Source organism: Nicotiana tabacum, chromosome 5, assembly GCF_000715075.1.
Source record: "Nicotiana tabacum cultivar K326 chromosome 5, ASM71507v2, whole genome shotgun sequence".
Classification (NCBI taxonomy): domain Eukaryota; kingdom Viridiplantae; phylum Streptophyta; class Magnoliopsida; order Solanales; family Solanaceae; genus Nicotiana; species Nicotiana tabacum.
The window spans coordinates 19,758,222-19,830,310 of record NC_134084.1 but is presented as its reverse complement, the minus strand read 5'-3'; the positions used below and the strand labels follow the sequence as shown (position 1 = coordinate 19,830,310).

At 38.1% G+C, this 72,089-nt stretch overlaps 2 protein-coding genes across 2 annotated transcripts; one reads left to right on the top strand and one right to left on the bottom strand.

Annotated features, from left to right (window-relative positions):
- The first annotated feature begins 23,111 nt into the window (after positions 1 to 23,111).
- On the top strand, positions 23,112 to 27,772 carry LOC107826615 (peptidyl-prolyl cis-trans isomerase FKBP13, chloroplastic). Its single transcript, XM_016653616.2, has 5 exons — positions 23,112 to 23,591; positions 25,568 to 25,660; positions 25,914 to 25,974; positions 26,055 to 26,123; positions 27,473 to 27,772. Exons 1-5 carry the CDS (start codon positions 23,217 to 23,219, stop codon positions 27,535 to 27,537), a joined length of 663 nt encoding a protein of 220 aa, XP_016509102.1. The 5' UTR covers positions 23,112 to 23,216; the 3' UTR covers positions 27,538 to 27,772.
- A 12,446-nt stretch (positions 27,773 to 40,218) lies between these two features.
- Positions 40,219 to 42,465, bottom strand: LOC107826614 (zinc finger protein CONSTANS-LIKE 3). The gene is made up of 2 exons (XM_016653614.2): positions 41,682 to 42,465; positions 40,219 to 40,794 (listed from the first exon to the last, which is right to left on the bottom strand). The coding sequence occupies exons 1-2, from the start codon at positions 42,369 to 42,371 to the stop codon at positions 40,474 to 40,476; spliced, it is 1,011 nt and encodes a 336-aa protein (XP_016509100.1). The 5' UTR covers positions 42,372 to 42,465; the 3' UTR covers positions 40,219 to 40,473.
- Between the last annotated feature and the right edge of the window lie 29,624 nt (positions 42,466 to 72,089).

Genomic DNA, 72,089 nt, shown 5'->3' with positions numbered 1-72,089 from the left:
GGGTTGATTAATCCGAAATGCATACCCTGATCATTGGTGCCAGTAACTCCAATCAGATAAGTTTTTATTCTTTCTCAAACAGTCATCCAAAATTGGATTTTTCTTTTCATTCTATAATTGTCGAAATCAACGTGTTTCGTCACTAATAATCTTACTTTTCTAAAAACTTTGAGATAAGTTTTATTCCAAACAAACAAGAAGGAATGTCAAGGTATGCTACCAAGATTCAAGGTTACAAAATACGGCCACGAAAGGTGGGAGATAAAAGATATGGGTGTAAGAAAGGTGAAATCAAAAGTGGATCAGCAAAGTCAGAAGGAATATATGATTGCAGTTAAAAGGGTTCGAAGGAAAACATACACAGGGGAATCCTATAGTCAAGAATCAATTACAAGGACAAAACAGTCTTTTCAACCATTCCAAGGCAACAAAGAGAAACGAAGAGAAGCATCACCATCGGCAAGAATACCCCAGTCAACCACCCTGCTTTAAACTAACGAAGTTTTCTTTGATTTAAAACAGGGGCAAATACAATATTTGCGTCAGGAAATACCTGGTAAGAATTAAAGAAGTCAGGCGTCCACCTGGAGAATGAGGATGAAGAAATTAAAGAAGTCAGGCGTCCACCTGGAGAATGAGGATGAGAATTAAAGAAGTCAGGCGTCCACCTGGAGAATGAGGATGAAGAATTGAAGAAGTCAGGCGTCCACCTGGAGAATGAGGATGAAGAAGTTAAAAAGAAGTCAGGCGTCCACCTGGAGAATGAGGATAAAGAAATTAAAGAAGTCAGGCGTCCACCTGGAGAATGAGGATAAAGAATTGAAGAAGTCAGGCGTCCACCTGGAGAATGAGGATGAAGAAAGAAAAGAAGCAGGCGTCCACCTGGAGAATGAGGATAAAGAAATTAAAGAAGTCGGGCGTCCACCTGGAGAATGAGGATGGGAATTAAAGAAGTCAGGCGTCCACCTGGAGAATGAGGATGAAGAAGTTAAAAAGAAGTCAGGCGTCCACCTGGAGAATGAGGATAAAGAAATTAAAGAAGTCAGGTGTCCACCTGGAGAATGAGGATGAAGAAATTAAGGATGAAGAATTGAAGAAGTCAGGCGTCCACCTGGAGAATGAGGATGAAGAAGTTAAAAAGAAGTCAGCCGTCCACCTGGAGAATGAGGATAAAGAAATTAAAAAGAAGTTAGGCGTCCACCTGGAGAATGAGGATAAAGAAATTAAAGAAGTCAGACGTCCACCTGGAGAATGAGGATGAGAATTAAAGAAGTCAGGCGTCCACCTGGAGAATGAGGATGAAGAATTGAATAAGTCAGGCGTCCACCTGGAGAATGAGGATGAAGAAAGACAAGAAGCAGTCAAGGCACCCACCTGAAGAATGAGGATGAAGAAAGAAAAGAAGCAGTCAAGGCACCCACCCGAAGAACGAGGGAATGAAATCGAAATGTTGAAATCAAAAGCCCGCTCATATGAAAAAAGAGCACACTTAGAATCAATAAAGCATAGGAGTCCAACAGAATCCCCAGCAAGAAACAACAGGAGTTCCAAAAGGAATACGGAATAAGCCAAATGCCCAAGAGTCACCAAGATATCAAGACAACAAGAAACGCAAAGGCATGATCTAGATAAGATTTTTATAATTCATGTACCATAATCTAGTTTAATTTTTGTATTTCCTTTAAAGTAAGGTGTAATAAGGAGGTCAGCAAGCAGTAAAAACAGCACGAAGCAGCAGTAACATCACAGTCCCATGGTAGTCCCAGCTACCCAAAATTCCCGAACTACATTGACCTGATTCCTTTATAGCCAAGGATATGTAGGAAACCTTTGAAGCAAAGGTTCGGTCAAATCTTTCTAAAAAATGCTTCCCACGGAGTATTCGAACGGGCAAAAATCACTCGTATCCGCTCACTTTATCTTTGCACGAAAACTCTTCGAGTTTCCGCACAAAGAGGGGCAGCTGTGAGCACGTGATTTTTGCCTTACGAAAACTACTCCAAAATAAATCAAAAAATAAAATAAATTTCTTTACTGTGTAATTTTTGAATTTTGTATGATGTTAAATATTTGTGTTATGTCCGTAAATGTTTACTTTGTCATAATAAAATGAAAAATAAAATAAGATACATGTTGCATGCATATAGGATTTAATTATGCATTTAAAAGATAATTTAAATAAAATCACAAAAAATATGTGTTAGTTCTATTTTAAATATTCCACTGTGTGATTAATGTTTTGACTATGTGTTAAATAATTGTTATGAAGAAATTAATATTTTTGTATAAGGTTAAAAATTGTTTTATAATTTTTATTAGGATTTTTTATAATTAAAAATAAAATTAGAAAATATATATAAATTGTGAAAGGAAATTCGGACCTGGATTAAAATCCAGGCCCAAATCAAGTTACCCCCCCCTCCCACAGCCCAATCCAAACAGCCCAGGTCCGGTCCAGTCCAAAGGAGTCAAAACGACAGTGTTTGGTCGTAGTTCATCATGGACCGTTGGATCAAATCCAATCAACGGATGAGATCTCATCACCCTAACCCACAATCCTTACCCAATCCAACACCCGGTTCAACCCGTCCCCCAAACTTAAGCCAAACGACATCGTTTGGTTAAGTGAGTAAATCCTGGCCTTTCATTTTGATTGATCGGACGGACAATATCAATCCACCATTCCCCTATATAAACCCATAATCCTTACCCCCGACCCCCTAACTAAACACCCCCCCTCCTCTCTTGTTCATCGTCTTCCCAAACAGACCCCTAACCCTAGCCGCCCCTATTCCCCTTCGCCTGAAACCCGGCGGCATCAACGCCGCGGTCACCAACTTAACACCCTAGAACCCCCTGAACCTCCTCTATCCAAATATGTTAGCCGTTGGGCTCGAATCTTCCTGAAGGTTCTCGAATCTTCATTTGAAGATTCGAGCCGAGTATAGATCTAAACCAAACAACCCCTAGTTAACACCATAGTACCCCCTAGCATGCCTTGTTATGGATCTGAAGTTAGTTTGGCTCGAATCAGTTCTGAACTTCTCGAATCTTCTTTTGAAGATTCGGACCAAACAAGAACAAACTCAGATCCGTTTCAAACTAACACCAAATGACCCCTAGGCTACCCTCACCCTTGTATGATGTTTGGTTCCTTTCGAATCTGCCCGGAAATGTTCGGATTTAAGATCCAAGAACCTGAAACCCTAAAAAATTTCCAATCTTGGAATTTTTCCGATTCGAGTAAAGGGTTGAGGTCTAAGAGACTTTAATCGAGGTATTCTCAACTGAGAATACTTCGAATAAAGTCTGTTTGATTTCAAACAAAAATCCGAAGCCGAGTTGAGTTTGAGTCTGATTAAAATTCAGAGGTATTTTTCTATTTCTTTTGTGTATTCTACGTGTATTGTTGTCTGTATTAATAGCTTGTTAATTTTTTTATATTTTTGTTTTGATTAATTCTGTCATTTCTGTTTCCTACCTATCTACTTGATCCGAATGTGAATTGTTTCTGTTGGTTGTGATTAATTACAATGTGTGTAATCGACTCGATTAAGTTCGTCGATTAGTTGTATTGTGAATCTTGCTTCTGAAAATGTTGACTGAGACAGCCTGTCTTGAATAGATTATTTTACTATAACCAGTTAATTAGTTATTGTTAATCAGTTAGTTCTTGTTTAATAAACCAGTAAATTCAAATGTATGATGTGTATGTATTGTTTTCTGAACAGGGCATTGTCAGTATATTGACCATGACCCTGTGTGTGTTTGATCTTGGTTCAATGTTAAGTCCAGTCTGAATTGTTATGATAATTTCAGTAATATGTTGTTATGATGTTAGTTCTGAATTCAGTGTAATATTGCTGTAATGTCAAGTTTGAATTCAAGTTTACAAAAGTTGGTCAAATGCAATTGTGTTAGGAGGTTAATAGGATTGGTTATAGCTGTAAATCAGAAAGATAATTAAGTTTATACAGATTTTAGAATATGTTTTGCAGTAGGTTCTGATTTTTCAGTAATAACATCATGATTTCAGGGGCATTTCTGGGAATGAAACAGTAAAAATAGGGTGTTAGTGCTAGTGTATTATAATGTAATGTTAGTGGCTATAGTTTAAGATACTAATGGGAAACAAGGGATAATGGGGCTGCTGAAAATCAGGTTAGGATCATATAAAGTATTAAAAGTAGTTTTTAATGGAAATTTTCTATTTTTAAAAGATAAAGGGGGTCCAGGCAGCACTAAAAGAAAGGGGGCATACCTGTATAAATACAGGGACAGATTTAAAAGGAAAGGGGATCAGTTTTCAGAAGAAGAGAGTTTGAGAGATTTTAAAAGAGAGAAAAATCTGATTTAAGAGCTATTCAGAGAAAGATTGAGAGGGATTTTAAGAGAGAAAAGATCAGTTTTGTTTTTTAGAAAGAGATTCTTGAAGAAAAGAGAGGAACTCAGACTTTTAAAAGAAAAGGAATGAGAGGAAGAAAACAGAAAAAAGAAATGGAAAAGAGAACATTCACACACACACACACAACCTGAAACAGATACAAAAGCAGAAACAAAAAATCAGAAACAGGAATCTAAAACAGATAGAGGAAAGAAGCTGAAATCTGAAAAATGTTATTTTTCTAGAATCTATCCGTTGTTTGTTTGTGGATAGTATTCGGTTTAAATCTGAAAAAATTTTCTCAAGTTTATGTCACTGTACATCTGGGTTAACGGGTCTTGTTCGGACTTGATGTGTTATTGGTACATTCTGCTGGTATCTCGTTGCTGCTACTGCTGAAATTTAATCCTTCTACCTTCATTTTCAGGTACATGTCTTTTAAATTTTAAGTTGGAAAGAGATTCAACATGATTCATCAATGAAGCTTGAATTGAAATTCTGTTTTCCATTTGTTCAAGTTCATCAGTTTAAATTTCATTTTTGTTTCATGTTAGTTAATTAGTAGTGAATTCAATTTGATAGCTATGAGCTAATTGTCTTACTTTGAAAGTTCGTATAAAGATTTGTAATAATGTTAGCTCATTATCTCATTAGTTTAATCATATTAAATTGTCAAAGTAGGGAATATGGCATGAATGTTGGTCATTATTTAATTTTTGTTGTTAGCTAAGTAAGAAGTGATGTAGAAGTACCAAGAAAACTACAGTAGTGATATCTATTGTTAAATAAGGTTAAGATGGTGTTGATGGTATATTTTTATAAAATAATAGATGTGTGTATAAACGTTGGCGGAAGGTGATATGATATTGCTTGTTACGATGTTTAAAACGTTATGAATGTTTACGACATACAACTAGGTTGCATGTAAGGTAATTTTATTGAATTGGCTTGTATAATAATTCCTTTCCTATAAACTCGAATGCCTATCTACCTTTATAAAATAAATTAACCAAATAATTAGGCCTATTAGATTAAAAGCAAGTATATAAGAATGAAAAGAGATGTACAAGCATAAATTGCCACACTTTATATCAATGTAATTAGAAATAGAATTTGCATTAAGTAAATAATGAAAATTCTTGGAAAATATTTCCTTCCTTTATGAATCGTTCATTTTCAGTTTCGTATGCAATTTATTCTTTGGCATATATATATATATATATGTCATATTTGTTTTAAAAATAATTTATTCTTTGGCATATATATATATATGTCATATTTGTTTTAAAAATAGTATTAATCATATTTTTATTCTGTCCTTTGAATTTGAATAGTTGGAATGAATATAACTTATATTCGGAAATTATAATCAACGGGCAATAGTCAATAAATTGTGAATTCTTTTTTTTCAAGAATTAAAGGGTATCTTAAATGAAGATTTCTCATAATATAATAAACAATTTGTAGAAAAATCCTTGATATCATTACCAATATTTTGCGCAATTAGGGATATGTTCGCGTACCTTGATTATATTTTTAAAAGCAAAAATTCGGATTATGCGTACGCGCAATTTCAAGCGAATATTTAATAAAAGGATTTTCCAAAGGCGTTAAATCAATTTCATAAAAACCCGAGATGTACGGTTCACTATTCAAGAAAAACAAATATTCTTGATTCGACACAATTTCGAAAAAATGATTGTTTAATAAATATATTACCAAAAGTTATCGTGTACACGTACGCATGACACAATTCCGCATTTTTTAAAAAAATTATAACACGAATATACGTACGCGTAATTCGATTCAAAGAAGGGTCCTCAATCACAGTAAGTATAAGCGGTAGTAAAAATCATGTAACATCAATATATTTAATAAAATCAAGATAATTAAGCCAGTAATAAAAACAGTTAAGCGACCGTGCTAGAACCACGGAATTCGGAAGTGCCTAACACCTTCTTCCGGATTAACAGAATTCCTTACTCAGGATTTCTGGTTCGCAGAATAATAAACAGAGTCATATTCTCCTCGATCCAGGGATTGAAATTGGTGACTTGGGACGCCTTGAAATTCCCAGGTGGCGACTCTTAAATAATTAAATAAATCCCGTTTCGACTGTCCTTCAATTGAAGAAAACTCCCCACGCGCCCTCGCGGGCGCGGTAAAAAGGAGGTGCGACAGTGATTATAGTTGCAGGAATACCGAAACGACAGATAAGATTTTAATGTACGAAATCCACCACGGCTTTCTTAGTGACCGATTTGAGAGTGACAGCCTCGACCCATTTTGTGAAGTAATCGATAGCGACCAATATGAATCTGTGCCCATTTGAAGCTTTGGGCTCAATCGGACCAATGACATCCATACCCCAGGCAACAAATGGCCAAGGTGCAGACATGGGATGCAGTTTTATGGGATGTGCGTGAATTAGATCTCCATGCACCTGACACTGATGACATTTCCGGACGAAGCTGAAGCAATCTTTCTCCATAGTTATCCAAAAATACCCGGCCCGAAAGATTTTCTTTGCCAAAACATACCCGTTCATATGAGGTCCACACACTCCTACGTGTACTTCATGCATGATTATGCCTGCTTCTTCGGCGTCAACACATCTTAATAAGCTGAGATCAGGGGTTCTTTTATACAATATCTCACCGCTCAAAAAGAATCCACTTGCCTGCCGCCTAATAGTTCTCTTCTGATCTCCAGTAGCATGTTCGGGGTATTATTGTGTTTTTTAAGAACCTCTTAACATCCTGGTACCATGGCTGGATACTTGGTCCTGCCTCGACGGCATTGCAGTAACCATGCCTTTCCCTGATTTGGATTTCCAAGGGATCGATGTGGGCGTTGCCTGGATAAGGTAACATTGAAGCTAAAGTGGCAAGTGCGTCGGCTAATTCATTGTGACATCGCGGGATATACCTGAACTCTACTTATCTGAACCGCTTGCTGAGATCCTCTACGTGCTGCCGGAAAGGAATAAGCTTGACATCTCGAGTTTCCCATTCACCCTGGGCCTGCCGGATAATCAAATCAGAATCCCCCATAATCAACAAATCCCCAACATTTTGATCGATCACCATATTCATGCCCATGATGTAGGATTCATATTCAGTTGTATTGTTCGTGCAAAAGAAACGAAGCCTAGCTGTAGCTGGATAATGTTGACCATCAGGTGAGATCAAGATTGCCCCTATTCCTACACCTTTGGCATTTACGGCCCCATCAAAGAACATCTTCCAAACGTGAGTGTTTTCCGAGACCACTTCTATGGTATTTATTTCTTCATCTGGAAAATAAGTACTCAATGGATGGTATTCCTCATCAACCGTATTTTCGGCCAAATGATCTGCTAATGCCTGGGCTTTCATTGCCGTGCGGGTGACATAGACTATGTCAAATCAGTAAGCAAGATTTGCCACTTGGCCAGTCTTCCAGTAGGCATTGGTTTCTGAAATATATACTTCAAAAGATCCAGCCTGCTTATGAGGTAAGTACTGTGAGCTTGGAGATAATGTCTCAATTTTTGAGCAACCCACGTCAAAGCACAACACGTTCTTTCCAGCAGAGTGTACTTGGCCTCGTAGCCGGTGAATTTCTTGCTCAAGTAGTAGATCGCCTGCTCCTTCTTTCCGGTTATGTCATGTTGCCCGAGGACGCAACCGAAAGAATTTTCCAAGACTGTCAGATACAAGAACAGGGGTCTCTCTGGCTCTGGCGGGACCAAAACTGGGGGATTTAAAAGATATTCTTTGATCTTGTCAAAAGCTTCTTGAAACTCAACCGTCCATTTGATCGCTGCATCCTTCCTTAATAGCCTAAATATGGGCTCACACGTGCTAGTCAGCTGGGCAATGAATCGACTGATATAGTTTAACCTGCCCAACAGACTCATCACGTCTTTCTTCGTTCTTGGGGGAGGTAGATCTCTGATAGATTTTATCTTTGTTGGATCTAACTCTATACCTCTCCTTCTTACTATGAAACCCAAAAGCTTGCCTGATGGGACTCCGAAGGCGCATTTGGCCGGGTTCAGCTTCAAGTCGTACTTTCTCAGTCTCTCAAAGAATTTCCTCAAGTCTTGGATATGATTGTCCCGAGTCCTGGATTTGACTATCACGTCGTCCACATACACCTCTATTTCTTGATGCATCATATCATGAAAAATGGCAGTCATGGCTCTCATGTAAGTTGCCCCAGCATTCTTTAGACCGAATGGCATAACCCGGTAACAGTAAGTGCCATATGGTGTAGTGAAGGCAGTCTTCTCAGCGTCTTCTTCATCCATCAACACCTGATGATATCCAGCGTAACAATCTATGAAAGACTGGATCTCATGTTTGGCGCAATTATCAACAAGGATATGGATGTTGGGCAATGGGAAATTGTCTTTGGGACTCGCCCTGTTCAAATCTCGATAATCCATACATACCCGAGTCTTCCCATCTTTTTTCGGCACTGGAACTACATTCGCCAACCACGTGGCGTACTGGACTACCCGAATTACGCCCGTTTTCAGTTGCTTGGTGATCTCTTCTTTAATTTTGTCACTGACATCAGTTTTGAACTTTCTTTGCTTTTGTTGAACTGGAGGACAATCAGGGTGAATTGGCAATTTATGAACCACTAGATCAACACCTAATCCCGGCATGTCATTGTATGACCAAGCAAACACATCTTTAAATTCAAAAAGGAGTTGAATTATCGCATCTCGCATTTTCTCGTCCGTGTGAATGCTTATTTTGGTTTCTCGGATTTCCTCAGGAGTTCCCAAATTAACCGGTTCGGTGTCATTCGGATTCGGCTTAGGTTTGTTCTCAAAGTGTTCCAATTCTCGATTTATTTCCTTAAAAGCCTCTTCTTCATCGTATTCCATTTCTTGGTTCATTATTTCGCAGCTAGACTGCATGTTTGGATCTGGGCATGAAGTCCGCAAGCATGTCATGTTAATTAAAACCGCATTATTAGAACTTAAAGAAAAAAAAATCAGAGAGAATAAATAAGATGAAAGATGAAATATTAATTTCATTTCATTGAATTTTGAAGATAATAGGGTTTACATCAGAATTTAAGGATAGGAAACTAAAAGGAAATCATTCAAGTTACACCCCAAAATAACTCGTGATGTGGAAAAGGTGGCAAGACTGGTCTACCAGGATTCCCGCTTGATCGGAAACGGAGTAGCCTTACAGTTTTGCAATTTGGCACCAGGCCCCATGTAGAGCACCTTAGCGGTGCTCGAGCCTTCTCCCGGCTGAACCATATGGGTTTCATACAGCATTTGCCTCATAACCCCACAGATTTCTTCAATTTCCTCGGTCGTGAAGGTCTCATCCTCTCTTTCTTCAATGTACTTGGGTCTGACGAATGTTCTGTAAAGATGCGGAATTGGCTGAGATAAAACCCAACCATTGCTCTTCCGTTGGTTTGCCCACATTACGTCAGCTTCTTCGGCGTAAAAACCAACACCGAAGAACTTTTCGGTGGCAGGTAAGGTGATAGGTTCGGTGATACCTTGTAATGATGCCCCGAGTCCCTTCCCCGGTTTATAACCATGCCTGATCATTTCCTTGGCAACCAAAACTGACGCTTTTGAGAGAAAATGTTGAGGGCAAGGGCTTCCTTCTTCGCATTGACCTGCAACCACAACCTCGAAAACTTGATAGACTATGTGTTCACTACCCTCCTTAGCTTCGAGGCATGGAACCGATGGGTCTCGATAAATTGAATGCTCATCCTCTCCGTGGACTATAATCTCTTGATTTTCATATACAAATTTTACCATCTGGTGGAGAGTAGAAGGTATGGCTTCCGCCGCATGAATCCAAGGCCTTCCTAAAAGGAAATTGTAAGAAGTATCCATGTCTAGGACCTGAAAGGTCACCTCAAAATCCACAGGTCCAATAGTCAAAATCAAATCGGTCTCGCCTAGGGTGTCCCTTTTGATGCCGTCAAAAGCACGAACACATACGCTGTTGGGCCTGATTCTCCTTGTCTCGATCTCTATTCTTTGCAGAGTCGAAAGGGGACAGATATCTACTCCGGACCCGCCATCCAGCATGACCCTCTTCACATAGTACCCTTCACATTTAACTGTTAGGTGGAGGGCCTTGTTGTGAGCGGCCCCTTCCGGGGGCAGATCATTTTTGCTGAAGGAAATCTGATTGATCATGAAGAATCTTTCTGCCATCCTCTCTAGCTGTTCCACGGTAGTTTCAATTGGGACGTAAGCTTCGTTGAGGGTCTTGATCAACACTTTCTGATGCTCAGTTGAATTCATTAATAGAGACAACAACGAGACCTGAGCGGGAGACTTTCGGAGTTGGTCAATTATCTCGTAGTCCGCAGTTTTCATTTTCCTGAAAAACTCTTCCGCTTCCTCGGCGCTAACTGGTTTCTTAAGTGGGAAACGCCTCTTTGTAGAATCATTCAACTCCTCCAGGTTGAGGTATTTCTCAGTTGGGTTAGTTTCATTTACTTCTCCCAGGATTTCTTTTCCTTTGTAGGTTACTACCGCCTTGTTATAATTCCACGGGACGGTAGTAGGATCTATCATGGGCCTCTGCAGCGCGCGTCCAATAATCACGGGCTCATTCAGCCTTGGTGAAATTATTGGCCCCCGTTCCGCATGGGTCCCTTTGGGCACATACATTTTAGATCCTTTGTTCAGCTCAAACCTTCTTGGAGGGCTCAATGTCACTTGTCCTTTCTTCGGACCTCGGGGGACATAAAGGACGACATCTTTCGAGGGTACTACCTCAGTTTTGGTTTCTACTGCTTTTTCTATGTTTTGAGAGGGGGATTTACTCTTCTTGTCCCCCTTTTCTTGCTTTGCATACGTCTTGGGCTTTTTCTCAATGTCGGCGATTGCAATGATGGCTTTCAAGACAGGATCAAACTCTTTATCTTCGCAGATCATCCCAATAATCGGTCTATTGTTGTGAGCCGGTAACGGGTTGTTGGTCACATTAGGAATGTCTTCATCCTTTAACACTATCCGCTTTTGTTCTATGAGGTTTTCAACAACCCTTTTCAAAGTCCAATAGCTCTCAGTGTCATGCCCTTCCACTCCAGAATGATAGGCACACCGGGCACCAGGTTGGTAAGAGGGTGACTCTGGGTTTTTCCTATTTGGGGGTACAGGTTGTAACAAACCCATTTGGACCAATTTAGGGAAAAGGTTGGAATATGACTCACCAATAGGTGTGAAGTCCATTTTCCTGGGCGGCTCTCGAGTGCGGGCATTGTAGGGGAGATTATTTTGTGGAGGTCGGGGATTATACTGAGCTTGGTGAGGAGGTTGATTTCTTGGAAATTGAGCTCGCTTTTGGTGAAATTGTTGTTGTAGCCTAATATATGGTTGTGCATTCATTACTGTGTAGGGCTGAAGGTTCATAGCATAGGCCGCATCTTGATGGGGGTAGTAGTGTTGCGGGGCTCTTTCAGAGAAATGAATTCTGGACGGATGGGGTTTTCTTACACTCAAAGTTGCCATTGTTGATTCTTCCTTCTTCTTTCGGTTTGCTCCTCCTCCAGACCCGTCTTGGATTGCTTGGGAGGTGGCCCTTATAGTAGACTGACTCAAGATTCGCCCTGTTTTCAACCCATTCTCCACCATTTCACCGATTTTGATGGCTTCAGCAAACGGCTTTCCCAATGCAGACATCATGTTTTGATAATAATCAGCCTCTTGGGCTTGAAGGAAAACACTGACCATTTCTGTTTCGTCCATCGGAGGTTTGACTCTGGCCGCTTGTTCGCGCCATTTGACAGCATATTCTCGGAAGCTCTCCGAAGGCTTCTTCTTTAGATTCGACAATGAATTCCTGTCGGGGGCAATGTCGATGTTATATTGAAACTGCCTGACAAAATCCCAAGCCAAGTCGTCCCAAATGTGCCAACGAGATACTTCATGATCCGTATACCATTCAGAAGCAATGCTGATCAAAGTTTCTCCAAAGTAAGCCATAAGAAGCTCTTTTTTTTCGCCCGCTCCCCGCAACTGGTTGCAGTACCTTTTGAGGTGGGCTATGGGGTCCCCATGCCCGTCATATTTCTCAAACTTTGGGATTTTGAAACCTAAGGGCAGATGTACGTGCGGGAACATGCACAGGTCAGCGTAAGATACGCTCTTTTGCCCGCTCAGACCCTGTATATTTTTGAGAGTTTGCTCCATGCTTCTCATTTTTCTGGTCATTTCCTCTTGTTCAGGTGTTTTCTCGGCTTTCTCCTGCCCTGCGATAAACTCGTACCGAGACGGCTGAGGGTAAGCGTTGGTAGTGAACTGGCTAGGTTCCAATGGAAGAGGTGGTGCTTGAAATGTGAAGGATGATGAATCGAAGTTAGGCCTGGGTAAAACAGGTTGTGCCGTAGCTGAACAAGGTGGAGCAGTGAATATGTTTGAAGCCGCACCGGAAGCTAACACCTAGGGGCGAGACTCAGAAGGTGTTCCAGTAAAGTAGGCTGAGATGGTAGGAAATCCCAGTGGAGTATTTGGATAACTTATGGGGATGTTGGAGGTCCCACTTGCCCTAGGAAAAAGCTCAGGGAATCCAGGGATCGCACTTGGTGGCTCTTTTCCATTGGCCCAGGCGTCCCACATTTCCATCATGCGGAGACGTAGAATTCTATTTTCCTCGACCTTTGCTGATTCAGAAGTTGGGATGGCTGAGATTGAACTTTCCTCCGAAATAGGAACCGTTGGCAGATGAGCTTCTGAAGACATTTCGACACTTCCTTTCGACCTTGTGAAGTATGTATGAACACTTCCTCTTGATTTAGCGATGGGTGGCTGAACGCTTCCTTTTGATCTCGTGAAGTATGAATGTGAGGCCAGATTACCACAAAAGCAAACCACTTTTCTAGGAACCTGTAACTTATCAGCAAACAAATGGTTAGTTTGAAACAAACAACAGACATGTAATCTCACATTGGGGTGTGATGCACCTATACAGTTAGGTGGGTTTCTACATGCTTGCCACAAAGACATGCGTCATTCCGGCTTCTCTTTAGGCTTTCCTTTTATTTATCACCATTTTTCTTTCTTTGTTTTTTTTTCTATTATTATTATTCGCAGTTAAAAATGTGACCGGATCCGATGAGGATTGCCTACGTATCACGATGCCGCGTAAATCAGATCATTACGTAGTTTAGAACAGATGAGTGTAAAAGAAGCACACATTTATTATTGAAACAATCTATTACAACCAACATTTTGAAAAGGGAAAATAACAAACCTTGAAAATAAGTAAAGACTCAAACGGACTAATGAACCCTAATGCGAAAAGATGGACAGAAGATGCTAAGATACAGACTCGACCTATGAATGCATTAAGGTTTCGAAAATTGGTGCCCGCGAGGCATCGTTCGGCCTCGTCGCGGTCTTAGGTGTGAGATCCCTTTCAAGTTGTTCCAGCTCATGCATGGTCTGCTTGAAATAAACAATCACTACCGAAAGAACAGTAATGCTGGTCATGTTTCCACACCGTAGACACCTTCTGATGATGGCATGGGCAATGGTCCTAATCTTATCCCTGGTTTGCCTCTTTTCTATAAACAGGCGTTTTATCTGATCCCTACATGTTTTTAATGCTTGAGAATCCTGCATATGCTACTTCTACCTCCATTTGGGCCAACAAGTCGTAACAGTGTCTGCTTTCAATTTGGAAATCCTCGGCCTGCTTAACTGCTTTAACCTCAAGTGCAGCCACTTTTCTCTTCATGTTGGCAACAGTTTTCTCGTGGTCATGTTTCAATTGATTCAAGTATCGGCAATGCTTATCTGCTCTCGTTCCCCACTGTACTTTGAGCACTGCCATGATGTTTTCAAACTCTTCTAAACCATCTCGCCATTCCCTGACTTCACTTCTCAGCCCTTTTATCAACTGCTCGTCTGAACGACTCCTTGGTTGTTTATCAAGAGCCATTATCAATTTCTGGATTTGGGCCCTAAGTTCTTCATTTTCTTGGGCCAATCTATTCTTTTCGCCTCGATCTGCAGCGACCTGCATACTATTATTGAATTTCAGACTTTCAACCTGTTGTTTCAACTCACCGATCTCTGCCCGATAACCTTTCTCCTTTGCTAACCAGTTCCATTGCTCCTGGGATGACTCAGCAAAATTTTTGAGATGAGGTCTTTTAGCTGGTCTCTCACAGGATATGTCACCTCTAAACCAAGCGTGATACCCCGGGGAAACTTCTCCTTTAGCCGTATCCAACACACAAGTGTTTGCCGTCAGATGTTGACACTCACTCCAGATCTGGCGAACTTCTTCTTCGGGGAACCGACCGTCCGGACTGATTTCAACCACTTGGATACTCAAGTCTTCATCTTTTGGCACTACTTGATACCTCCCAAGTTGCCTCAAAACCCGATACGGTGCATAGGGTTGGATGCTTTTAAGTCCCATCAACAGAAAGTGGGTCCTGGTTGCCGGCATGTATATGATTTCCTCAATATGCAGCCATCCGAGCGTCCACTAAATTTGGTTGGCAGTAAGAGTTCGGAAGAATGACGTCCAAGCTGTGACTCCCTCGGGCAGACTAACCCCTTTGATTCTTGTGTATAATTCTCCAATACAAGTCTTCTCGGGCGAACCGTAACCCAAGAGCGGGGAGCGGTGGCACAAATGATCGGTCATCCACATTTGCAACAATAGGTTACATCCTTCGAAAAAGTCGCCCCCGACTCGGCAAGAAGTGAGAGTCCGGAAGATGTCAGCCATAATCATAGGCGCCAGAGTACTCTTATCATGGCTGAGCAAGGTACTGACGACCCCAACTACTTTTAGATCAATGTTTCCGTCTTTCCTTGGGAACACTCTAAGACCCAAAAAAGCTATCATAAAAGCTACCAGCCTGTGTTCATCCCACTTTTGTCGGTTACCTCTACTGTATAGTTTGAAGTCTGGCTTATTGAACCCGCCCACGTGGCCGTATCTAGCATATATGAGGCGGAGACTGCAAAAACCTTTTGCAAAATCTGGATGATGAAATGTTCGGGGTATTTTTAGGAAATCCAAAAAATCGGTGTACAGTGACGGCCCTAGGTGCAATCAAGTACTTGAACCTTAGTGGAGCTTCATCACTTCCGATGTATCCCGCTATTTCTTCCAATGTCGGGGTGAGCTCAAAGTCTGAGAAATGAAATACATTGTGTGCCGAATCCCAGCAAGTGACCAACGATCTGATAACATCACCCCGAGGCTGGATGTCTAGTAAATCCGGGAGATCTTTCAGATACTTCTTTACTTTGTCTTGCCCTTCCTTGCCTAGGTCATTCCACCATAATCGCAACTCAAAAGGGATCTTGGTCATTATTGAAAAGGGTTTTTTTGTATTGTGCTCATCCTGCACATTTATTAGGGTGGTTAAGCAAAAATGATTTGACTAAAAATGATTTGACTATATTTTAGAAAGAAAGATCCGATTTTCGAACACGGCCTTTCGGCACTTCGGGGATGAAGATTTTAAGGCTGTGAGGGTCAATCGATCAAAACTTTAAAAGATGATCGAAAGTGGCCGTTTATGCAAAGTCAGCCTTCCGCCGTCCCTTTCGGGAACATTCGGCTGTTTTTGACAACAACAGCATCACTTGATTTATTTATGACTCTTTTTTTTCAGAATGGTGACCCGACATTGGGAACATGGCCTCGCAGACCCTCGGGGATGAGGATCCTAAGGCCATTGGGCGACTTGGTCAAAATTTTTAAAAAATGACCAAAAAATGGTTGTTTATGCAAAGTCAGCCTTCCGGCGTCCCTTTGTGGAACATTTGGCTATTCTTGACAAAACGGCATCACCCGACTCATAAATTAAAATTCTGACAGTTTGGCTATTTTTGAAAAAAGGGAGATTGGACCCGATGAGGTTTGCCTACGTATCTCACACCCTGTGAGAATCAAACCGGCGTAGTTCGGGCTTGATCAAGCGTAGAGTAAATAAACTAAACCCCTTCTGAATACAATCTTTTTTAGAAAGAAAAAAAAATATTTTTCTGGATTTTTATATATATTTTTTTTTATTTTTGAAAAGAAATAAAGACTAAAGAAAATCTTTTTAGGGAAGTATTTGGACTATTAGTCTGAATTTATAAAAGAGACACTACAAAAGAAACAACATTTTTTTTAAAATTTTCCCTTTTTTACTTTTAAATAAATATATTTTTTTGATTTTGAAAGTGATTAAAGGAAAAAAAATTTATATGTTTTTTTAATAATAAATCAAACTAAAAGACAAATTTTGTTTTCTTTTTTTAAAAAAAAAATTCCGGCGAGGTTTCGACACTACTTGGACATTGGTTTTATTTTTCCAAAAATAGGTAATTATCTCCCTACGCTGCTATTTTTCTTTCCCTTTTTTGAATTTTTTTTTTAGAAATCGGTCAGCATGCAGATCTGAAGCAAATAAATGCGCCAAACAAACGGGATGCAGCAGGATGGTCTTTTCATTTCAGGTTGCCTGTCCTAGACGGACCCAACCCCTGTGTTGAGTCCCCTATGTCAAATGCAACATGATGCAAATAAGCGTTCCTACTAGGGATCCGGCATGAGGTTTCGTTATACTAGGTTTATAACCTGGGTATATGTTCTAGACTGTGTACCCGAGCGGACAACTCGAGTCGAGGAGGGGGCAACTTACCGGGAACCAAAAGGCCATCCGGCTTCGTAACTTGTCCGAGCCTCTTTTTTATTTCAGGGTATTGACACTAACAGAATAGGGAGTCTCAACCAGTAAGCACATCCCCGGAGGTGAAGAGAGAAGGGTTTCGGCACAGTTTATATACAGTTCAGATAATATCAAAGCGGTAAAAGACAACATTTAGCACGTTATGCCAAAACATGTAATAAAGATCAGATAATAAAGCCAAATATAACAATTATTCTAAGCTCGAATTCTTGAATCCTGAACCAGTGGTTCTGGGTTACTAGTCCCCAGTAGAGTCGCCAGAGCTGTCACACCTCCTTTTTGCGCGCCTGCCCCGAAGAGTTAAATGCGCGAGGGGAGTTTTTCCTATTTAAGTGACTATATTCGAAATGAGATTATTTATTTAATTCAGAGTCGCCACTTGGGAAAGGTTTGGCTTTTGGTGTCCCAAGTCACCGGTTTATCTTGAATCCCAAATCGAGGAAAATATTCGACTTTCCAAATGAAGTCTGCGAACCAGAAATTCTAAGTAAGGAATTCTGTTGACCCGAAGGAAGGTGTTAGGCACCCCCGAATCCCGTGGTTCTAGCACGGTCGCTTAAATTGTTATAATGGCTAAATATCTGATTTTAATACATGTTATGACTTATGTGCTTTCATTATGTTTAGACCGCTTTTATTATTATTATTTTTTATGGAATTGCAACGTCGTGGAAATGTATCTCGAACCACGTCACAATCAATGCACCCGTGGTTGTTAATACACTCCGACTCCATTGAAATTTGGATTTGGGTCACATAAATGCGCACCCGAATTTAAGAAAGTAATATTATTAAAACGCCCCTAAAGAGACTATCACGTTATTATTTTTGGGGAGGGTCATGAAATTCGCTAAATGACCCATCCCGGATTCTAAGTATTTAATATATACATTTATGAGGGCCTCGCAGTTTGTGCATCTCATTTGGCGAGGCTCGTCTCATTTTATGAAACGGGCAAACCTACAATGACTACATCTTTATTATGTTCGTCTCTAAGAAATGGAAGAAAGAAAATACATTCTAATTGAATTGCATGCTTGGCCAACTCCGGATTCTTGTTTGATTATCTGATTAGTTGTTTATGAGGTGGGAATTGTTTCGTACCTTATTTCATGGGTGAACATGCTGTTAATTTGCTAAAGGAGATTGCATGCAAGATTAATAAAAATGCTAAACTTACACTAAATGTTCTTTAAGTTCGAATTTAAACTAACTTATTTGGGCTTGATTAATGGAATCAACTACTTATTAGAAGATACTACTAATTGGATTCGAAACTGCCTAATGGAATCCGGACGTGACAGAGTTAAATTAAATGATTAAAAGCTATATTGCGTTTGTCCAGGTTAGTAGCAATCTAACTTATACATACAGAATATAATTAAAAATGAAGTCTAGTTATCGATATACCAACTACTAGTGCATTCCACGAATTACATAATTGCATCATACGTACAACTAAACAAGCTAAACCATTGTAAACCACAATAATTAAACAAACTAAGTTTTCAATTAGGTACGAAACTACCTGCTGTATTTTCCTATTGAGTTACAACCTAAAGATTTGCACAAATCTACTAACACTTTATAAGACTATAGGTACAACACCAAATGACTGAAAAATTCTTCGCGTCTTTCATTTCATACTCATTGTTACTGTTACATCAGTGTAAGATTCAAAATGTGTACCTGGATGCTGAAATGCAAAGAAGAAGAAGAAGGTAGAGAAGTCAGCAGCAGTAGCAAAGGATAGCAACAACAAACAACAAATGCAGCAGCAGTGGCACCCCCAGGCTGAATAAACTAGCAGTAGCTCAATGAAACAGTACCCAATGTCCAAGTAAAAGACTCAATAAAGCCCCAGTTGAGACCCAGGAAACTCCGATGTTAATCAACAGGTAATAGATGAATCAGACACAATAATAGAACACAATTTCTGATTTTCAGACACTCAAAGGAAAGAAACCCAAGATTCGAATAGAACAAAGCAGTTGATGCTGGTTTCAAACAGAAAAAGTGAATCAAGGTAGAATTTTTAGCTTCTTCTTTTGTTCTCAAATCTCTTTTGGTCCCAAACCCCTTTTTCTTTTCAGTTTTTCTCTCTTCTCTCTTTCTGAACTCTCCACTGTCTGATTGATGTCCTCCCCCCTTAACTAATGGAAAACTTTCTGTTTTTATAGCCTCTATCAGCCCATTCAAACAGCCTGTTTAACAAACTGAACCCCCTCTCATGTTCTCCTCCTACTTTTCCACTCAAAAGATTAAAATAAAAGTATTCCCCATGAGATTCCCCTGATAGACCCTTTCTTTACTGCTAAAGTGGCCTGTCCCTTATTCTAATTAGCAAATATGGGCAGCCTGAATATGCCCTGACAGCACATGCTGTCAAATTTGCTCTAATTCAATAAAGAAACTATAATGCGCATGCTGCCCAAAAGTGCACATGCCATCAATTCAGACTCAACCCTGAACTGCAGCTATAACCCAATCCTTAAATGACTCTTGGTTCAACTAATCAGACCATGAGCAGTTAAAATCAATTCTTAGCTAACTCAAACAATGGCTTAGTAAAATTAAAAGCATGAGTCAGATTACTGTCATCCCAAGCTGAAACTAATTGACGACATACGTCGAATCGACTACGCGAATTACAACACATACAATCAATAGCTAATGATCAGAATCGAACAGTATTGAACAGGGGGTTCAGATTGCACTGTCAAAACAAGAAATGACCCTGTGAACTAATTAATCGATCGAAATTCATTTCAATCGATTACACTGTCAAACACATACACTTATCAATGAATAGCAAAAGGGATTCGACCAAATAAAGGGTCCGGGCAAGATGGACAGAACAGTCGACACAAAAATTCAAAATAAATCAACTAAATATTTGGACATATGAACAAACATTTAACTATAACAAAACAACAAAATGAACTGACAAGGAAAAGAAAAGCAGAAATACCTTAAAGGTTTGAAAAAATCAGAAGACCTTGTCTCAGATTTCGAATCAAAACTTCTTTTGGGGTTGAACAGACTTTAATTGAACTGTTCTCAACACTTCGATTAAGGTCCATTAGACCCTAATCTTCTCTTTCAAACGGACAAAAACTCGGACTCAGGACTTGTAGGGTTCCTAGGGCGGATTTGGGATTCAGGTTTTCCTGGTTGGATTCGGACCAAACCAAGCCTGGTTTGGTCAGGAGGGAGGTCAGGGGAGTACCTGGCATGGATTTGGGGGGGGGGTTGGTGTAGGTCGAGGTTTGGTTCGAATCTTCAAATGAAGATTCAAGAATCTAGGGATTGATTCGAACTAAACGGTTGGTGGATTTGGATTCAGGGTGGTTGAGTGGTCTTAGGGTGTTAAAATGGTGGCCGGCGGCATTGATGCCGCCGGGTTTCAAACGGGAGGGGACTAAGGCGGCTAGGGTTTCGTGGGGTTTGGGTCTGGTGAGGGAGACGACTCAAGGGAGGGGGTGTTCGGATGGGGGCGTGGGGTAAGGTTTTGGGCTTATATAGTTAGTGAGTAATTAGATCCTGGCCGTTGGATGAAGTGAGATTGAGGGCTAGGATCGTTTAACTAATGAGGAACGGTGTCGTTCCAACTGAAGGGGGTTGGGTTTGTCCGGGGTTGAACGGGTCGGGTTTAAACAATGGGTATGGATATGGGATCTTGGCCGTTGATCATTCTGAGATCAACGGTCCAGATCAAATATGATTGGAACGACGTCGTTTGGGTGCCCCCGAGGCCAACCAAACTGGACCGGGCAAAGGCAATGTTTTTGGGCCTGATTTTGGGTCCAATTTAGTGGCCCAATTCCGATTTTAAACTCATTTCTTCTTTCTTCTTTTAATTTTGATTTAAATGAAATTCCTAACTAAAAAATGTAAAATAAAAAAATACAAAAATCACACAAATATTAATTAATATTCAAACAACAACTATCACTCATATTAAACATATATTATTGTATTTTGTTTTGACAAAACCAAACAAATCACAGACAAAACTACAGCTAACTGCCAAAACTGCCACGTAAAATTCAAAAAATTGTACAACAAAACCATTTATTTTATTTTTTGATTTCTTTTGGAGTAATTTCCGTGAAGCAAAAATCACGTGCTCACAGGGGGCACGACGCCTGCCCTCGAGAATATCGGGGCCATGACCCCAAGATCGGTCCAAACCCTAAAAAACTTCAGAGAGCACTATCGGGCAATCGAACATGATTAACGGAAGGCCGTAATATCTGTGACCAGTCGGGTATCACAATGTGGATATCGACACGTACCGGCGGGAATCCAGTGATTAGTTAAACGACAGATTTTTACCTTTTATGGAATTATACCTAGAGTAGCACTCCCCTACTATATAAAGGGGGTCTGACTATTCATTAAAAATATTGTAACATGTGTACCAAAGCAATATACTATTATTTTTGTGTTATTCAAAGCTCTTACGTTGTCGATCAGTATTTCGTTAATATAAGCCCGGGATCGAAGACGGATACCTCATTGAGGTTGCCCTCGAGTCTAGAATCATCCCCCTTATTTTCAAGCGGTTTGATAATTTATTACATCTATTATTTATTTATTCTAGCAATCTTTACCGTTTGTATTGAATAAATCCATGTATCCTTAAAATTACTTACAAATTTAATTGTTATCCATTTTTTAGGGTAAACAGATATCTCGGGATTTCCCATCTCTTCAGTGATTCCTAGACGAACTAATCGCGGAGGTCCTGTCACAAGTTCCTCCATAAGCATTTCAGTATCTATCTCAAAGCTGACAATCACTTCCTTAACTTGCTTTAATGAACTTATAATGTTCTTTCTCACGGTGGAAGTAGGAATAATGGAAGAAGGAAAGTGGAGAAAATTTTGAGGTTTTTCCTTTTCCTTAACACTAAATTCCACCAAACATTGGCAAGTGTCAACGTTTAGAATTAAAAATAAAACCAAACTAATCCGTTTGGTTTGACTTGTTTTAAGTGCTTTTAAGCCAAAATCGCTTTTAAGTCATTTTGTAGTGTTTGAATAAAATAAAAAAGTACTTTTAAGCACTTGTTTTTAGGCTAAAATAACAAAAACAAACCAAAATCCAAAAGTTAGGATTCCTAACTTTTGACTTAAAAACTATTTTGACTTAAAAGTCACTTAAAACAAGTCCATCCAAATGGGCCCTAAGCTTAAATACTTTTCAATTCTTAGATGATTTGGTTCAATTTTTTTGTTTTTATGAGTACCTTAATGGACAAAATGAGTTAATTAAAACAAACAAAATGAGTTACTTATTCAAACAAGGAAAAGACGAAATAGAAAAAGAAAAACAAGAAAACACAAAAGGAATTAGTGATGTAAGTGGAGTCTCTCACATAATAGCTTTGGCTTTCATTCCAACTTTGCTTTACTTTAGCCCAATTTAGTACGTTTTAATTTATGTGACAATATTTGATTAATATATAATTAAAAATAAATTAAAATTTTAAATTTGTGATATAAAATAAGTCACATATATTTATTTGATTGTTAATTATTTTATTAAAAGTAAAATAAAACTTTTAGAGTTAATAGCATTTTTTATCCCTCAACTGTGGTAAATTCTATTTTGGTCCTTGTGATAACTAACCAAGTGTATTAAAACCTCTAAGTTAACTAAAACTTGTGTTTTTGTGCGTTTAGGTAAGAAATATGTTATATATACTATCATTAAAACTATATTAGACACAAATATTTAGTAACAATATAAATCTAATTAAACTGTGCAATGGCTGATAATTCAGTAAATTTATGAATAGTTGCAAGTAGAAGGATTAAAAATGAACCAAAATTTAATTAGTTAAAGGTTCAATGTGCTTAATCAAATATCACAATGATTAAAATAGAGTTTATCAGTAATTGGGGACCAAAAGTGCTGTTATACCTAAATTATTTCTAAATATAAAAGGTGTTGTTTTACTGAACAAATTAAAAATGCAATGTGTCACATTAAATGAATGAGATAATTAAAAAAAAAATAGAAAAGGGGAGACAAATATCAAACAGATAGAGACTACAAAACTTGGCTAAAACCCACGCACCTGTGCATAGCTTCTCTTATCCGTTCAAAAACTCTGTAGTCAGTGGAAATGAATTCAGTTCCCTTTTCCATTGGAACATACATTCCTACAAAGCACAATAACACACTCAAATCTCCATTACTCTGTAACAAAAATTCTCAAACAAACGACTCAATTTCACTATCTTCATCTGTGAATAAACTCAAAGAGAAAAGTCAATTGCCTACTTTATTCAAAAGGAGAGAAGCTCTTAGTACACTTGGGTTGAGTATTGCTGCAACTGTTCTTGAGGCACTTTTGCAGCCACAGTCAAATATTGAAGCATTTGCTGAAGAAGAAGCTACAGCTACTGGATGTGAATTTACAGTTACTCCTTCTGGTCTTGCTTACTGTGATAAAGTTGTGGGTTATGGCCCTGAAGCTGTTAAAGGGCAGTTAATTAAGGTTTTTCTCTTTAAACTTCTATTTGATTTCATTATTTGCTTTTAATTTGTATCTTATAGTTATTAGATTAGAGCCAAAAAAAAGTTACTCACACCTAGTGTTTATTTCCAACTAAGTTAATTTAACTAAAAGGTGCATTGACCACAAATTGATGCGTTAATTAACCAAGTACTTGCATTAAGAAGCAATTTGTGTTTGGTTAATTAATCTGAAAAGCACTTTTGAGCAACAGTTAGTGTTTGGTCAAACTTTTAAAAAATATTTCTAATAGCCTGTTTGGCCAAACTTTTTTGGGTCAAAAGTGCTTTTTTCAGTCAAAAGTGTTTTTTTAAAAAAATTGAGGTGTTTGGCCAAGCATTTTTGAGAAAAATATACTTAGAACCAGTTTTAAAAGCTCGGTCAAACACTAATTACTGCTCAAAAGTGTTTTTCAAATTAATTAGCCAAACACAAACTGGTTATCACCAAAAGCACTTTTCAAAATAAGTTAATTTTAGAAGCTTGGCCAAACAGGCTATTAAACGCATTTTTCTCAAAAATGCTTTTGGGGAGAAGTTGCTTTTTTCTACACTGCTTCTACTTCTCCTCAAAAGCACGTTTTTTCTTCCAAAAGTGTGGCCAAATACTTTAACTTTGAAAAAAAATACTTTTTTTTTAACTTTTAGGTTTGGAAAAGCTTGGCCAATCAGGCTATAAAAAAGTGCTTTTGTTTCCTCTCTTTTCTTAAAGCAAGTACCAAGAGTTGCTGCAATTTGCTATATTACTTGAAAAAAAGTATGGTTAGGTATTATGCATCAAAGTGGGACGGAGCTAGATTATTAGATAGTTTTTGTTTAGACCTTGTACTTGCATTAGAAAATTCATTAAATATGTATAACTATTTAATTGCTAACCCAGAAACCAAGACGAGCTACAAGTTCGATGGTATGTTCAGAATCCATAAACTTCAAATTCTGACTTCGTCTCTGTGTATCAAAGGGGTGTCTTCAACTGAAGCATTTAATTTGAACTGAAATACCATTCGGATCATTGATGGGAGTGGAAGGGGGATAGCTAGAAAGAGAAAGTTGAGGTATAAGTTTCTATATAATTGTAAATGTGACAAGGGAAAGATTTGACGTGTAGAACTTCCAAAAATGGAATAGAATTAGTAAAATTGGATAAAAAACTTTTAGTTAGGAGATGATGAAAAGTTTTGCAAGTCATACAGGATTACTAAGTTTATGTGATTTCTCATACTCTCTTTATGCATTAAATATATATCCTTATTCTCAGTTAAGAGTTATTGAAAGCCAGAGTTCCAAAATTTGTCCTAAGAATCTATTTATGATTTATTTCAGGATTTTCCCTCTTTTGGTGTAAATAGTAGAGGGACATATATAAGAAGAAAAAAGGGTTTCTTAACTCATATTTGATCCTAGGTTTGACAATGGCCATTGACATGAGAACTTCAATAACCTAGGCCCTTAATGCAAGCTCGTTAAATTGTGCATATCATCTCATTTAAGACTTAAAATGCTAGATAAGAGATAGCTTTATGTAGTTATATTAGCTTTCAACATCGGGAAGATTGATTCCTGAAGTTGTTCCCACAAATTTGGTTCAATGGTAAGAGTGTAGTATGTGATACGTAGGTTAGGCTCACATCACGAGTTTGAGCCTTGTTGCGAACAAAAGCCTGCTATTTAAGTGAAGGTTAGACGGCTGGTCCAGTATTCATAGAGCTCCGAACCTTGGGTCAACTAGCCTTTAGTGATTTCTCGGTCATCAAGAAAAAGATTGAACCCAAAATTAAGTTATACTAGCTTTATAAGGGTAATTGAGGGTGAAAGTTGAAACCTGAAATGAATTTAATGGTTTTGGAAGATGTTCTCCGTTTATCTGGGGAGACTAGACATCTCAGCTCTCACCTAATTTTTCTTCTGGGCTATAATGAGTTGTATCAGATTACTGATATGTTATATTATGTTATGCAGGCACATTATGTGGGCAAACTGGAAAATGGGAACGTCTTCGATAGCAGCTACAACCGTGGAAAGCCTCTTACATTTCGTGTTGGTGTTGGCGAGGTTTGTTATTTTTCTATAGCAGTACTATCAGCTCTTGGAAATTTCTTCACCGTTTACTTTTCCCCTTATGAAAAAACAAAATGGCGTAGAAATTTCCATCAGCTCTAGGTGCAATCTTGTAGCCTGATACAACAAGATGAACAAGCCACAAGCTTCAGTAAAATATGAAGTGAAACTTTTCTCTACTATGTGAAATTTACAATGTCTAATAATAGATGATAGACTCATTTTTGCTGCTTATTTCCTCTTATAGGTTATTAAAGGTTGGGATCAGGGAATTTTAGGAGGTGATGGTTTTCCCCCAATGCTAACTGGTAGGAGCACATTTCATAGTTCAAATTCTATTATACTTTGAAATTAAAAGTAAATACTATTCTTATCTCTTAATTTTCAGGAGGAAAGCGTAAACTGAAGATTCCTCCAGAACTTGGATATGGAATGAGAGGAGCTGGCTGCAGAGGAGGTAAGCAAACATATCGAACAATACCAGTTGCATACTCCCGGGGCCGGCCTAAGGGCCAAGCAAGTAAAGCACTTGCTTAGGGCCCCTTATTTGTAGGGGCCCCAAAATTTTCTACAGTTAATGTATTTTGTCCCTTTTTTTAATAATATAAAGTATTTGAAAAGAAAAAAAATGCAAGTTTCAAGGAAAAGAGGCCGTTGGAGAACAATTGGAAAAAGGAATATATTTTTGCGATGAAAATTTTTAGAAGATAATGTACCCAGCCTAACTCTTAAACCGTTATCACAAACGCGTTGGGAAAGTCGCATTGAAAGTATTAAAGCAATACGATTTCAAACTCCACAAATAAAAAATGCTTTATTGAAATTAGTAGAGGCTAGTGAGTATCCTAAAACTAAAAGTGAAGCTAGTTGTTTAGCAACTTGTGAGCTTGAAAATTTTGAATTTTTACTAGGTATGACTATTTGGTATGATATACTATTTGCAGTTAATTCAGTTAGCAAACATTTACAATCAAAAGATATGCATATTGATGTTGGCATAGATTAACTTAGTGGTTTGATTTCTTTTTAAAAAAAATATAGAGAAGAAGGATTTGCAACTACCATGATTTCTGCTAAGGAAATTGCCTCAGCGGAAAGAAGTTTTTCAAAATTAAAACTAATAAAATCTTACTTAAGATCAATAATGTCTCAAGAGAGATTAAATGGATTAGCTATATTATCAATTGAAAAAGAATTATTAGAAGAAACCGATTATAAACAAATTATTAATAATTTTGCATCTCAAAAAGCTAGAAAAATAAATTTCAAATAAAATTATGAGTTTTCTTCTGCAACAAAAATTTAAGGGCCCCTCAATGAAGTTCGGCTTTAGGCCACAAATATCATTGAGCCGCCCCTGCATGCTCCCCTTGTCCCATTTTATGTGACGGCGTTTTGACTTTGCATGGAGTTCAAGAAACAAAGGATAGACATTTAGCACATAAGTTAAATTATCCATAGTACTAAAATTGTTCTCCATGTTCTTTCATATTATCTCTCCTCGTAAAAAAAAAGTGAACTGTTATATTAAGCTGAACATAGCTAGCTAGTCATTTCATCAAGGGTAAAATGAGAATGATAAGATTATAGAGTTTTCAAATATATATATAACATTTTTTTTTTGGTTTCCCACCCGGTGTCCGGTACCCGCATTGGAGCCCGACTATATCCGGAGTTTTCAAATATATATAAATGCGATAGTTTTTCTTGGGACAGACTAAAAAGGAAAAGCGTACCGCATAAAATGAGATGGATGGAGTTTTGGTAGGTTTAAATTTGCCTAACTACCTCGTATTGGTGGTTTAGGTACATGCATTATTCCTCCAAATTCAGTTCTATTGTTCGATGTGGAGTTCGTTGGCAAGGCTTAGGTTTCAGCAACAGAAGTATATATATAGTTTGTTAAAAGGAGCTATATTCATAAAATGATTCTTATTTGCAGCCAATTTGTGAGGGACAATTGTTAGATTAATTAGTTCATAAGAGGGTAAGCATTTTTGTAATTTGCAATGGAAAAAATACTGTCTGTTAATACTTGAGATCATCTCAGGAATTACAGAATGCATACCATATGGTGTTTGTGAATTCAATTTTACATTTACTAAAGCGATTATTTTGAAGTCTCCATTTTTGTAGTGCTTTTGATGTTTTAGTTTCCTCTAGCTGTTGCCTTACATATTAAAAGGGATTTTTGTCCTTTTTTCTTGAGCCGAGGGTCTATCGCAAACAGCTTCTCTAACTCTCTAGGTAGGGGTAAGGTCTGCTACACACTACAGTCCCCATATCTCACTCGTGGGATTATACAGGGTATGTTGTTGTTGTTGGATTTTTGTCCTTTTTACTAAGCAAGAACTTAGAAATTAGGCAAGAATAAAGAAACAGAAAGTTTTCACACTACTAATTATACTCCAGAATACTCGAACTAGAAAGGTCATAGATCATACTAAGTTGAAATTTAAATGTATAACTCATTCCACTTGCCTACTAACTTGAAACTCAGACTACTATGATTTACTTTCCTAAATTATAAAGTTGCAAATTGAAATACAGTATAACATCAGAACTGACATGTGATCATATTTTATCTCAACCATTACAATTATATAATTTTTGACCTAATTTTGAAATGTTACTCTACAATGAACCTCTTCTTTTTTTTCGTGAAGTAATTTTCGAGGGAAAGGCGAATATGGAGAGTCTCGGATACTTACTGTAAGTAGAAGAAAGGAAAAACTCTTCTAACGGACGATAGTAGGTTAGTTATCATTCACACCAGATTACCAACAACTAATGTTTATATCACGACTCAATTTTCCCTCCGTTGGGTTTCGTGACGGCACCTAGTCTTAAGGACTAGGTAAGTCTAATATTTACAGAAGAACAACAATAATGAATAACATCTTAAAATTCTACTGGAATGAATCCTTTATACAATGAACATATCCCCAAAGCCCGGTAGTATAAGTCATAAGTTCTACAGAGTTAGCTACCACTTATAAATATAACTGTTTGGAAAAGAATGAAAACAATTGAATACAAGTAAGGAGGTGACTCCGAAGCCTGCGAACGCAGCAGCATGTTTACCTTGTGTCTCCTCAGCAATGATCCGCACAGCTACTAACGATCGATACTTGGATCTGCACAATAAAAATGTACAGAAGAGTGGCATGAGCACACCACAGCGGTGCCCAGTAAGTATCAAGACTAACCTCGATGGAGTAGTGACGAGGAACAGTCAAGACACCTACCGATCCAATAAACTGTACAAATATAAGCATAAGAACAACAGAACATGATGTATATATAAAGACTACACGAAATGGCTAACAATACTTCAATCACAATAAGGGAAGAAAACAACAAGTAACAACAGAAATACCAAAATAATGACATAGAAGAGCGAGCGAAATCACAAACCCAAATCCTAAATCACAAATACAGTAAAGGTAAGCCATAACCCAGGCCCTACGACAGTGTTCACATCAGGTCTTAGCCAACAAACTCCACGAAATATCGAATCTCGGACAAATTGCAACTCACGGGTCCCAATACCTGAACCCTAATACTTGGCATCCTGTGCCCTCATCACATCTCATGGTTACGCTGACAACTCACTTGCTAACTAGAGCTACTCTCGCATATGTGACAAGTAAACGAGGGTGTACATCTATACTCAGCAATATCAGAAGAACTTCATATCCAATGGGAGTGTTCGACTACATGTATGCTTGTGCAAATGCTCTAACATAGTTTTTACAAGCTAATAAGCATAAGGAAAAGAACGGACAACACGTAAGATGTTTCTCACAACTTCCACGAGATAAAACTCATACATTTAAGCGTACCACAACACAATATCTCACAGCAAGCGGGTCCCAATACCTGAAGCCTAATACTTGGCATCCTGTGCCGTCATCACACCTCATGGTTACGCTGACAACTCACTTGCTAGCTAGAGCTACTCTCGTATATGTGACAAGTAAACGAGGGTGTACATCTGTACTCAGCAATATCAGAAGAACTTCATATCCAATGGGAGTGTTCGACTACGTGTATGCTTGTGCAAGTGCTCTAACATAGTTTCTACCAGCTAATAAGCATAAGGAAAAGAACGGACTGTTGCGGAAGCCAAATGTATAGAGTGTGAATAAGTCACAACTACTATACCAAAAATTATGACAACCACCAAATAATAAATAAGACAATAAAGCAATAATAAAGGGAACACCAGAATTTACGAGGTTCGGCTAATTTTGCCTACTCCTCGGACACAACCAAATATTTTATTCCACTCCAAAAATACAAGTGAAATAATACTAAAGAGAGAAGATACAAATGCTTTAAACAGATGAGAAGGCAAATGAGAGGTGTGTTTCAATCCTAAACATTAGGCCTTCTTTTATAGGGGAAAAATCCCCCCCAAACTTAACTCTCAACCAATGTGGGACTTTGGCATTTTGCCAAACTTCAACAAATCTCCACCTTGGCAAAATTCCACATTTTCAATTCTCTCTCAATAACAAATTTTGGTTGTGTCTTCATCTTCAATCTTCAGTGTTCAACAATGTTGATCAAATCCAAACAATGTTGAAACTTGACCGCAGTCACCACCTTTGTCAGCATATCAGCAGGATTCTCTGTAGTATGAATTTTCTTCACCGTGACTCCACCTTCTTCTATGATTTCTCGTACGAAATGATACCGAACATCAATGTGTTTCGTCCTTGCATGATAAACTTGGTTCTTCGCTAATTGAATAGCACTTTGACTATCACAAAAAATTGTGATACCTTTTTGTTCAACACCAAGCTCCTTTAGCAATCCTTGAAGCCAAATTGCCTCTTTCACAGCATCTGTAATAGCCATGTACTCTGCCTCTGTTGTAGACAAAGCAACTGTTGACTGCAAAGTAGACTTCCAACTAACTGGTGCCTTTGCAAAAGTAAACACATAACCAGTAGTTGATCTTCGTTTGTCCATATCACCCGCAAAATCTGAGTCACAATATCCAACTACAAACTGATTGTCTTCCTGCTCAAAAACTAATCCGACATCTACAGTATTATGAATATACCGTAGAATCCACTTCACAGCTTGCCAATGCTCCTTCCCTGGATTGTGCATATATCTGCTAATAACTCCAACAGCTTGTGAAATGTCAGGCCTTGTGCAAACCATTGCATACATCAAGCTACCAACAGCATTTGCGTATGGTACCTTTGACATATACTCTCGTTCAGCTTCATCCATTGGCGACATAGTAGTACTTAGCTTAAAATGGGAAGCAAGTGGAGTACTAACTGGCTTAGTCTTGTCATCTATGCCAAAACGTTGAAGTACTCTCTTCAAATATTCCTTTTGAGATAAACAGAGTTTCTTTGAACGTCTGTCTCTAATTATCTCCATGCCAAGAATTTTCTTTGCCTCACCCAAATCCTTCATCTCGAACTCCTTCTTCAGTTGAATCTTCAACTTATCAATTTCTTCCGAATTCTTGGAAGCTATCAACATATCATCAACATATAGGAGAAGATATACAAAGGAACCATCTTTAAGCTTGTGCAAATACACACAATGATCGTATTTGCTTCTCTTGTACCCTTGCCGCAACATAAACTCGTCAAATCGCTTGTACCATTGTCTAGAAGATTGTTTCAATCCGTACAACGATTTTTCAAGTTTGCACACCATATTTTCTTTTCCAGCAACTTTGAATCCTTCTGGCTGAGTCATGTAGATTTCCTCCTCCAAGTTTCCATGTAAAAACGCAGTTTTTACATCCATCTGAACTAGTTCCAAATCCAATTGTGCTACCAAAGCCAACATAATTCTAATGGAGGAATGTTTTACAACTGGAGAAAACACTTCATTGTAATCAATTCCTCCTTTTGAGCATATCCTTTGGCCACCAATCTTGCTTTGTAGCGAACATCTACTTGGTTAGGAAATCCTTCCTTCTTTGCAAATACCCATTTGCACCCAATTGCTTTCTTTCCCTTCGGGAGATTGGCCAATCTCCATGTATGATTCTGATGAAGGGACTGTATTTCATCATTCATGGCAATCCTCCACTTATCTTCTTCTGAACTTTGGACAGCGTCTTTATAAGTAGTAGGAACATCATCAGCTACAATTGAGGTTGCACAAGCAACCGTCTCTATGAGACGAACAGGTTTCGTTATTGTTCTTTTTGGCCTGCTGGTTACTATTGATTCAAGTTGTTGTTGAGATTCCTGAGTTGGAATCTCCTCTACTGGCTCTCCTTCCAGAGGGTAATCTTCATTTGTTTCCTCCTCTGCTTCTTGTGTAGGAAAAATAAATTTTCCCTCAAACTCCACCTGCTTAGAAGCACCTTCATTTTGTTTGGTATCTTCTGTTACCTTATTTACCATAGCAAATTCATCAAAGGTAACATCTCTGCTGAATATTACTTTCTTTGTCATAGGGCACCATAAGCGATATCCTTTGACTCCAGAAGTAATTCCCATAAAAATAGCCTTCTTTGCCCTTGGATCCAATTTTGACTCCGTCACATGATAATATGCAGTTGAGCCAAACACGTGCAAAGAGTTATAATCTACAGCAGGTTTTCCGTACCATTTTTCAAATGGTGTTTTGCCATCAATAGCAGCAGATGGTAGACGATTAATGAGGTGACATGCATATGTAATTGCCTCAGCCCAAAATTCTTTGCCCAAGCCAGCATTGGACAACATACACCGTACCTTCTCCAGCAAGGTCCGGTTCATACGTTCTGCCACTCCATTCTGTTGTGGTGTATGTCTAACAGTGAAGTGTCGGACGATGCCATCATTTTCACAGACCTTATTGAAATGATCATTTTTGTATTCACCTCCATTGTCTGTGCGAATACACTTGATCCTCCTGCCTGTTTGATTCTCCACCATCGTCTTCCATTTGAGAAAAATTCCCAGCACTTCATCTTTGTTTTTCATTGTATACACCCACACTCTTCGAGAAAAATCATCAACAAAGGTTACAAAATAGTGCTTCCCACCCAATGAAAGTGTTTTGGAAGGACCCCAAACATCAGAGTGTACATAATCCAAAATGCCTTTAGTATTATGGATCGCTGTACCAAATTTAACCCTTGTCTGTTTCCCTTTGACACAATGCTCACAAAACTCCAAGTTGCAAGCCTTTACTCCTTTTAACAATCCTTGATCTGATAGAGTTTTCAAGGATTTTCCTCCAGCATGTCCCAAGCGCATGTGCCATAGCTTGGTTGCTTCTGCCTCTTTGTCGTCACTGGATGTTACTGTCGCTGTCCCAATAACTGTACTGCCACGATAGCGGTACATATTATTATTCTTCCGATTAGCCTTCATTACCACTAGTGCACCGGAGCATACTCTCATCACTCCATTTTCTGCAATGATTTTGAACCCTTTTGATTCTAGGGCTCCCACAGAGATGAGATTCTTCTTCAAATCCGGTACATATCGAACATCTATCAATGTTCTGATCATTCCATCATGGTTCCTTAATCGTATTGAACCAATGCCATATGAGGTAAGAGGGTTGTTATCCGCTGTGTGGATGACTCCATATTCTCCTTCTTGAAATTCCATGAACCAGTCCCTGTTGGGACACATATGATAGCTACAAGCCGAGTCCATCAACCATATGTCTGATGATGTTGATGACTCTGTTGTAACTAATGAGAAGTCTGAATCATCACAATCAGCTACATTTGAATCCATAATGGCCTTTCCATTGTTATGTTTGGCCTTATTCTTCAACTTCGGACAGTCTTTCTTCCAGTGCCCTTTTTCTCGACAAAAGGCACATTCATCTTTGCTGGGTCTGGATCTTGACTTGGATCTTCCCTTCTTTGTCCTCGTTTGATTTTGAGGACGACCCCTCACAAATAGTGCTTCTCCTTCTCCGCCCTTCTGTTTTTCTCGCTTTCTTTGTTCATAGCTGTACAAAGCCGAACAAACTTCTCTGAGAGAAACTTCGTCATTTCCATGGAGTAGAGTAGTTTCAAGGTGCTCGTACTCATCAGGAAGTGACGCCAACAACATCAAGGCCAAGTCACCATCATCATAAGTTGTATCCATATTTTGCAAATCTGTAACCAACTTATTGAAACTGGTGATATGTTCATTCATCGTGGTACCAGGAACATAGGTGAAATGAAACAGTCTCTTCTTCATGTACAATTTATTTTGACTGTTTTTCTTCAAAAATTTATCCTCCAGTGCTTTCCATAATTTACTTGCAGAAGTTTCCTTTGTGTATGGATATTTCTGCTCTCTAGCAAGGTAGGATCGAATGGTACCGCAAGCAACACGGTTGATAATTCTCCAATCTTCTTCTCCAATAACATCTGGTTTCTTTTCTTCAATGGCCAGATCTAGCCCTTGTTGAAAAAGGACATCTAGAACCTCGCCTTGCCACATCCCAAAATGTCCGGACCCGTCAAATATTTCGACCGCAAATTTCGCATTTGACACAATTCTTGTCATAAGCGAAGATGCCAATGATGACGTATTGTTGACACTTGATGTAGATTCTTCTTGTTTATTGTCTCCCATCTTTGACACAAATATTATTTAATAGCTGACGACACAAATCAAGATTATTTCCTTTCTGATGTGGAAGATCAGACTAAGCTGCAACCACAGAGCATACTCAGACAGAACCTTGACTCAGTTACCAAGATAAATCTTTTCTGATGTGGAAGATCAGACTATGCTGCAACCACAGAGCATACTTAGACAGTACCTTGGCTCTGATACCAATTGTTGCGGAAGCCAAATGTATAGAGTGTGAATAAGTCACAACTACTATACCAAAAATTATGACAACCACCAAATAATAAATAAGACAATAAAGCAATAATAAAGGGAACACCAGAATTTACGAGGTTCGGCTAATTTTGCCTACTCCTCGGACACAACCAAATATTTTATTCCACTCCAAAAATACAAGTGAAATAATACTAAAGAGAGAAGATACAAATGCCTTAAACAGATGAGAAGGCAAATGAGAGGTGTGTTTCAATCCTAAACATTAGGCCTTCTTTTATAGGGGAAAAATCCCCCCCAAACTTAACTCTCAACCAATGTGGGACTTTGGCATTTTGCCAAACTTCAACACGGACAACACGTAAGATGTTTCTCACAACTTCCACGAGATAAAACTCATACAGGTAAGCGTACCACAACACAATATCTAACAGTAAGAATGCCCCAGGCCATCACAAATCATCACAATCAATCCCTGACATAGCCCACTTTGTCTCGCCATGTGTGCAATAATAATATAGTGATTTCCCCCTTTGTTTCGCCATACGTGCATCATAATGTTCCCACCTTGTCTCGCCATATGCACAACCCACATTTAAGCATATATACATATCCTTCCTTGTCACGCCGCATGTGCAATATATCAATAGTAGCAATAGCATGGCAGAAACCTCGTGCAACCCCACAACAACAACCGCACGGCAGAAACCTCGTGCACCACCACAACAAGTACAATAGCAACAATTACAATATATACAAGAACACGACAAGTAAATCAACTCAAGAACTTTCGATCACAAGGAGACGGTAAAACTAGCTCACAAGGAATAACCACAATAGAGAGTACTAAGCGTAATAAGAACAACTCAACAAGGGAAAAAAATAATATGAACCAACGATCCCACAATATGTAGTTCAACAACAAGGAAGCTAACACAGATAAAATAATTTCAAATAAGGAATTGTCAACTAAATATAGGATATCTAAACTTCTTTTAAGGTTGGGCAAATTACGAAGAATATACAAAAATTTCAATTAAGGATGAGCAGCGGGAAGATAATCACAACCTTAATTAAGACTAAACAATTACAGGAGAGATAATAATGATTTCCAATAAAGACAAGCAGTTATGAAAGATAGCATGACAATAGAAGAGGTAAAAATCTTCAATTAAGCAAAGTAAGAGTCAAATAGGCAATAAGAATGAATCATAAAACAATTAATTCAAATTAAAGCGTGAAGAGGTGAAACTAGTAAATGAAAAACTCAATCACATCAAGAATAACTTCATACTCAGTGAATATAAGGGCCTAAGAATTCTAAAAGGCCAACTTTCCACAAATAATTCCGAATACGCACTTGTCACCTCGCGTACACGGACTACAATCAACATAGAAGACTCAAATTTTAAGGGGAAGTCCCCAGTCCCCACAAGGTTAGGCAAGATACTTGCTTCAAAGACGACAAATCGATACTCAAAAATGCACTTCTCAGGTGAAAAGACCTCCGGCTCAAATCTAACCAAATTAACTTCAAAGCACAAACAAAACGCATAAGAAACTATTTCGGATCATAAAGTCTCAATCTTTAACAAAATCCAAAAAATCGGTCCAAACGTCGACCCTAGGACCCACACCTCGGAACCCAATAAATTTTACAAAAACCGAATACCCATTCCGATACGAGTTCAACCATATAAAATTTATCAAATTCCGATACTATTTGGTCCCTCAAATCACGATTTTTCATTTTAGAAATTTTCTTCAAAAACCAACTCTTTCCCCAACCCAAAACACAATTTAAATGATAAAAAATGGATAAAATCATGGAATATGTTTGATTCTAGGTGAAGAAAACTTATCCAATCGATTTGTGTGAAAACCCCTCAAAGAATCGCTCAAAACCGAGCTCCACAAGTCAAGTCATGATGAAAATGGTGTAACCCTCGATTTTGGAATATATTCTGCCCGCCCAGATATTTGTTCATCGCGAACGTGGAGGGAGAAAAAAAATGAAGCCTGCCCAGGTTGCTCATCGCGAACGCGACAATGCGTCCGCGAACGCAACAATACGTCCGCGAACGCGAAGAAGAAAAGTCTGATGGCCCAAAGACTGCTCTTCGCGAACGCGTGAAATAATACGCGAACACGAAGGGTGGGATGACATAACTACGCGAACGCGATGAAGGAAGAGACAGAGCTTCGCAAATGCGAAGAAGGAAAATTGAGGTGACCAACAGAGACACTTCGCGAACGCGGAAGGGGCTTCGTGGACGCGAAAGAGGATATCAGACACCAGAAAACAACAGTTCAAAAACAAGGAAAAATGACTCGTAACCCACCCGGAACACACCCGAGGCCCCCAGGACCCCGTCTAAACACACAAACAAGTCATATAACCTAACACGGACTCGCTCGAGGTCTCAAATCATATCAAACAACGCTGAAACGACGAATCACACCATGAATTGAACTTAGGAACTTTCAAACCTTCAAACTTCCAAAACACGCGCCGAAACCTATCAAATCAATCGGAATGACGCCAAATTTTGCAGACAAGTCCAAAATGACATAACGGAGCTGCTCCAACTCTCGGAATTGCATTCCGACCCCGATATCACAAAAGTCAACCATGGGTCAAACTTCTCCATTTTCCAAACTTCAACTTTTTCCAACTTTCACCGAAACGCCTCAAATTATTCTATGGACCTCCAAATCCGAATCCGAATACACGCCTACGTCCAAAATCACCATACGAAGCTGTTGAGATCACCCACAACCCATTTCGGGGCCGTTTACTCAAAAGTCCAATTCCGATCAAATTCGCACCGTTTAAGTTTCCAAAACAAGAATCCTTCTTTCAATTCGACTCTGAATCCCCCGGTAACTGAATTCAACCATGCACGCAAGTCGATACACATAATACGAAGTTGCTCCAGACCTTACGCCGCTAAACGAAGCTTAAATTCTCAAAATGACCAGACGAGTCATTACAGTTTATCATGATATTTACCTGTAATTACCTAATAAGATACTTCTTTGTGTAAATAATTTATTATTACATGTTCAATGTATACAACTTAACTAAACTCACAATGTTTTTCCCTTTCAATGCTTTTTGATCTTTCATCTACTTCATCTGCTTACCCACATTACATGGGCAAAATGAGGGTACAATTTGAATAGCGAGGATACATACAATTGAGTTTGTTGGGACATTGAATTTTAGTTATCATATGGTTAAATTGAAAAATGAGGGTACAATCTGGTTATATAATTTGGTTACACGAAATTGCACGGTTGACTTGTAATCTTATAAAATTTTCTATTCGTTGTGATATCAGTAATCAGACTCACAGATCAAAGGCTACGAACACAACTCAACAACAACAACGAGAAGAACGACCTAGTGAAATCCTACGAGTGAGGTCTAGGAAAGGTAGTGTGTACGCAGACCTTACCCCCTACTCCGAGGGGGTAAAGAGGCTATTCCGAATAGACCCTCGGCTCAAGAAGACGAAAAGACGACGAAAAGAGATAATAGATCAGTACCATCAATAAAAACCATAGAAAACACAATTGCATCACAAGAACCAGAAAATAGATGAAAAGCAAAACAATAACTAGTAGATAAATCCCGACACTAAGAGAGACGAAAGAGTGGTGTGAACTCAACATTAACCACTAGAAGTCTAAGAGTAAATTCTAACAGGCTAGCCAGACATTGGAGCACCGTAGAGATATGCACAACTACCCCCTAACATACAACTTTAATACTTGACCTCCATAATTTTCTGTCTAGGGCCATATCCTCGGTAATCTGAAGCCACGCCACTTGAAAATAATTTTCAAATATAATTTTCACTTCAAATTTTGTTTCACGTTTTTTCGAAATTTCACAATTCTTATGGAAAAGCTCACTTAAACAATTAGAATTTAGAACTTATCTACCAACAAGAATAAAATATACACCATCTTATAGTAGTTCTCACTCTACTTGGTAGGTTTAATATATGAGAAAATCTATTCCACCAATAAGCTTTCAGATTTTGATATTAAAGTTGGACCCATGTTTTGATTATTATACTTTATTTTCCTCTCACTTTGTTTTCTTCTTTTTAGTGTGTAGTTTGTTGATATGGACTAATTCAGTAGGTAAACCGTGTGAGGGTGCGACTTCTAACATCATCATGATGTTGACTAAAGTGAATTTTCTGTCCACAACAAATAAAAGAGAAATGAAAAACAATTAAGTAAAAGAAAAGTAGTATTTTCCTAATTATTGTGTCTAAGGAAAATGTAAAAACACCATTAAAAGTCATAAAATGTTATTTTAGCATCTGAAACATTTTCACCATTTGAGAATTAGAATGTGAAGAGAACAAAAGAGGAGGAGATCTATGGTAAGTAATTTTTTTTAAATCCAAACGGCCTAAATCTACTGTCTTTTCTGAGAGAATAATCTTTTGTGTATACTTACAATTTGAATAGAAAAAAATACACATATAAAGATCTTGTGTTAATTTACATATCTCATGTGTTATTTTTTTACCGATCTCACAAAAAATATCATATAACTAAAATATCATATATAATGGATTACAAAATCAACTCTCCGCTATTTTCCTTCATATTTGATCGATACATTAATTTCCCTAAGGCTACTCTTCTGGTACATTCTAAATTTAGGTGCCTTACCGTTTTCCCAGCATTGAATGCAGAGAGTATTCAAACTGCGGACATTGGCATTGATTGTGCTGATTTTATTTTGTATATTTATTTTTTGCGTCAATAATCACAAAATTTACAACAATAACAACAAATTTATTGCATTCTCACGAGTAGAGTCTGGGGAATATATTGTAGAGATAGACATTATTCCTATCTTTATGAAGGTAGAGAAGTTGTTTACGATAGACTCTCGGCTAAAGAAACACTAAACAAGAAGCGACCAACAGTAGCAACACAGGAAAAACAAAGATACTATGTGTACCAAAGATCTAAAAATGAGAAATAGAAGAATACTACTAACAATACTGGTAAGAATGACACAATATGGAATAACAAAGGTCAAGGAATACAAAAATATAAGAATAATACTAATACTACGGGTACGATTAACTCTCGACCACCTATCAACCTATAATCTTAATTTTCGACATCCACACCTACCTATCGAGGGTCATGTCCTCGGTAAGCTGAAGCAATGACATATCATGCCTAATCACCTCTACCCAATTCTTTTTTGGCCTACCTCTGCCCTTCCTCAGACCCGCCATGGTCAATCTCGCACACCTCTTAACCGGGCATCAATATCTCTCCTCATCACGTGCACGAACCATCTCAGCCTCGATTCTCGCAAATTATCTTCCACAGGGGCCACTCTCAGCTTGTCCCTAATAACTTCATTCCTAATCTTATCTTTCCTGGTATGCCCACACATCCACCTCAACATCATCATTTCGACTACTCTGATCTTTTGGACATGGAATTTCTTGACTGACCAACAGTCAGCACCATACAACATAGTCGATCGAACTACCACTCTATAGAACTTGCCCCTTAAGTCTTGGTGGTACATTCTTATCACACAAAACACCAGATGCGAGTTTCCATTTGATCCACAAAATTTAAAATACTAATTTTTACATCATTTGAAAACGATTTAGTTCGACAAAATTAATCATCATCAGTAATAGATTAGTCTAACATGGTAAATCAACTAACTTATTGCTGATTAATTTACAAAATCTTCCATCTGCAAACATAAGCAAAAGATTAAAGTAAAATAAAAGGTTTTTCATACCATGATTAGTAATTCCGTGGAGCTAAATTTTCTTCCAAAAAAGAAAAGCTCATTACATTACAAAACACAAAAAAGATAGAAAGGGAAATTCTACCATTCAGACATAAAATCACAACAAAATTAATATGTACACATAATTACGATCCTCCTTAGCCAAAACAACATGAAAAGCACAATATTTTTTTTTCATTTTCTTTTCAGTTAAAACTAGTATTGCTACATAATTATTAAAACGACGGAACGACGCCGTATGAAGCGTCGGACGAGGCGATGAGGGAGTCTACTTCGTTCTCTGTACGTTTGGCAAATCTTCCTTTGATTCTGGGTCGAGTTTCAGCATACGCCTTTCTAGAAGCATATCGTATCGTCTTCTCGAACTTTCTGTTCTTCCTTTTCTCTCTGTACCTTAAGACTCTTGCTTCTCTGTCTAAGTTTGAAAGTGGATTTGGTAGGCCACCAGTGGAGGAGTTTCTCACAAATGTGTTTGATACATCTGCCATTGTGTTATGGTCAGGCACAACTCCTACTTCCATAGATGATGAAGAGACCTGTTAAGATTGCCATGACATTTATGTGAGAAACAAGAAGTTCGTTTAACTTTCATACACTGACAGTGACAATAATATTAAAGAAAGGACCATGTATAAAATTTAACTACAAACATTTTCTTAACTTTCTGTGAATTTTGCTTCTCTTATGATTTTTGCTACTTCGGTTAGTTTAGTGATTGGTACCATCTAAGAGTATTAGTCCTGTCAATCGGTGACAAACAAAAAGAGGAGTTGGACTAAGATACAAGCAGGGGCGGAGGTAGCATATAAGCTACCGATTCGGCAAAACCTAGCTAGTAACTTTTAGCTTGGACCTTATATATGTGTTAATAAATCTACTGAATATATACAAATGTTAATTTCCAAACCAATAACTTAAATAGTCAGTGCATTTAGTGTCATTTTGAACCCATAAACGTCAAATCCTCCGGCAAGCCTTGCAGAATTGCGACAAACTAATTCACTCGTAGAGTGCATTATATAGTAGTTTTGTAGTTAAGATTTCACCTCTTCTTTTCTTTAATAAAGCCAAATATACTGATCACACCAAACATAGATTCTTACTAAATAGGGCGGTAGAGTTAAAGTCTCACTACTAGCTTTTAGTCTTGATTAAGTACTTAGCTGTCACAAATGAATGTTACACTAAACCATTAGTATTTAGTCATTTCATTAAAGCTATCCGCCATTTTTTCAGGACTCTACAGTATTATGTTGTGTGTTACTTTCCTTTGAGTATTAGTTTTGAAATCATTTTTACCCAAGTTTCCAATTAATATTTTTCATAAATAGTATGTGATGGTATTTTATGTAATTTAATTGGGTAAAATATCTAGAGTACAGTACTGTATAGAATTAAGGTGAAAAGGAGAAGAAAGACATACACTTTGGCTAATGGATTGAGAACTGAAGTTGTACATGAAAGGTTTAGATCCAGATAAGTCCATTTCATAAGTCGGGTATCCATTAACAACTGGACCTTGCAAATGGATCTCGTTTTTGTTCTGTACATGAGGCACAACACAATCATCCTTATATTCCTGAACATGAAGTTGAATATCAGTACACGATTTCTGATCCGTTATCATATCCATTTCCGCATACGGATCCACATCGCTAAATAAATACTCGGTCGATTTATACTCAATTCCTTGCGCATTATTGTTCGGCGTTTGTAGTAGCCACGACTCCGCCTCCACTTCTTCCTCGGTCTCGGGATGCGGAGGATTAATTTCGTCTGCACCACGAGACTTGGCGGAGGCAGAGTCGTAGAAGGGCACTATAGGGAACCGCTCGTGGCGCCGAGCTAGAGGGTTCGCCGAGTGAATATCCTGGTCGCAAGTGACGCAGAGTGCAGCGGCGTCCGCCTTGCACGTGACGCTCGCCGGCGCGTGCTCACACACTTCGCATACCCACACGCGCGCGTGCCTCGACGCGAGCTTATTCGCCGCGTGAATTTTGGAGTCGCAGGATAAGCACAGGAACGCCATGTCTGCCTTGCAGAACACCGTCGCCGCCGTCGCTTTGCACGAGTCGCACCGCTTCGCCGTCGCACTCCAGCTCTCCGCCACCATTGTTGTTGGTTAGTTGCTTGATACTTTTTCTCTCTCTAAAAAACTTTCTCTCACTGAAATTGCAATAATGGAAACTCGTTTTAGCTTTGTGACTGTTTAGTTGCTTTATTCAGACGAAGTTATCTAAAAAGGGATAGAGGAAATCTGAGATGTGACGAATGAGCGGATGACAAGTGGACTGGTCTTAGCCAAATAAGTTGGAATTAATTAATGTTAGAAAAAGATGAAGTTGTCGTTTATGATAAGATAGGTTGTCATTTTGAGAAAGGTGGACCACTACGTAGAAAAGAGCCGTGTGCGATTTCAACTTTTAAGCAAAGGTGTTGGTGGGGTAGCTAAGGACATGTTTGGCATTTTATAATGTTTGGGGTGGGTAGTTGTTTAACTCAAATCATAATAGTATTTGCTAAGTTTAGTACAACAACAACGGTCCAGTGTAATGTCATTAGTGGAGTTTAGGGAGCAGACCTTAACTCTATTCTGAGGGATAGAGAAGTTATTTTCAGGAGACCCCGAGAAGGTAACAAGAGACGATATATTAATACTATCAATAGAATCATAATAAAATAACTGCAATATAAATAAAACATGAAATAGATGGAAAGTACTCAATAACCAGTAGGTAATATTTGCTACGTTTAGTGACTATTAAAACGAAAATATGTATATATTTATAATATAAGGATAACACAAAATGTGTGCGAACACATTTGTCACTTACGATTGTTATAAATATTGAAAGATACGGTAATAAAAGTATTACATGAGCATGTGCCTGGCAGGGGTGAACCTTCCCAAAAACAGGTGTTTGGGGCCCATTTTTGATACACTTAATAGGCTATATAGAAGTTTAAGAAATTGAAAAAAATTTGATTTCTTTCTTTAACAAATATATAGAAGAAGGATTTGCAATTGTTATGATTTCTACTAAAGAAATTATATTTGAAATGATCAAGCCCGAATTTCGTAAGAAACGTGTGATATATAGGAAAAAAATAATTGATGAGAATGTTGAAAATTAAATCTCAACATCTCTCAAAGAGTCTTTTAAGAGTGGATTACTTTTTATACATAGTAAACAAAACTATTTTTTCACTTCAAAATAAATTTGAACAATTCGAAGCATATGAAAATAATTTTGATTTTCTATTTAGCGGTAAAAAACTGAGATCACTAGATGATGGAAATTTAAAAAAAAAATTGTCGTAATATTGAATGTTTCTTAAACCATAATAATCAATCCGATATTGATTGTTTATATTTATTTTCTGAATTAAAAGTGTTAAAGAAAAATATAAAAGATAACAATTTAATTGATATACTCTATCAACTATGAAGATTTGATTCTTTTTCAAATGCCTATATTTCTTATAGAATAATATTAATAACTCATGTTACCATTGTTTCAGGGATTTAAAAGTAAAATTGATAAAATCTTGTCTAAGACCAATAATATCTCATCAGGGGTTAAATGAAGTTTTTTTACCATTGTTCCAGGGAAAGAAGTTTTTCCAAAAGTAAAATTGATAAAATCTTGTCTAAGACCAATAATATCTCATGAGGGGTTAAATGGATTGACTATATTGTAAATTGAGAAAGACTTATTAGGAGAAATTGATTATAAGAAAATCATTAATAGCTTTGCATATAAAAAAACTAAGAAAATAGATTTTAAATAAAAATAATAATTGTTTTCTAAAAAATATAAGGCCCCTTATAAAGTTTAGCTTTAGATTCGTTGGGCCCCCTAGTTCTTAGATACCCAAAATTAATTATGTCAATTTGCTAGACATATATATCAAATCAAACTCACAGTAGTTGATTTTTGCCTTTTGGTACTTCATTTTTTTCTAATTACAATGATTATTACATGTATGTCAACGTGAAGTTTTCTATTATTATACTGAAATTAAACTTTTTGTACTACCTATCACATGGTTGAGCTAATCAATTTAATGTCTACATATGGTCCGACATAAGACTTAAGCGTGATATTCTGAGGTGGAGTCTGAATTTAAAGATTATGAGTTTACAATTTTAATTCTTTTAAGTTATTGTGTTTTAAATTTATAATTTATATATATTTAATAAATTTCTTAAGACAATTATAGAACTTGAACGAACGTTATTGATTTTGCTAAATACATAACTCACATGCTAGCTTCGCCCTTGATGATATTATACATTCCATTTTTCTTTTGAAAATAAAATTACGTAAAAGAAAAAGACATTTAGTTTTCCCACCTTATATATAACTGAATTATTAATTTTAATATCTCACTGAAATTCATTGTTGAACCCAATTAATTTTTTTTGGATGTGTAAGAACATAGATAATTTCACTAATTATCTACTCCAAATAAAAAATCGTTATGAACTTGCCCAAATCCAATGAATAAACCCAATTGCTACGTATGGAATAATGTAAAGTTAGGTAGCCAAACTTTAGGCAAGAAAAGGGGAAAAAAGAAAGAAGAGAGAAATAGAAACAATAATTGAAATATAAGAATTGGTCTTTGCAAAAAATGATAGTTATACAAAAAAAAGTGTGATTTTGAAATTTGAACAATAAAACTCCAAAGGTATCTACAATCATCAAAATAAGAATAATCTTTAACAACTTTATTTTTTTGGTGACCTTAACACATTAGCAGGCCGTATACAGAATTTTCCGTAAACGGTATCGATATTATAAAAGGAAAACAAAATTATTAGTATCACATCTTTAGGTAATAGATAGCCTTGACCCATTGGTCAAATATTGTTTTAAGAAACAAGTTGTGGGTTCGATGCTACATAACGACAATTTTTAGCCACAAATGTCATATTTGCCAAAAACATGTTTAGTGTGAAGTTCGAACCTGCAACCTCGGCCAACAAAATCATGCGCCGAACTAACGCTCCAAGCGACTCTTGACGTTAAGGGTTGTCATTTTCTTTCTATGTATAAGTATATGCACAATAAAGTTCACATTTGTTGATTCTCCTAAGAAAGTCTCCATATATTTATACATTATTTCTGCGTCTGTGTCATTATAAGTTTTTATAAAGTCCGCCACTACTATTTCTTTCCATAGGTCTTACCGAGTTCCACATTTGTGGGTCATGAGCTGTTATAATTAGTATTTTACCCTTACTTCCTCCTTCTTGTAACCTTATAGGTGGGTATATATATATGTGTGTGTGTGTATATTAAAATTGTCCGACGAAGCGGTGTCACGTGATACCCCTTAGTTTAGTTCAAGGTGGGTCTGTCCCTGCACATTAGTACCCATGTATCTTCCCGGAGACAGAGACAGAATTTAATGTTTATGGGTTCTAAACTTGATATTGAACCCATAGATAGTCATAGTTATTAGAATCACAATTAAATATCTATATATATATTTAGTGGATTATCTAATACAAATCAGAGTCTAAAAAAGTTACTGGATTTGCCCAAACATATAACTGATACTCTCCCTCTGCCTCTGTCTTCCCCTGTGTGAGATTCTCGGTATCACTTGCGAGTTTGCGTTATATTAACCTCTTCCAAACAAACTAAAAATATAATTTTAAATAATTTTATGCTGATTACATAGACAGACCCTTAAACTTGTCCCTTTTTCACCTAGACACTTAAACTCAGCTCATGACATATTAAACACTCAATCTCTATTTGAATCGAGTCTATTAGGCACAATAGCTGACATGGAACAAAAGGTGAATCTCACCTATTTTGATCGCATGCACGTTAAAAAAAGAGAGCTAAAATGCTCTTCTTCTTAGGGGTGGGCATTCGGTCGGTTCGGTTTGGTTTGAAGAAATTCGGTTCGGTTAATCGGTTTTCGGTTTTGTAAAAGTAGTAACTGAAACCGAACTAAAATAAGTTCGGTTCAGTTCGGTTTTTCTAATTTCGGTTCGGTTATTTCGGTTCGGTATTCGGTTTGAATATTATCATATCGGACTCCTTCTATGTAATAATACGACCGGTGAATTTGTTGATTTTTCTCAAAACTTCGAAATTGTTGGAAATATTGTGTTTATAGAAAAAATAATAGATTAAACTTTGCACACTATTATGGATTATAAAATTCAAACATAGTGTAAATTACAACTCTGTGTGAAATTCTCCCGGTATCTATCACATATGCTATGGAAGTTTTAATAGAGGGAAAGTCTTTAAGATTAGAAAGTTGATAAACTTACTTAATTGGGTTGATTCTTTGATAGATTAGACCTAATAGTATTAATTTATTACCTATGGGCTTAGCCTATATATAACTTAAATAACATATATACTAATAATTCGGTTTTTCGGTTAACCGAATTAAAAAACTTAATAACCGAAAACCGAACCGAAAAACTGAAATTTTAAAATTTTAAACCGAAACCGACCGAACAAACCGAATAACCGAAACCGAAATAAAAAAAAATTCAGTTCAGTCGGTTTTTTCGGTTCCGACCGAAATATGCCCACCCCTACTTCTTCTTTCACATTAAAGCTGTATACAGGTAAAATCAGGGCTATTGAGCACCCTGATTTTTCAGTGAGGCAAATAAAGCCTAGATATGACTATATGGGATCGGAGTCGAAGTGGGAAACTTCTCATACTAAGGCTCGAACAGAGTGCTCGTCACCGGGCCCTATAAGACAACAACCCTGAATCTGGTACGAGCCCCATGACCTCGGAAAGCTCTACAAATAGTTGCACACGACTAACAGAAGGCCGTGACGTCCGCACCCAAACTTATATTACGGCGCAGATCTCGGCCCGTATCGGCAGCGGATCAGTGATCAACAAAAAAGAAGATTTTTACCTTTCTTAGAATTGTACTAAGGGTGAAACTCTCCTACTATATAAAGGGGATGAATTTTATTTAATACAAGAACGGTAACACGCATATCAAGACAATACAAACTAATTTCTCTGCTTTCTAGTTATAGAAAGGTTCTTATTTTGATCATAACTCTTCATATACATTTGACTCTGAACCGAGGGTAGAACAACTGTTAAGCTTAGATTCGAGCCTAGATCCAACGTCACAACTGGTTTGGTTATTTATTTCCTTTTTAGTTCTCTTATTTAACATTCTTGACCATTTATGTTAAATCAATCTACATATCTTTAAAAATCCGTTATAAATTTAATTGTTATCCATTTTAAAGGTAAACTGTTTGGCGCCCACCATGGGGATAAGAATAATAGTGGTGGTTTGATACAAATTTCCATAACACGCTCTATTTTATACTTGTTCTTTAAGATTTTAATTTCAGTTCAGCTTAAAAATGCTAAACTCTCAGTCTGCTCATTGAATGTCGATGTTGAATCTAGCCACCATGGCAAAAACAGCAATATGGTGCCTAGCAATAAGGTGCCTGTTGTCGCACCTCCTTTTTCTGCCGCGCCCGCGGGGCGCGTGGGGAGTTTTCTCCAATTGAAGGACAGTCGAAACAGGATTTGTTTATTTATTTTAGAGTCGCCACTTGGGAATTTTAAGGCGTCCCAAGTCACCAATTATAATCCCTGAATCGAGGAGAATATGACTCTGTTCATTATTCTGCGAACCAGAAATCCTGAGTAAGGAATTCTGTTAATTCGGAAGAAGGTGTTAGGCATTTCCGAATTCCGTGGTTCTAGCACGGTCACTTAACTGTTTTTATTATTGGCTTAATTATCTTGATTTTTATTAAATACTTTTATTTACATGATTTTTCTACCGCTTTTACTTATTGTGGTTAAGAACCCTTCTTTGAATCGAATTACGCGTACGTATATTCGTGTTATAAATTTAAAAATGCGGAATTGCGTCACGCGTACGTGTACACAATAACTTCGGATAATATATTTATTGAGCAATCATTTTTCGAAATTGTGTCGAATCAAGAATATTTGTTTTTCTGAATAGTGAACCGTACATCTCGGTTTTTTTATGAAATTGATTTAACGCCTTTGGGAAAAATCCTTTTATTAAATATTCGTTCGAAATTGCGCGTACGCATAATCCGAATTTTTGCTTTTTAAAAATATAATTAGGGTACGCGAACGTATCCCTAATCGCGCGACATATTTGTAATGATATTATGGAATTTCCACATATAACATGTTTATCCAAGACTATTCAAATTCAAAGAACAGAATAAAAATATGATTAATACTATTTTTAAACAAATATGACATATATATATGCCAAAGAATAAATTGCATATGAAACTGAAAATAAATGATTCATAAAGGAAGGAAATATTTCCGAGAATTTTCATTATTTATTTAATGCAAATTCTACTTCTGATTATCATTGATATGAAGTGTGGCAATTTATGCTTATACATCTCTTTTCATTCTTATATGCTTGCTTTTAATCTAATAGGCCTAATTACTTGGTTAATTTATTTTAAGAAGGTAGATAGGCATTCGAGTTTATAAGAAAGGAATTATTATACAAGCCAATTCAATAAAATTACCTTATATGCAACTTAGTTATATGTTGTAAACCTTCATAATATTTTAAACATCGTAACAAGCTATACCATGTCACCTTTCACCAAAGTTTATACACACATCTATTATCTTATCGACATCATCATCTTAACCTTATGTAACAAAAATATCACTACTATAGTTATCTTGGCCCTTCAACATCACTTCTTACTTAACCAACAACAAAATTTAAATAATGACCAACATTCATACCATATTCCCTACTTCGACAATTTAATATGATTAAACTAATGAGATAATGAGCTAATGTTATTACAAATCTTTAAAGTAGTTTCAAAGTAAGATAATTAGCTCATAGCTATCAAATCGAATTCACTACTAATTAACTAACATAAAATAAAAAAAACGAAATTTAAATTGATGAACTTGGACCAATAAAAACAGAATTTCAATTCAATCTCCATTTATCCACCATATTGAATCTCTTTCCAACATAGAATTTAAAAGGATATATATATACCTGAAAATGAAGGTAGAAGAAGTAAGTTTCAGCAGTTGCAGCAGTAACAAATTCAGTAGAATATACTGATAACACAGTAAAATCTGAACAAGAATAGGATTCGAAGAGCCCAGATGCACAGTAAAGTACTTTTAAGAAACACTTCGGATTTTAACTGAACAGTGGAACCAAGTAAGGTTGAACAGATTCAACAAAAGAAACAATATTTCAGATTTCAATATCTTTTCAGTTTCAAATTTCCATTTTTTTTTGATTTTTCTGTTTTCTGCTGCTGTATATCTGTGTGTGTGTATGACTGTTCTTTTTGTTCCTTTTCTGTTTCTTCTTCCTCTCCTAAATTCTCTCAAACTAAACTTCTTCTGAAAACTGATTTCCCTCCCTCTCAAAAATGATTAAAACTCTCCTTCTGTCTGAAACTCCCTCTCAATTTTCCTAAAATTTCTTCAAAAAGGAACTCTTAAACTTTCTTCCAGTTTTTCTGAAAATTCCTCAAAGACTCTCCTAAATTCTGTCCTCCTTAACTGTCTGTCCAGCTCCTGTATTTATACAGGGCTGGTCCTAGGCAATTTAAGTGCTTCTTGGACCCCCTTCTTCTTTTTTAAAAATAGAAAATCCCATTATGTAAAACCTTTTCCCTGATTTTCAGCAGCCCATTATCCCTTGTTCCCCATTAGTATCATTAACTAATAGCCACTAACATTACATTATAATATACTAGCACTAACACCCTGTTTTTTACTGTTTCATTCCCAGAAGTGCCCCTGAAATCTTGATGTTATTACTGAAAAATCAGAACCTATAGCAAAACAGATTCTAAAATCTGTACAAACTTAGTTATCTCCCTGATTTACAGCTAAAACCAATCCTATTAACCTCCTAACACAATTGCATTTGACCAACTTTTGCAAACTTGAATTCAAACTGGACATTACAGCAATATTATACTGAATTCATAACTATCATCATAACAACATTACTGAAGTTATCATAACAATTCAGACTGGATTTAACATTGAACCAAAATCAGACACATACAGGATCATTGCCAATACTGACAATGCCCTTGACACTTTAATGTTCAGACAACATATATACAACACTTATTGACAGATTCATATAAACCAGGATGATTTAACTGATGATTATCTACAATATCTGTCAACAAACAGTACATATGATAGAAAACAGGTTGTTTCAATCAGTATTATTATGAATGAAAATTCATAATATAATTAATCGACGAACTAAATCGAGTCGATTACACACATTGTAACTAAGCACAATCAATCAGAAACAATTCACATTTAAAATTAGGTAGACGAGTAGGAGACAGTATGATAATAACAGGTTGAAAAATTATACAGACTAAAACAAACACAAAAATACATATATAATACACAATATAAATAGAAAAAATACCTTTGAATCTTCAATTTTATTCCGACTCGAACTCAACTTGGATTTCGGATTTTTGTTTGAAATCAAACTGACCTTAGTCGAAGTATTTTCCATTGAAAATACTTCGGCTAAGGTCGATTAAACCTCAATCTTCATTTAATATGCACAGAATCCGGAAGTTTTGTACTTTTAGGGTTCTTAAAAAACTCGATTTGGGATTTAACCATTTCTGGTCAGATTCGAGAATAACCAAACATGACACAATGGTGAGGGTAGCCTAGGGGTCATTTGGTGTTAGTGTGAAACGGATCTGAGTTCGTCCTTGTTTGGTCCGAATCTTCAAAAGAAGATTCGAGCAGTTCCGAACTGATTCGAACCAAACAACCAACAGATCCATACTCAGGATGACTAGGGGAAGCTATGGTGTTAACTATGTGCGGTTTGGTTTAGATCAGGTTTTCAGGCCAACCTTCGATTTAAGATTCGAAGAGTTGGGGCCTGATTCGAAGGAAACTAAGGTTGGATTCGTGTAGGGGAGGTTCAGGAGGTCCTAGGGTGTTAAGTTGGTGACCGGCGGCGTTGATGCCGCCGGGTTTCAGGCGAAGGGGAATAGGGGCGGCTAGGGTTAGGGGTCTGTTTGGAACGATGATGAACAGGAGCGGAGAGGGGGGGGGGTGTTTAGTTAGGGGCCGGGGTAAAGGTTTGGGATTTATATAGGGGTGGGGTGGATTGATATCGTCCGTCCGATCAAGCAAGATGAAGGGCCAGGATTATTTCATTAATCCAAACGACATCGTTCGGTTTGAAGTTGGGGTCGGACTGAATCGGGTTAATGGATCGGGTAAGGGTCTTGGGTTAGGGTGGTGAAATCTTGGCCGTTGGTTGGATTTGATCGAACGGCCCTTGATAAGGGGTGATCAAATGACGTCGTTTGATTCTGCTTGAATTGGACCGGACATGGGGCTGTTGGGATTGGGCTGTGAAGGGAATTAATTTGGTTGGGCCTGGATTTAAATCCAGGTCCGATTTTTATGTATATGTATTTTTATTTTATTTTTTTTCATTTTTCTAATTTAAATTTCTAATTGTAATTATAAAACAATTTTACCTTTACAAAAATATATTAATTACTCTATAACAATTATTTAACACATAGACAAAAACATCAATCACACAGTGAAACATTTAAAATAAACCAATGCATATTTTTGTGAATTTATTTTAAATTATCTCTTAAATGCATAATTAAATCCTATATTCATGCAAATATGTATTTTATTTTATTTTTGTTTAATTATGACAAAACAAACATTTTACGGACATAAACAAATTTTTAACATCACGTAAATTCAGAAATTACACAGTAAAAGAAATTTATTTTGATTTATTTTGGAGTAGTTTTTCGTAAGGCAAAAATCACGTGCTCACAGCTGCCCCTCTTTGTGCGAAAACTCGAAGAGTTTTCGTACAAAGATAAAGTGAGCGGACACGAGCGATTTCTGCCCGTTCGAATACTCCGTGGGAAGCATTTTTGGAAATATTTGACCGAACCTCTGCTTCAAAGGTTTCCTACATATCCTTGGCTATAAAGGAATCAGGTCAATGTAGTTCGGGAATTTTGGGTAGCTGGGACTACCGCGGGACTGTGATGTTACTGCTGCTTCGTGCTGCTTTTACTGCTTGCTGACCTCCTTATTACACCTTACTTTAAAGGAAATACAAAAATTTAAACTAGATTATGGTACAGGAATTGTAAAAAATCTTATCTAGATCATGCCCTTGTGTTTCTTGTTGTCTTGATATCTTGGTGACTCTCGGGCATTTTGGCTTATTCTGTATTCCTTTTTGGAACTCTTGTTGTTTCTTGCTGGGGATTCTGTTGGACTCCTCTGTTTTATTGATTCTAAGTGGACTCCTTTTTCATATGAGCGGGCTTTTGATTTCAACATTTCGATTTTATTCCCTCGTTCTTCAGATGGGTGCCTTGACTGCTTCTTTTCTTTCTTCATCCTTATTCTCCAGGTGGACGCCTGATTTCTTTCAATTTTCATCCTTATTCTCCAGGTGAACGCCTGACTTCTTTCAATTTTCATCCTTATTCTCCAGGTGGACGCCTGATTTCTTCAATTTCTTTATCCTCATTCTCCAGGTGGACGCCTGACTTCTTCTTTTTCTCATCCTCATTCTCCAGGTGGACGCCTGACTTATTTAATTCTCATCCTCATTCTCCAGGTGGACGCCTGACTTCTTTCTTTTTCTCATCCTCATTCTCCAGGTGGACGCCTGACTTCTTCTTTTCTCATCCTCATTCTCCAGGTGGACGCCTGACTTCTTTCTTTTTCTTCGGCCTCATTCTCCAGGTGGACGCCTGACTTCTTCTTTTCCTTATCCTCATTCTCCAGGTGGACGCCTGACTTCTTCTTTTCTTTGTCCTCATTCTCCAGGTGGACGCCTGATTTCTTCAATTCTTTTGTCCTCATTCTCCAGGTGGACGCCTGATTTCTTCTTTTCCTTATCCTCATTCTCCAGGTGGACGCCTGACTTCTTCTTTTCCTTATCCTCATTCTCCAGGTGGACGCCTGATTTCTTCTTTTTCTCATCCTCATTCTCCAGGTGGACGCCTGACTTCTTCTTTTCTTTCATCCTCATTCTCCAGGTGGACGCCTGACTTCTTCTTTTCTTTGTCCTCATTCTCCAGGTGGACACCTGACTTCTTTAATTTTTCATCCTCATTCTCCAGGTGGACGCCTGACTTCTTTAATTCTTTATCGGGTATTTCCTGACACAAATATTGTTTTTGCCCCTGTTTTAAATCAAAGAAAACTTCGTTAGTTTAAAGCAGGGTGGTTGTGGTATTCTTGCAGGTGGTGATGTTTCTCTTCGCCTCTCTTTTGCCTTGGGATGATTGAAAAGACTGTTTTGTCTTTGTAATTGAGCCTTGACTATAGGATTCCCCTCTGTGTCTTTTTCCTTCAAACCCTTTTAACTGTAATCATATGTCCCTTCTGACTTTGCTGATCCACTTTTGATTTCACCTTTCTTACACCCATATCCTTTATCTTCCACTTTTTGTGGCCGTATTTTGCATCATGTAACCTTGAATCTTGGTAGTATACCTTGACATTCCTTCTTATTTGTTTGGAATAAACTTATTTCAAAGCTTTTAGAAAAGTAAGATTATTAGTGACGAAACACGTTGATTTCGACAATTATAGAATAAAAAGAAAAATCCAATTTTGGATGACTGTTGGAGCAAGAATGAAAACTTATCTGATTGGAGTTACTGGCACCAATGATCAGGGTATGCATTTCGGATTAATCAACCCAGTATTTTAATCAATCTCTTATCTATTGTCTTATTTTCGTTTTCCCCCAAAATTTCCATAATCCAACTTCATTTTTCATTTCACAGGCCTGTTGGGCTTGTAACGTCTCAAAGAGTTTTCACCGATAAACCTTCCTCATTTGTTCATTTCTCACTTTCTTTTCGCCTTATGGTGCCTACAAAGGTTTTCACCAATAAGACTCTCTCATTTTTACTTTTCTCTCAACTTCCGTCGCCTTATGGTGCCCGTGCGGGTTTTCACCTATAAGACTCTCTCATTTTTACTTTCTTTTTCTTGTTTGTACCAGAGTATTACGAACCATCTTCATTTGCTTGACTCAGCATTTTTCTAAGATTGGTCGAAAGGTCTTTCTGGTATGGGGTTATAAATGGAAAAGCTAAACAATTTTGGTATGTGTTTAAAATTACAACTCTTGGAATCTTTTCTTATTTCCAATACAATTCTTGCCCCAGTTCCTTGATTGGGGTCGCTTAATGTTTCTTTTTGTGCACATTTTATGTATGTTGTGTACCCTATGACCGAACCGTGAGGCGCCTACGTATCCTTCTTTGAGGAATCAGGTCGAACGTAGTTCACTACATAATAGTGAAGATTATGATTTTTTTTTTTATTTTTTATTTTATTGATTCCAGGAGAGGGTAGGAAAGAAACAAGTATGGCTCAAAGGGGAAGCAAATGGTATAGTGTTTGGATAGCAGAATAAATTGCCTTTGTCATTTCAATCTTCGAAATAGTGCTAAATACAAACATTGAAAAAGTTATGCATAATATCTCTTTACCGCGTCAGAATTGATCGCCATATCTATGTATTTGCCTTCAATATCTGTTAAACATAGTGCACCATTCGATAATACTCTGGTCACAATGAATGGTCCTTGCCAATTCGGAGCAAATTTGCCTTTTGCTTCGACCTGATGTGGAAGAATGCGTTTCAGCACATGCTGACCTACTTCAAACTTCCGGGGACGCACCTTTTTGTTGTATGCTCTTTCTATTCTTCTTTGATATAATTGACCATGACATACTGCGGTCAATCGTTTTTCGTCAATCAAGTTCAACTGTTCCAGACGGGTTTTGACCCATTCATCATCCTCAATCTTTGCTTCGGCGATGATCCGAAGGGAAGGAATCTCAATTTCTGCAGGGATTACTGCTTCGGTGCCATATACCAACAAATAAGGAGTTGCTCCTACTGAAGTGCGAACAGTAGTGCGGTATCCCAATAATGCAAATGGTAATTTTTCATGCCATTGTTTTGAACCTTCTACCATCTTCCGAAGTATCTTCTTTATGTTTTTGTTGGCTGCTTCTACTGCTCCATTCGCCTTGGGCCGATATGGGGTAGAGTTACGATGTGTAATCTTAAACTGTTGACATACTTCTTTCATTAAGTTGCTGTTAAGATTAGCACCGTTATCTGTGATGATCACCTTCGGGATTCCGAATCGACATATGATATTTGAGTGGACAAAATCGACCACAGCTTTCTTGGTCACTGATTTGAATGTCTTGGCCTCAACCCATTTGGTAAAATAATCAATAGCTACCAGAATGAATCTGTGTCCATTGGATGCTGCCGGCTCAATTGGTCCAATCACATCCATGCCCCAAGCAACGAAAGGCCATGGTGCCGACATTGTGTGCAACTCGGATAGTGGAGAATGAATCAAATCTCCGTGTATTTGGCATTGATGACACTTGCGCACAAAATTGATACAATCTCTCTCCATGGTAAGCCAATAGTAACCAGCTCGGAGGATTTTCTTTGCCAACACATATCCACTCATGTGGGGTCCGCAAACTCCTGAATGTACTTCAGACATGACAGTTGTAGCTTGTCTGGCATCTATGCATCTTAATAATCCAAGATCTGGTGTTCTTTTATATAAAACTCCTCCGCTTAAGAAGAATCCATTTGCTAATCGCCTAATGGTCCTCTTTTGATCTCCTGTGGCTTGTGCGGGATATATACCCATCCTGATATATTCCTTGATGTCGTGGAACCATGGTTCTCCATCAAATTCTTCTTCAACCATATTGCAATAAGCGTGCTGATCGTGGACTTGAATATGTATTGGATCTACATAAGCTTTGTCCGGATGGTGCAACATTGATGCCAGGGTAGCCAATGCATCGGCCACCTCATTATGGATTCTTGGAATATGTTGGAATTCCACTGATTGAAACCGCTGACAAAGATCATGTATACATTGCCGGTATGGGATGAGCTTTAAGTCTCGGGTCTCCCATTCTCCTTGAATTTGATGTACCAAAAGATCCGAATCTCCCATGACTAAGATTTCTCGGATACCCATGTCTGCAACTAGCCTTAACCCCAAAATGCAAGCTTCGTATTCAGCCATATTATTGGTGCAATAAAATCGTAATTGAGCCGTAACAGGATAGTGATGCCCTGTTTCAGAAATGATCACAGCTCCTATCCCAACTCCTTTCATGTTAGCGGCTCCATCAAAGAAAAGTTTCCAGCCATACTTTTCAATTTGCTCCACCTCATCGATATGCGTTGTTTCTTCATCAGGAAAATAAGTCTTCAACGGCTCATATTCCTCATCGACCGGGTTTTCGGCTAAATGATCGGCCAGTGCTTGAGCCTTCATTGTAGTTCGAGTCACATAGATGATGTCGAATTCTGTGAGCAATATCTGCCACTTTGCAAGTCTTCCCGTTGGCATAGGCTTTTGAAAAATGTATTTCAATGGATCCAACCGAGAAATGAGGTAAGTAGTATAGGATGACAAATAGTGTTTCAATTTTTGAGCTACCCATGTTAGGGCGCAACATGTCTTTTCCAGATGAGTATACTTAACCTCATAAGCTGTGAACTTCTTGCTAAGGTAGTAGATGGCCTGTTCTTTTCTGCCAGTGAGGTCATGCTGCCCCAATACACAACCAAATGAATTTTCCAAAACCGTTAAGTAAAGAATCAAAGGTCTTCCTGGCTCTGGCGGGACTAACACGGGTGGTTTCGACAAGTACTCTTTTATCTTATCAAACGCTTCTTGACACTCATCAGTCCATTTGACTGCAGCATCCTTTTTCAACAATTTGAAAATTGGCTCACAGGTTGTTGTGAGCTGAGCAATAAACCTGCTGATCTAATTTAACCTTCCCAACAAACTCATTACTTCAGTTTTGTTTCTTGGGGGTGGCAGTTCTTGGATGGCTTTGATCTTTGATGGGTCTAGCTCGATGCCTCGTCGACTGACTATGAATCCCAGCAACTTTCCGGATGGAACTCCAAATGCACACTTGGCAGGGTTAAGCTTGAGGTTGTACCTGCGAAGTCTTAAGAAGAACTTCCTCAAATCCCCAACGTGGTTGGCCTGATGTTTTGATTTTATGATCACATCGTCCACGTATACCTCAATCTCCTTGTGTATCATATCATGAAACACTGTGGTCATTGCTCTCATATAGGTTGCTCCGGTGTTCTTTAAACCGAATGGCATTACCCGGTAGCAATAAGTTCCCCATGGTGTGATGAATGCCGTCTTTTCTGCATCTTCTTCATCCATTAGAATTTGATGATACCCGGCATAACAATCCACGAACGACCCTATATCGTGCTTGGCACAATTGTCGATCAAAATATGGATATTGGGTAATGGGAAATTATCCTTTGGACTTGCTTTGTTGAGATTGCGATAATCGACACATACTCTAATTTTGCCATCTTTCTTCGGCACAGGAACGACATTAGCCAACCAAACAGGATATCGAGTAACCCGAATGACCTTTGCTTCCAATTGTTTGGTGATTTCTTCCTTAATTCTCATACTCATATCAGGCTTGAATTTTCTCAGCCTCTGCTTGACAGGAGGCACCGTTGGATCGGTGGGCAATTTGTGGACCACTAAATCAGTGCTCAAGCCTGGCATGTCGTCATACGACCATGCAAATACATCTTTGAATTCTATGAGTGCTTTAACTAACTCTTCTCGGATCTTTGGTTCCAGATGGACACTTATTTTAGTTTCCCGGACATTACTCGTGTCCCCTATATTGACGTCCTCGGTATCACTCAAGTTAGGTTTGATTTTTTCCTCAAAGTGAATTAACTCTTTACTAATCTCTTCAAAAACCTCATCTTCATCATATTCTGATTCATAATCACAATATATTTCTTGAATTAATATTTCGGAACCAGATTGATTTTTAAGACTGGGCTGAGAATTCCTCATGCATGCCATATCACTAGAGCCAGCGTAAAAGGAACTGTACAAGAAAAGAAGAAAAAGAAAAGAAAGCTATTAGGAATGATAATAAAAAGGAAACTGCTTTTTATTGGATGATGAAAGATAACAAGGTTTTGCACACTTCAAACCAACTGTAAGGTAAACTTCGGGATTACAACCTTGAAATAACCCGAAACAAACTGAAAGAAAATCAAATTAAACTACCAAGACTCCTTTCGAATTGGGAGAGGAGTGGCTTTCCAATTATTGAGCTTTGTTTCTGGCCCAACGAATTGAACTTCTGCGTTGCTACACCCTTCTCCGCTTTCCAACATATTCACATCACTAAACAATTTCTCGAACCTTTCAATTAATTCCTCCTCAGGATTGACCCGGGATTTAGGAATTGTGGTTACCGGGCGATTTTTAGCGTCGGTCTCGACAAAAGACTTTGACAGAGGTGGGACTGGCTTTGGAAGAACCCATGTTTGGTGTTTCAGCTTCCTGGCCCTTATCACGTCATTGGCAGTGGGTATGAACCCTAAACCGAATGTTCCCCAGTTCTCGGGGAGAGATACTGGTTGTACAATTCCTTGCAGAGATAAGCCCAGACCTTTGCCGGGTATAAAGCCATTCTTCAGCATTTCATAAGCTACCATGACTGATGCAGAGGATATCTTTGGATTCGAAAGGTGTTTCCCTTCTGGAATTTTCTCTACCGACACCGTGTCGGACACTTGGTATACCCATGGTCCTTGGTCAATTTCTGTTCTCTCGACCGGTACAATGGTGCTGTTGTGAGCATTTAAACTTTCTTCTCCATGCACGACTATTTCTTGATGGTCCCATTCAAACTTGACAGCCTGATGTAGTGTTGACGGGACTGCTTTAGCAGCATGGATCCATGGTCGACCCAATAACAAGTTGTAAGAAACAGATATGTCCAACACTTGGAATTCCATTGTGAATTCAACTGGCCCTATAGTTAGCTCCAACACTATGTCGCCAAATGAATCTCTGCTTCCCCCGTCAAATCCTCGTACGCAGATGCTATTTTTCTGGATCCTCTCCTCTTTAATTTTTAATTTGTTTAAAGTGGAGAGAGGGCATATGTTTGCACTGGACCCATTGTCGACCAATACCCGGGTTACTACGGAGTTTTCACATTTCACGGTGAGGTAAAGAGCTCTGTTGTGCTCGGTACCCTCCACAGGTAATTCATCATCAGCAAATGTAATCCTGTTTGTCTCAAAGATTCTGTTGGCTATTTTGCCCAAATGATTTACAGAGATCTTTTCAGGAACATGAGCTTCATTCAGGATTTTCATCAACGCCAGACGGTGTTCCTCTGAATGGATCAGTAATGACAACAATGAAATTTGAGTGGGGGTCTTCTTTAATTGATCCACAACAGAATAATCATGGAGCTTCATTTTTCTTAAAAACTCCTCCGCCTCTTCTTCCGTCACAGCTTTCTTTGTCGGCATTGGATTGTTTTTAGTTTTTCTCAGCTCTTCGGGAGTAAAACATCTTCCCGAACGAGTCAAGCCTTGCACCTCACACACTTCTTCCTTGATTTCTTTGCCCTTGTACATTACGGTCACCCGTTCATAGTTCCATGGGATGGCTTTGTTGTTGATGATTGGCAGTTGGATTACAGGTGCAATAATAACCCGATCTGTACGTGCTCCTTCTACGAATACAACGGGTTTGTTAGCAACCCCTGGTACTATCACCTTCGGCCTCTCTTGTTTTGTGGCAACTTTTTTTGATGATCCCTCATCGATTATCATAGACGGTTCATCACCATTCTTGTTACGCTTAGACACCGGCTTCTCCTCCATTAACTGCTTATCTGGCTTGGTTTCATGAGACTTGATCATCATGACATTTTGTGACGGCTTCTTTGTCTCCCCATCAGCTTGTCTGATTTCTATCATATTAGCCTCTTGATGAGCTGGCATCGGATTTCTATTGATATTTGGAGCTTCGGGGGTTTGAACCTCGATTTTATTAGTATCAATCAGCTCTTGTATTGCATTTTTCAAATGCCAACATTTCTCCGTATCATGGCCTGGTGCACCGGAGCAATATTCACAGCTAATGGTGTAATCCAGATTCTTTGGTGGAGGATTGGGTAGCTTGGATTGTATTGGTCTCAACATGTCTAACTGTCTCAGCCTGTGGAACAGACTAGTGTAAGACTCTCCCAATGGAGTGTAAGTTTTCTTTTTCTGTTCCCTTTCTCCCCTGAATGCTGGCCTAGGCCTGAAACCTGGTCCGGGATAAGCTCGGGGGTAGGTATTTGGTGTGACAGGAGCACGCCAATTGGTGTGAACAGGTGGCTGATTGTATGCTTGAGCGTGGTTAATGGCGAAATGAGGCTCTGAAGGATGATAGTAATGTTGGGATGAATCATGGTGGTAAGCTGATTGGCGAGGTCGTTGCTGATTATAGTAAAGTGGTGAACCCCTGGGTCCCGGCCAAATTCCTGAATCAACTACGGTTGCTTCCTCCCTTTTCTTTCTTCCGATTCCTCCTACATCGCCTTGAATAGCTTGAGTAGTTGCCTTAATTGCTGAATAGCTCATAATTTTATTTGTCTTGAGGCCTTCTTCCACCATACCTCCCATCTTCACTACCTCGTTGAATGATTTTCCAACCGCTGAAACCAAGTGGGCATAGTACGTTGGTTCCAAGGCTTGGAGGAAGTAGTCTACCATTTCGCTCTCCTTCATAGGAGGATCCACTCTTGCTGCCTGTTCTCTCCACCGAAAACCATACTCTCTGAAACTTTCATTGTGTTTCTTCTCAAATTTGGTCAAAGATAATCGGTCTGGGATGATTTCCAGATTGTATTGGAAATGGTATGCGAATGCCTGTGCCAGGTCATCCCAGGTGTACCATCTTCCATGGTCTTGGCGTGTATACCACTCCAAAGCTGATCCGCTTAGACTTTGACTGAAGTAAGCCATCAATAATTCATCTTTTCCCCCAGCTCCTCGCATCTTGCTACAGAAACCCCTTAAGTGGGCTACTGGGTCGCCGTGCCCGCTGTATAGGTCAAATTTGGGCATCTTGAAGCCAAATGGCAATTGTACATTAGGGAATAAGCATAAATCTTTGTAGGCTACACTGACTTGCCCACCTAATCCCCGCATGTCTCGGAACGACTGTTCTAGACTTTTGACCTTCTTGAACATCTCTTCTTGTTCAGCATTTTTGGCTGGCTTGTCAATTTCGGTTGGGAGATCAAACCGAGGAGCAGGTGAATTGATTTCGGAGGCTTTGAAGGTGGGCTCCGGGGGTAATATTGGTTGTCTTGGGCCTGAAATGTAGGCTCACTAGGAGATTTGTGAAATGTAGCAGGGGGAGGTGCTACAAAAACAGGAGTCATAGGTGGAGGAAGGTACGGAACTGGTTTTGGAGGTGGAGACTGTGGTGTCTGAGAGGTAGTGCCTCGGTAGTGCTGATAAATGGGGAAACTTGGGGATAATTCAGTGGTGATATTATCCTGAGTTTGGATCATTGATGGAGCAGGGTTATTTGGGTAAGATGGGGGTAACTGTCCTGTAGACCAAGCTTTGTACATTTCAGCCATTTGCTGCTTGAGCTTAAGCATTTCTTCTTTCATTTTCCCGATATCCATCCCTTCTATCTCCATACCTGTGTCAACATCTGGGATAGACATACTTTCGAGTATTGGTCCTTTTGATCTTGTATGATAGTGATAATATGCCAGTATACTCTTTAGAGAAACTAACTGGTTGAATTCTGAAAATGGACAAACTTGTTAGTTTTGAGAGTTTAACACATATATAATCACACGTTGAGATGCAATGCTCCTAGACAAATAATCCCTTTCTATTATGCATTCGCTCGGTTGCTTGTATCGTCCCAGCTTTATTGAAAAAAAAATTGTCATTCGCTTTTATTTACTATATATATCTTTATCGTGGTGGTCGAATCGTATCATGTCAAATATGAATTAGACCTTGCGTAGTTCGGACCAAAGTCAATCATGTTTATTTATTACACAAAGATGGAATTACATTTGAAAACTTTAAGAAAATAGCTTGAAACACACACACTTAAATCAAAATAAAAGATACAATTCATAACATCTCACAAAATGCCCCACTTTCTACTTTTGTTCTCTAATATTGGATTATCTGCTCAATGTGGGGCTTGACCTGGATGGCCTCCCAGCATACGGTACATCCTTTCCAACTCCATTGCTAGATGACGAGCAAAAGTGGGCGCATGCTCTGTAAACCTTTCATAATCCATTCCTTGGCAGTTTACATAACTTTGAGATGTGAAGACTGCCAAGTCGTGGATTTGTGCCCTGAAACCTTGGAGACGTTGGTCTTGCTCTTGCAATTGCTGCTGACGAGTGGTGGCTATGTCTCTGACACGGTTTTCACGATCTAAAGCTGATTCTAATAGAGCTCGGAGTCTGGCCTGCTCTAATCTTGCTTGCGATCTTTCCCTGTCGAGGTCTGCTTGTTGGTATTCTCTGTTGCATCTTCTTGCCTCTTCTAGTTGTGCACGAAGCTGGTCTTCTGATCGCATCCAATAGTCTTTTTCCTTCTTGAATTGAGCCTTGTCTTTTTTGGATTGCCTATCTTGGCGTTTCTTGTTAGATCTGGCTTCTCCGTTTAATTGTTGGATCCTTTCTTTTGCTTTGCTCAATGCCCTTTCGTTTTCCGCAAGAATGGAATCATAATCTTGCATTTTTTCGAAGAGATTGGCGATGATTTTTTGATCCTTCCAGCTTCTCTTTGGCGTTTCAGAGACTCTTTTCATTTTTAGGAATCGAGCATGAAGATTTTCATTCTCACAAGCTAGACTCTTTTTCTCGCCTTTGGCTTCTTGTTCTTGCAAATCTTTCTCCAAACTGAGGCTTCTTAGATTTTCTTTTAGGGAATGGATAGTGGCTTTGTACCCTTTTTCTTTTTCTCCCCAGATTAACCGTTCTTGGATTTTATCATTGAAGTTTTGAACATGGGGTCTTTTTGTTGGCCTTTTTAGCTCAGGTTCTGGTACATCATCCACGCGAGACCGCTTTTCGAACTACCTCACATATCCAGGATTTATCTCACCCTTGGTAGTGTCTAGGACTTGAGTATCACTTTTCAAGTATCCAGGATTTACTTGCATACTCAAATCTTCCTCATCAGGAACTATTTGATATCTCCCTAGTTGCCTTAGGACTCTTAGTGGTGCATACGGCTGAATGCTTCTCAATCCCAATAGTAGTAGATAACTATTTGAGGTTGACATATGTATTACTTCTCTCATCGGGAGCCATCCCAGAGTCCATTCAATTTGATTTGCCATTAAAGCCTTTAGATGAGATACCCATGCTTCTATCCCTTCTGGAGCTTGATAATTTTTTGTTCTTTCCTCATAGCTCTCGATGCAATTAGCTTTGTTCGACCCATACTGTATGATCTTGGGCTGTTGTTGGAGATGTTCAACCACCCACATTTGCAACAAAATTTTGCATCCTTCGAAAACTTTCGCTCCTGATTTGCATAAAGTCAAAGCCCGATAAATATCTGATAGAATGATGGGGACAAGGGTGTGATTTTCTTTAGTGGTGAGGATTTGCACAACTTTTGCGGTGCGAATATCAATTGTTCGCTCTTTATTTGGGAAGACCATGACTCCTAGAAAAGCCACCATGAAAGCAAATCGACGGTGTATCTGCCAAATGTCTTTGTTTTGCTTATTAGTAAGGCCTTTCTCATGAATTTCGAACCCATCTGACTTTCCAAATCTGGAATACAAAAAATTGAAGGAACAACATCCATTGATGACATTGCTTTTCCTGATTTGACTGCTGATGTTCAGAAGACCGAAGAATCGATGTATTGAACGAGCCTTTGTGAATATCAAGCTTTGATTTCTTAAACTTCCGTCAAAACCAACATAGCCAGCTATCTCCTCTAATGTAGGAGTAAGCTCGAAGTCAGAGAAATGAAAAACATTGTGAACAGGATCCCAGAACGTTACTAATGCCGTAATCAGATCATCCCGAGGCTCAACTTTCATAATGTCCGTAAGATTTCCCAAATGCTTGACGACCCATTTTTTACCGTCTTCGCCTAAATCATACCACCACATTTGAAGCTGACATAGAAATTCCTCCGTACTTGTGGATGAGGGGCTTTGTGTGTTGCTCATTTTGTATCTGAAATTTAATTTTAATAAAGTCAAAATTTATATTTTAAATCATTTTCGAAATTTTTTCTTTTATTTAAAAAAAAAAATTTAAAACTATATTTTTTCGAAATTTTTAAAGCAACCCATTTATTCCTTGCTTCTCACCATGATTTTATTTAAGCTGGTCAACAAGCATGTTCGAGGCGAATGAATGCACAAATAACAAGTAGGATGCATCATGATGGTCTTTTAATTTTTGGTTCACCTGTCCTAGACAGACCCAACCCCTGTGTTGAGTCTCCAAGGCCAAATGCATATGATGCAAATATTCGTTCCTACTAGGGATCCGGTACATGGCTGAGTTATTCTAAGTGTAAAACCTTAGGTTGATTGTTCTAAACCTGGCTTACCCAAACGGACAGTTTGAGCCGAAGCGGAGGTAATGTACCGGGAGCACGAAAGTCTGCCCGGCCTAGTTACTTGTCCCAACTCCGTCTTATTTGGTATGACTTTAACAGAAAGGTGGGTCACGCGCACGTGTACACCATAAATTCAGAAGACTCAGAAAGAAGGGGGTTTCGTAGCAGTTGTATATATTCACAATTCAAATAATATTAAAGCGGTAAAAAAAACATTTAGCATATTAGCATATAAACAGTTGAAAATTATATAGTAAGTAAAGCCAATAAAAACAGATATTTTAAGCTCGAATTCTTTAAACCCTGAACCAATGGTTCTGGGTTACGGCAACACTCAATTCCCCAGCAGAGTCGCCAGAGCTGTCGCACCTCCTTTTTTTGCCGCGCCCGCGGGGCGCGTGGGGAGTTTTCTCCAATTGAAGGACAGTCGAAACAGGATTTGTTTATTTGTTTTAGAGTCGCCACCTGGGAATTTTAAGGTGTCCCAAGTCACCAATTATAATCCCTGAATCGAGGAGAATATGACTCTGTTCATTATTCTGCGAACCAGAAATCCTGAGTAAGGAATTCTGTTAATTCGGAAGAAGGTGTTAGGCATTTCCGAATTCCGTGGTTCTAGCACGGTCGCTTAACTGTTTTTATTATTGGCTTAATTATCTTGATTTTTATTAAATACTTTTATTTACATGATTTTTCTACCGCTTTTACTTATTGTGGTTAAGAACCCTTCTTTGAATCGAATTACGCGTACGTATATTCGTGTTATAAATTTAAAAAATGCGGAATTGCGTCACGCGTACGTGTACACAATAACTTCGGATAATATATTTATTGAGCAATCATTTTTCGAAATTGTGTCGAATCAAGAATATTTGTTTTTCTGAATAGTGAACCGTACATCTCGGTTTTTTTATGAAATTGATTTAACGCCTTTGGGAAAAATCCTTTTATTAAATATTCGTTCGAAATTGCGCGTACGCATAATCCGAATTTTTGCTTTTTAAAAATATAATTAGGGTACGCGAACGTATCCCTAATCGCGCGACATATTTGTAATGATATTATGGAATTTCCACATATAACATGTTTATCCAAGACTATTCAAATTCAAAGAACAGAATAAAAATATGATTAATACTATTTTTAAACAAATATGACATATATATATATATATATGCCAAAGAATAAATTGCATATGAAACTGAAAATAAATGATTCATAAAGGAAGGAAATAATTCCGAGAATTTTCATTATTTATTTAATGCAAATTCTACTTCTGATTATCATTGATATGAAGTGTGACAATTTATGCTTATACATCTCTTTTCATTCTTATATGCTTGCTTTTAATCTAATAGGCCTAATTACTTGGTTAATTTATTTTAAGAAGGTAGATAGGCATTCGAGTTTATAAGAAAGGAATTATTATACAAGCCAATTCAATAAAATTACCTTATATGCAACTTAGTTATATGTTGTAAACCTTCATAATATTTTAAACATCGTAACAAGCTATACCATGTCACCTTTCACCAAAGTTTATACACACATCTATTATCTTATCGACATCATCATCTTAACCTTATGTAACAAAAAATATCACTACTATAGTTATCTTGGCCCTTCAACATCACTTCTTACTTAACCAACAACAAAATTTAAATAATGACCAACATTCATACCATATTCCCTACTTCGACAATTTAATATGATTAAACTAATGAGATAATGAGCTAATGTTATTACAAATCTTTAAAGTAGTTTCAAAGTAAGATAATTAGCTCATAGCTATCAAATCGAATTCACTACTAATTAACTAACATAAAATAAAAAAAACGAAATTTAAATTGATGAACTTGGACCAATAAAAACAGAATTTCAATTCAATCTCCATTTATCCACCATATTGAATCTCTTTCCAACATAGAATTTAAAAGGAAAGGATATATATATACCTGAAAATGAAGGTAGAAGAAGTAAGTTTCAGCAGTTGCAGCAGTAACAAATTCAGTAGAATATACTGATAACACAGTAAAATCTGAACAAGAATAGGATTCGAAGAGCCCAGATGCACAGTAAAGTACTTTTAAGAAACACTTCGGATTTTAACTGAACAGTGGAACCAAGTAAGGTTGAACAGATTCAACAAAAGAAACAATATTTCAGATTTCAATATCTTTTCAGTTTCAAATTTCCATTTTTTTTTTGATTTTTCTGTTTTCTGCTGCTGTATATCTGTGTGTGTATGACTGTTCTTTTTGTTCCTTTTCTGTTTCTTCTTCCTCTCCTAAATTCTCTCAAACTAAACTTCTTCTGAAAACTGATTTCCCTCCCTCTCAAAAATGATTAAAACTCTCCTTCTGTCTGAAACTCCCTCTAAATTTTCCTAAAATTTCTTCAAAAAGGAACTCTTAAACTTTCTTCCAGTTTTTTCTGAAAATTCCTCAAAGACTCTCCTAAATTCTGTCCTCCTTAACTGTCTGTCCAGCTCCTGTATTTATACAGGGCTGGTCCTAGGCAATTTAAGTGCTTCTTGGACCCCCTTCTTCTTTTTAAAAACAGAAAATCCCATTATGTAAAACCTTTTCCCTGATTTTCAGCAGCCCATTATCCCTTGTTCCCCATTAGTATTATTAACTAATAGCCACTAACATTACATTATAATATACTAGCACTAACACCCTGTTTTTTACTGTTTCATTCCCAGAAGTGCCCCTGAAATCTTGATGTTATTACTGAAAAATCAGAACCTATAGCAAAACAGATTCTAAAATCTGTACAAACTTAGTTATCTCCCTGATTTACAGCTAAAACCAATCCTATTAACCTCCTAACACAATTGCATTTGACCAACTTTTGCAAACTTGAATTCAAACTGGACATTACAACAATATTATACTGAATTCAGAACTATCATCATAACAACATTACTGAAGTTATCATAACAATTCAGACTGGATTTAACATTGAACCAAAATCAGACACATACAGGATCATTGCCAATACTGACAATGCCCTTGACACTTTAATGTTCAGACAACATATATACAACACTTATTGACAGATTCATATAAACCAGGATGATTTAACTGATGATTATCTACAATATCTGTCAACAAACAGTACATATGATAGAAAACAGGTTGTTTCAATCAGTATTATTATGAATGAAAATTCATAATATAATTAATCGACGAACTAAATCGAGTCGATTACACACATTGTAACTAAGCACAATCAATCAGAAACAATTCACATTTAAAATTAGGTAGACGAGTAGGAGACAGTATGATAATAACAGGTTGAAAAATTATACAGACTAAAACAAACACAAAAATACATATATAATACACAATATAAATAGAAAAAATACCTTTGAATCTTCAATTTTATTCCGACTCGAACTCAACTTGGATTTCGGATTTTTGTTTGAAATCAAACTGACCATTGAAAATACTTCGGCTAAGGTCGATTAAACCTCAATCTTCATTTAATATGCACAGAATCCGGAAGTTTTGTACTTTTAGGGTTCTTAAAAAACTCGATTTGGGATTTAACCATTTCTGGTCAGATTCGAGAATAACCAAACATGACACAATGGTGAGGGTAGCCTAGGGGTCATTTGGTGTTAGTTTGAAACGGATCTGAGTTCGTCCTTGTTTGGTCCGAATCTTCAAAAGAAGATTCGAGCAGTTCCGAACTGATTCGAACCAAACAACCAACAGATCCATACTCAGGATGACTAGGGGAAGCTATGGTGTTAACTATGTGCGGTTTGGTTTAGATCAGGTTTTCAGGCCAACCTTCGATTTAAGATTCGAAGAGTTGGGGCCTGATTCGAAGGAAACTAAGGTTGGATTCGTGTAGGGGAGGTTCAGGAGGTCCTAGGGTGTTAAGTTGGTGACCGGCGGCGTTGATGCCGCCGGGTTTCAGGCTTAGGAATCCTAGGGAGGCTAGGGTTAGGAGTGGGGGTTTGGGAAGATGATGAACAGGAGAGGATGGGGGGAGGGGTGTTTAGTTAGGGGCCGGGGTAAAGGTTTGGGATTTATATAGGGGTGGGGTGGATTGATATCGTCCGTCCGATCAAGCAAGATGAAGGGCCAGGATTATTTCATTAATCCAAACGACGTCGTTCGGTTTAAAGTTGGGGTCGGACTGAATCGGGTTAATGGATCGGGTAAGGGTCTTGGGTTAGGGTGGTGAAATCTTGGCCGTTGGTTGGATTTGATCGAACGGCCCTTGATAAGGGGTGATCAAACGACGTCGTTTGATTCTGCTTGAATTGGACCGGACATGGGGCTGTTGGGATTGGGCTGTGAAGGGAATTAATTTGGTTGGGCCTGGATTTAAATCCAGGTCCGATTTTTATGTATATGTATTTTTTTTTTCATTTTTCTAATTTAAATTTCTAATTGTAATTATAAAACAATTTTACCTTTACAAAAATATATTAATTACTCTATAACAATTATTTAACATATAGACAAAAACATCAATCACACAGTGAAACATTTAAAATAAAACCAATGCATATTTTTGTGAATTTATTTTAAATTATCTCTTAAATGCATAATTAAATCCTATATTCATGCAAATATGTATTTTATTTTATTTTTGTTTAATTATGACAAAGCAAACATTTTACGGACATAAACAAATTTTTAACATCACGCAAATTCAGAAATTACACAGTAAAAGAAATTTATTTTGATTTATTTTGGAGTAGTTTTTCGTAAGGCAAAAATCACGTGCTCACACCTGTTGCTGATCCCAACGGAGCCCCAGTTGCAAACCCAGTCGATGCTAACTCGCATGTGGCCATCGACGCCAACCTGCATGCCGACCCTGAGAATTGCGTTTGTGGAGGAGCCCGACCAACGACTCGAGGGGATTCGAAGGTGAAGGAGATGGGGTCAGTCTACGAGTGATCTTCGAAATGTTATAGGCCCAACATGCGGCGATTGCATAGCTGCAAAATCAAAGTCGTGCCCCCAGCAGGGTTGAGCCCGAACCATCCCAGGAAAATACTAGAAGAAATAAGCAGGCCACCAAAAGCCCGGGTGAAACTAAGACCGGTGTTTGCTCCAAAGTAATGAAAATGCTTGAAGCATTAAGCAAACAGGTATAGTCAGGTGAAAAGAAAATTAAAGCAAATGACAAGAAGGTAGATATTTATAATTCTCGGGGTGATCAAATCCCAGGAGCGCCTCCGATATTGAAAGGCCTGGACTCCAAAAAATTTGTCCAAAAGCCTTTTCCTCCGAGCGCGACACCGAAGCCAATCTCGAAGAAGTTTCGAATGCCCGATATTCTGAAATATAATGGAACCACGGATCCAAATGAGCATGTGAACTCCTACACGTGCGCTATCAAAGGTAACTACTTGGAAGACGATGAAATCGAGTCAGTATTATTAAAAAGGTTCGGAGAAACTCTATCAAAAGGAGCAATGATATAGTACCACAACTTGCTCCCAAATTCCATTGATTCGTTTGCTATGCTTGCGGATGATTTTGTAAAGGCTCGTGCCGGGGCCATCAAAGCCGAGACCAAAAAATTGGATATTTTCAAGGTTAAGTAAAGGGACAATGAAATACTCAGGGAGTTTGTATCAAGGTTTTGATTAGAACAAATGGACTTGCCTCTAGTTGTGGATGATTGAGTCGTTCAGGCATTCATTCAGGGGCTTCACCCCCGAAGCTCCTTGTCTTTACAACATCTAAAACAAAATTTGATAGAGTACCCGACAGTAACTTGGGCTGACATCCACAATAGGTACCAGTAAAAAATCAGAGTCGAGGATGACCAACTCGAAGCCCCTTCTGAGTCCGTTTATTCCATCAAAACCGACGATAGGCCTAAGAGAGTCTTCGACCACGAATCAAGGCCGGTCCAAGATCAGTACCAACCATATAGTGCAGATCGAAGAGGAAATAGGTCTAGGCACAACTCTACAAAGAACAAAAAGAGAAGCGATTGAGGGCCCAATAAGCGAGGCATGATGAGAAAAATTAGTTTCGATAGGCCGCTCGGGAAGGAAGCTCCAAGATTGTCAGAGTATAACTTCAACGTTGATGCAACCAACATCATAGCGACCATTGCATGCATCAAGGAGACCAGGTGGCCTCGACCACTACAGTCCGACCCTACGCAGAAAGATCCTAACCTAATGTATAAGTATCATGGCACTCATGGCCGTAGGACCGAGGACCGCCGACAAGTAAGAGAAAAAGTTGCCCGGTTGTTCAATAACGGGCATCTCCAAGAATTTTTGAGTGATCAAGCCAAAAATCACTTTACGAACAGGGACTCTAACAAACAAATGGAACAAGAAGAACCTCAGTATGTCATTAACATGATCATTGGAGGGGCCGATGTCCTTCAAGGGCCGATGACAAAACGTACTAAAGTATCTATCACGAGGGAGAAACACACTCGAGATTATATCCAGAGGGAACCATTTCATTCAACGATGAGGATGTCTAAGGCATCGTACAAACTCATAATGATGCACTCGCAATATCTGTGCTTATCAATAAATCTCGAGTTAAGCGTGTGTTGATTGATCCAAGTAGCTCGGCCAACATCATCAGATCGAGAGTCGTAGAGCAGTTAGGGTTACAAGACCAAATAATACTAGCAGTCCGGGTGTTGAACGAATTTAACATGGCATACGAAACCACTAAAAGGGAGATAACCCTATCGATGAACACCGTTGGGACCATCCAGGAAACAAAGTTTGATGTGATTGAAGGGAATATGAGATATAACGCTCTATTCGGAAGACCATAGGTTCACAACATGAGGGCGGTACCCTCGACCTTGCACCAGGCATTGAAGTTTCCTTCACCAGGAGGGATCAAGACAGTATATAGAGAGTAGCCGGCTGCAAAGGAGATGTTCACAGTCGATGAAGTACTCCCGATACCCATCATTTTGACATTAAAGAATGCAGAGCCGACAAGAAAGTCGAAGTTAAATAGCAATCACCGATGCCGATGTTGGTCCTGGTCGAATCGAAGGAACGAAAAGTCGATGGAGGATGATTACGGATTTCCGAGATCATTCATAGCTTTTAATAATACCGACGCCACCAAATAAATGATTGAAGAGTTGGAGCAAGTCATATTGATCGAGCACCTGCCGGATCGAAAGGTATACCTGGGCACGAGGTTAGCCCCCGAGCTCAGAAAAAATTCATTAATTTTCTTAAAGCTAACGTAGATTGTTTTTCTTGGTCCCATC

Excerpts from the sequence above, each read along its gene's own strand:
- LOC107826615 (XM_016653616.2), top strand. The coding sequence starts at position 23,217 with ATGAATTCAGTTCCCTTTTCCATTGGAACATACATTCCTACAAAGCAC. Across the intron at positions 25,661-25,913 it reads TTCGTGTTGGTGTTGGCGAG|GTTATTAAAGGTTGGGATCA; the intron begins GTTTGTTATTTT and ends TTCCTCTTATAG. Across the intron at positions 26,124-27,472 it reads AGGAGCTGGCTGCAGAGGAG|GTACATGCATTATTCCTCCA; the intron begins GTAAGCAAACAT and ends TTGGTGGTTTAG.
- LOC107826614 (XM_016653614.2), bottom strand. The coding sequence starts at position 42,371 with ATGGTGGCGGAGAGCTGGAGTGCGACGGCGAAGCGGTGCGACTCGTGC. Across the intron at positions 40,795-41,681 it reads CTCAATCCATTAGCCAAAGT|GTCTCTTCATCATCTATGGA; the intron begins GTATGTCTTTCT and ends CAATCTTAACAG.